This window comes from Protomyctophum parallelum, assembly GCF_964188405.1.
Source record: "Protomyctophum parallelum genome assembly, chromosome: 1".
Classification (NCBI taxonomy): Eukaryota; Metazoa; Chordata; class Actinopteri; order Myctophiformes; family Myctophidae; genus Protomyctophum; species Protomyctophum parallelum.
Window position 1 is genome coordinate 99,044,053 of NC_139697.1, and position 64,799 is coordinate 99,108,851.

At 43.8% G+C, this 64,799-nt stretch overlaps 3 protein-coding genes across 3 annotated transcripts; 2 read left to right on the plus strand and 1 right to left on the minus strand.

Moving 5' to 3' along the window:
* Nucleotides 1–349: 349 nt before the first annotated feature.
* Nucleotides 350–25,914, plus strand: LOC310861223 (uncharacterized protein). The gene is made up of 10 exons (XM_083768579.1): nt 350–384; nt 1,748–1,804; nt 10,307–11,212; nt 11,557–12,312; nt 16,601–16,728; nt 17,586–17,655; nt 19,601–19,682; nt 22,014–22,088; nt 23,005–23,158; nt 25,251–25,914. The coding sequence occupies exons 2-9, from the start codon at nt 1,764–1,766 to the stop codon at nt 23,143–23,145; spliced, it is 2,199 nt and encodes a 732-aa protein (XP_083624705.1). The 5' UTR covers nt 350–384; nt 1,748–1,763; the 3' UTR covers nt 23,146–23,158; nt 25,251–25,914.
* Nucleotides 25,915–27,197: 1,283 nt separating this feature from the next.
* LOC310855594 (uncharacterized protein) lies at nt 27,198–33,859 on the plus strand. Its single transcript, XM_083760662.1, has 5 exons — nt 27,198–27,322; nt 29,369–29,526; nt 30,528–30,838; nt 32,209–32,272; nt 32,861–33,859. The coding sequence occupies exons 2-5, from the start codon at nt 29,419–29,421 to the stop codon at nt 32,903–32,905; spliced, it is 528 nt and encodes a 175-aa protein (XP_083616788.1). The 5' UTR covers nt 27,198–27,322; nt 29,369–29,418; the 3' UTR covers nt 32,906–33,859.
* A 2,111-nt stretch (nt 33,860–35,970) lies between these two features.
* lipia (lipase, member Ia) lies at nt 35,971–59,621 on the minus strand. The gene is made up of 11 exons (XM_083776562.1): nt 59,529–59,621; nt 56,784–56,943; nt 55,098–55,308; nt 52,652–52,760; nt 46,869–46,970; nt 45,638–45,727; nt 43,740–43,907; nt 43,157–43,246; nt 40,367–40,475; nt 38,889–39,068; nt 35,971–36,804 (listed from the first exon to the last, which is right to left on the minus strand). Exons 1-11 carry the CDS (start codon nt 59,587–59,589, stop codon nt 36,720–36,722), a joined length of 1,365 nt encoding a protein of 454 aa, XP_083632688.1. The 5' UTR covers nt 59,590–59,621; the 3' UTR covers nt 35,971–36,719.
* Nucleotides 59,622–64,799: the final 5,178 nt, after the last annotated feature.

A 64,799-nucleotide genomic window follows, 5' to 3' on the forward strand; every position in this document is an offset into this window, starting at 1 on the left:
GTAAATATTGGTAGTTGCGCTATTTTGGGCTTGTTTCCTAATTTCGTTTAAACCAGTGATTCTCACACATTTCCATGTCAAGGATCCCTAGATCAGATGAATGTATTTGTCCATGGACCCTGGAACCTATATCTATATCAAAGAATATGTTTTACCGGCCCAAGTGACCTTCATTCTTCTTCAAAAATATTCCATGTTTGTCTCTTTTCCCCCCAAGATTATTATTTATTTTTTAAATAGCAGATCTACAAGCTTGTAGATCTTCAAATATCATAGTAGTCGCTTCTTTTGGTCTTGTTTGGTCATAGACCTGGATGCTTATTTCTCACACAATCTGGCAACACGGAGAAGGATTTATCTCACAGTCACAGGACGGTCTGGCTGGTGAGTGTTTGATCTCTTACATTATTTTACTCTGTTTGTATATCTTATTATAGCAATAAATTAAACAAAGAACGAGTTGACTTTTTTTATTACTTAATTATATGAACGGTGGAATATGTGCTATATTTGCATATAAAAACAAAAAGTAAAACGCCCAAAGTAGCTCAACTGGCTGCCGGGGCTTGCTTTAGCAACATGCTAAGCTAACGTACGCTAGCTCGGTGGCCTTGCATTCCGTTAGCCTAACGTCCGGCGCCGCCGTGCTGCTAATCTGGTGATAATAATAATGAACTGAAACTGAAAGTTATGCTTTGGTTCAATGTGGAACACTTGTCTTGCTTGTCTAGCAATAGCTACATTAATTAAGGTGTCGTTTTGTCATTACGGGGTTTGCCGACATTCATTTAACGAATGGATGTCTCTCTGCTATACTGTGTCTGTAGATGACAATGTCGCAAGCCTGCAGTGCTGAGTGCACATTGGTCATTTTAGCTATTGCTATAGTCGCCAGCAAAACATGGGTGTCTTCAACACCAACCATAATGTCGTTGTTGCTTGGCCTCAAATCCCTACTAGATTCAGGATAAATTGTGTTGAATGTCGCCCAAAACAAACTATATATTGTGTATGTACAGTGTACACACACACACACACACACACACACACACACACACACGTACGTTTGAAAACTGTTTATTGTGAAAATGGTTGCGTGGTTTGAGTGATTTGACCAGGCCATTCTGAGACCAGGTCAAAGTGTCACTTACAATTTAGGCATTTAGCAGACGCTCTTAATCCAGAGCGATTTACATTAAGCAAGAACAAAAAAAGCATGGGAATAGATCACATAAAAACATTTATCAAGAAACATGCGTAAGCTAAGAAAGTAACAGTGGAATATCTATATAATGAAGCTATACATATAAACTATACATCTATACTACTATGCTATACATATGTACTATGACGTGCTATGACTACATACAATGCAATTATAGTGCTGTCTACATAACATGCTATAAGTCTGTATCAAATGCTATCTAAGTCTACAGAAATGCTAGACTTGGATAGCATTTGATACTTTGATACACTTACATTATTCTGACCACTGTACAGACATGTTTGAATGGATATAAACTGTGTTGTGCAACTGGCGTTACAAATGGATGGATTAACCGAGGATTGTAATTACATGGAACATGTTATTACATGTTATTACATTTTACAGTGAAAGTAGAAGCATACACATTATGAATTGTGCTGCCTTGAGAGGATTAATATGGAAGTCATATCTTAAAGTCGTGTTGTTGTTTTTGATTGGATTTTGATGTAACTATACTAACTAATGATTGTGTCTCTTCAGGTATTCACTGCCAAAGATGCCCCGGCCACGTATGGGACCGCCTCGCTTTAAGCCAAGGTAACGTACAACGTGGGTTGTTTTTAAATTAAAACGTCCTTATATTGCGTGATGTTCAGTGCATTGTACACTCTCGCTTTGTGTCCCAGGTTGGCTTGGTGTGGAATGTGCTAATTTGTCCCCTATATTCAAAGTCTGATTTCCATTGATTGTTGGCTGTGTTTAGCATGTATATATATGGCTGTGGAGTTTTGGTACAAAATCAAAACAACTTGTCTAATATTTTGGCATGTTTAAACCTCCAGGAAAATCCGTGTTGAGGTTCTTAATCCACTGTTTTTGTCCACGTCTTTGTCCTATACTGTCCAGTTGGGATTGTGTTGAAGTCCAGGTACTTTTAGAGCTTCAATGCCATGTGCCATGTAATGTTGACCAATCCTTTTAGTCGTCTTTTTTTGCATTGTTAATATTGTATTTGTGTTGTCTCAGCCTTGTAGCTATTGTTTTACTCGTTTCTCCGACATATTGTAAGCCACATTTTTCACATGTGATTAAATAAACACAGTTGCTGGTGCTGGCTGTTATCTGTTGTTTAATCTCCAACATGCGTTTTGTAGTTCTATTTTTAACTATTTGTTTGGTTTTGAAGTATTCTGGTCTCTGGCGTGCTGGTGTGTTGATTCCTTTTAGCTTGCTGTGTACCAGATAGTCTAAGATTATTTTTTTTCTGTAGGCCGAGTTTCGCGATTATTATTATTTTGGCAAAAGGAGAAGGAAAAAAAAAACTAACAATAAAGGACCAAGTCCTTTCATGACTGCTTGGTCCTTTAAATAAAAAAGGTCATAGAAATAAAGAGACTTCCACCGTGTTCAGTTTGGAACATACAGACACAGGTTTGTGTTTCCACCGCATTGTGTTGGACGGAACAATTGTCATTGTTTGATGCCTAGCTGAATGGTAGAGAGCCTGTCTGGAGAGAAGAAGTCTCCTGAGGTTTGAATCTCAGTAAGTGATGCTGAGAGGTGGCTCACCATCAGGTGGGATGAGATGTTGATCCATCATTTCTTGATCTTTCTGCTGTTCCTTCGTCTGGAATGTGGTCTCGGTTGTTGTTGTTGTCGTCTGTTGTCGTTGGTTGCCATGGCTGCCAGTTCCCACCTGATGTCGTGTGGGAGTTCTGATTGGTCCAGAGCGTACTGAATAACTTCTAGCTTACATAACGTCTTAAGACTACGACTCAAGTCTAAGATGAACAGCTCATCAGAGATAGTGTGATCTCCTTTTCTTCCTCCAAAGAAGAAGATACGATCTCCCACAATGCAACAGCTTATACCATTCATTGGACATGGTCCTTTCCACTTGGGCTCAACCTTCTTCCAGGAGAAGGTCTCTGGACTGAATTTCCACACATCATTGAAGTTCTGGTTACGGATCCAGCCACCAAATATGTACAGCTCTCCATTGTAGGTAAATGCTGAATGAACCCAGCGTCCTTCTGGTAGAAGTTGTGCAGAAGGTGTGTTCAGCCAGGCGTTGGTCTCTGTGTCAAACACTCTTAACACCCTTAACGACACCAATTAGTGCAACCTTTGAACTCTATTGCTATATTTATTACTTCATTGTGGCTACCTTGGGGTCTATGGATCTATGGGTCTTCCACACGTATAGCATAGTATAGTATATATGTATAGTTTATAATATAGTTTCATTATATAGATATTCCACTGTTACGTTCTTAGCTTACGCATGTTTCATGATAAATGCTTTTTATGTGATGTATTCCCATGCTTTTTTGTTCTTGGTTAATGTAAGTCACTCTGGATTAAGAGCGTCTGCTAAATGCCTAAATTGTAAATTGCTACAGCGTTCCCTGACACTGAGCTGTGTTGTATTTTGAGGCTGTGCGTGTGTGTGCGCGTGCGTTCGTGTTCGCTCATGCGCGTTCGCTCGCTTCAATTGAAACTGGTGAAACATACTTAAGGCCTCCTATGTACATGCGTATGTGTACAATGTACACATTTAAGTTCACCGCCATGGTTATGGACAGGGGCGCAACGGTGAACGGCACGTGAACTTTTTATTTTAACTTGTGCAGTGTATACATTACATAGTAGTTAACAACATGTTTGTATAGGAAATGACTCGTTGTTTTTAGCTTTTAGTCTTTGTAAATCTTCTCAAGGAATGCTTTGAATTATAGGAGCTGAAGTTTCTTTCTCTTCGACTGTGGCTGAGGCATCGTTGCGTACATACCGTCTGGCAGCAGCGGCTACAGAAGCCAACATCGCTGTGCTGCATTGCTTGTGTAGCCGAAGGCCCTATGCGAGGAGTGAGGATGCATTACACACTCACTTGTAAACCTGTTATGTAAAGTAGCATGTTCGTGTGGGAAAAAATACGGACAATCTTGTGAAGCGACCAATACACCTCTGTTCATGGACACTATTTGCTTGGATTTTAATTCACGAAGCACTTAATCACAAGGGCAAGACATTTTGAGGATGAGTTCAACCTTTGCACAGCTAAACTTAGGTGGTCTTTACATGAGAATGGTGTTCATAGAAAACGGCAAAATAAAGTACAGTATCGTTTGCTGTGGTCCATTTAGACGAGAACGGTGTTTTCAGGAGGTGAAAACGCAACAAAGTGAAACCACCTCCCAGATTGGAAATCTTTGAGAACGCCGTTTTATCCCTTCTCCGTGTAGGCAAAACAGTGAATCCGCAAAACTTATGACATCATGGCTCACGTTGGCTCACAGCTCATAGGTTTATTACGTTAATGCAGAGCCATACATAGATATGATATAAATGGAGTTCCTGAACAAGCCTCCCTCCTCTCCTACAAAGCGCTGCTCATCAGCGATGGTGAATGTAAAACCATGATGTAAATAAAAAGCCTTGTGATAGGCGGCAGCCGCGGCAGCAGCGTTTATGTAGCCTAATGTATTCTAAAATATATAACCATCCCGTGGCGTGCTCTGCCTGCATTCTCTGGGTTGTGTGAAGGGGTTCTTCTTCTTGTATGTGGGTGACTGGTCTATTTGGCAGCCCGCCACCTAGCGACGTTATAGCGCTTTCATTAGGGATGCACCGATCCGATACTCGTATCGGAGATCGGCACCGATCCAGGCTAAAAGTCTAGATCGGGTATCGGATCGGTGGCCGATCCATTATCCGATCCGATAATTATGTGTAATTACAGTATGAAAACAACTCTACCTCCTCTGTGACACAGCAGTGTAGTATTGACAGTATAACATGTGGAATGCAGCCAGGCTAGCCTGCGCGCACATTAACCTGGTCTAATTGTTGCACAGTTATTTAATAAATAATTCAGTGCATTTATATCTGTGTTTGTTACATTTTGTTTTACAAAGTTGGGAAAGTAATGTTTAAGTCAAGCCTTGATGTTGCCTTACACAAAATAATGATTCCAGACTCCACACAGTGAGGCATACAGCTTAATAGGTTATTACGTTTCTTTGTGGGGGGTATCGGATCGGTACTCTGGACCCCCATGTATCGAAATCGGTATCGAATGCCAAAAAGCCGGATCGGTGCATCCCTAGTTTTCATAAAGTGTGCGTTCTCGTGTAAAGCCTCAATAACAAATGAGAACGCAACGGGACTTTGACGTTTTTATCTGGAGATGGTCGCTGTGTAAAAGAGGCCTTAGTAGAGTAGATAGTGGCAATTCCACCCGGGCCCAGGACTGATAGTCTGTACTCTGCCTCGATGAGTGTCGCAATGCTAGCAGTGTTGTTTTTGGCAGCACATTTGATATTATTTTAAGTCATAGTCTCTTCAATAGTTCATACTTCATTTAGTTTCAGTCACATTTTAGTCACCTGGAATGTTTTAGTGTTGAGACTAGTTTTACTTGACCAAATCTACAGTTGATTTAGTCGACTAAAATGTATTTTGGCGGGCCTTGATGCCATCGTAATGACAATCGTTTTTACACTTGCTGAAAATATATTTTCAGCAAGATGCAACGAACCAAGTTTAAAATGACTTATAATGGATCTCTTGTCCACTAGTCCCTTCCTAACATTTTAGTCTGGTTTTTATTTGTTGACGAAATTGTCAATACATTTAATTTAGTCTTAGTTTTAGCCATTGCTTAGTTTTCATTTAGTTTCCATTTAGTTTTCGTCAGTGGAACAAAAGGTAGTCGACGAACATTTTTCGTCATGGTTTTAGTCGACGAAATCAACACTGAATGCTAGCCCTGTCTGACCAGGTTTCTGTCACTATTCTGGGGCGAACATTTCAGCGAAAATGGCAGATGTACGCAAGTTCACACAATGCAGGACAATGTGGCGCTGTGTGTCGTCATGAGGTTGTAGATCAGCTATTTTTGGGGACGAAGAGATGGTGTAGACTCAAATCTCTTCACCAAAAATAGCTCTACGCTGTAGACGGGGGGGGGGGGGGGGGGGAGGGAGCGAGGGGAGCGAGGGGCATAGTATTGACAGCTGATTTGGTCAACTGATTATATTGGGAGTAAGTGAAGAAGATCTAGCAACTGTAACTAAATAAAATCATTTGTTTGCTAGATATCTAACATTGACCAGGTTTATACGTAGTAGTTTATTTACTAACTGGGTCTAAAATAGATGGTGTCTGACTGGGAATGCACATGTGGAGTTGTAAAGGGTTGCAGTGAAAGCTGAAGGCACCGAGAGCCTTTCTCTGGGTGGGTTACAGCCAGCCAGGCACTGAAATATCATCTCTTTGGGGGACGATAAGGAGCCAGTATACTGAACACAACCTTTGTGTTGTACTAAGTGATCTCATGCCATGGACTCTGTCATGAAGTGACACACACGTTTGTAGATCTGCTATTTCGGTTCCTTTTTTTTATTATTTGAAAATGTATGAACATTTTTCGACATGGAAATTATATCTTTCATTCTTTTTTTAACATATGTTTATCGATTTTTGGGTGGTGCAACCACTCCAAGGAACAGCAATGTCCGTGTCCACCTATGTATGTGCCTATGTATGTGTTCATGGTAGGGCTGAACCAAATTCGATGAATCGACGTTCGATCGATAAGCATGGGAGTCGATCTCAAAGCATTTATCTCTCTCTCTCTCTCTCTCTCTCTCTCTCTCTCTCTCTCTCTCTCTCTCTCTCTCTCACAACTACTGGTATTTAATTACATATTTCCATTTTGCACCAATATTATACTGCTATGTCTTAATACAGTGTTGCTTTTTACAAATAAAATATGCACATTAAGAAGGTTGATCACTGATCACAAAGTTAGTGTGGTAGGCTATAGGCTACTTTGATGGGAATGCGAAGCGATTAAGAACACCTGCCTGGGTGCTGTGCGAACAGTGAATAATTATATAGTTTCTTACCTCGTGGCTCGTGCTGGTTTGAAGAAAGAAGAATTATAGGCCTATTTCCAATAAATATATTCCAAGGTTTGTTTGTCTAATTGATCTGACCTATATATATATATATATATATATATATATATATAATATATACTGTATTTGCGCAACTGACTGGCATGAGGTAGCCTATAGTAATTATACTTATTTGGCAGCACCTGCAATTCAGTAACCTATACACATTTCAAAAGGCTTTCATATGCTATTAATATTCTTTCTAATAAGGTTGGTCCTTATAGATAGAAATGTGATAATTTTTGTATAGTTTTGGATATTAACAAATTAATTATTAAAGCACAGGGCCTCACATTTCTCCCAGGCCGCTCCGATTGCGCTGATAGTCTATTATTGCGTTTCGTTTCTCCTCAAAGAGCGTCCGCTTTTTGGGTGAAAGAAGATGGGAGAAATGGACGGAGTACTTAGCTGGGGGGGTGGATGTGGAGTGAATATGTCCTGTGGAGTGAATGTGTCCTTCCGGTTGTCATTGAATGTAACAAACCCAAAAACCTGTAATATGTATTGCTCTTGTTGTACATCCCATGACCTCTTGTTTTTTGTTTTTTTGTCTTTAGTTTTTCACTCGGTTTATTTTTATTTTTACTGTTGATGTTCCTGTCCCATTGTATGTCTTGTTTGTCTTTTTTTGATTGTCTTGCATATTCGAAAATCCTAAAATAAAGAGTTAAAAAAAAAAAAAAAGAGCGTCCGCTTTTGGTCCGCGAGCCATGCGTGCGCCTCGCAGCAAGCGCTCGCCTCGCTTAGGGATGGGTATCGTTAGGATTTTTTCGAGACCGGTACCGATTCCGGTTCTGCTTATCGATTCCGGTTCTTAACGGTTCCCTATTTCGGTTCCAAAATGGTATAAAATAACTTAAATAAGAGGTCAAATGTTTATTTAACAAAAAAGCTCAATGTCAATTTGAGTATATATATATAATGTACAATGAATAGTGTAACATCCTCTCCTTTATTGAGCCATTTGTGGATAATATAGTGATTATTTTAAATTAAAATTAAAAGTATTTACCCAGGGCAATAGTGTTGTAGGCTACTTCTCTTACTACTAACTACTGACAATGACAAATAAAAGCATGTCTGAGATCTGAGAGCAACACACACACACACACACACACACACACACACAAACACACAAATTAGCATCGCTAATGGGGGGGGGGCATCTCCAGCCGATAGGTGAGAACGGCTCCCCTCTCCCCCTCACTCGTGGTGGTAACAACAAGGAAGTCAACACACACACACACACACACAGCAGCCTGCACTCATGCCGCCACAAAATAAATCTAAAGTGTGGTTGCATTTTAGAATATGCAAGGAGAACAAAGAACACATATGGGATGGCCCAAGTGGGGCGAAAAATCCGCGGCGAATCACGGCGACAGGGGAAAAGGCCCCTGACCTCCTGGGCTCCAGGCGCGCTAATTTGAGCCGCGGTCATCCACACTTTTCTACCCCAAGAAAGAGCCTCGTCGGAAGGGTCTGAGAGCGGCGTAGACCGCGGCGCAAATTAGCGCGCCTGGAGCTCCAGGACTGGTGCTTTTTTTGATGTTTTCACATCTGAGTTTCAATCGGAAGAGAAGCTTTGATTATAGGCTATTTTTTTTTGTTGAGAGGTAATGCCTGCGTCAGGCAGTTGACTTGTTTTATTAAGCCTAATTATTTGTGTGTCACTGCTTTCATGAAGGCTGCAACAGTTGTTGCTTCAATGCTTATCGTTTTAAATAAATGAGACCCGCCTCTGCAAGCCACAAGCCCACAACGCGTCGCTGATGCAACGCGTGAACGCGGTGTAGGCTTGTAGATCAGCTCTGTTCCCTGCGCTTCTATTAAAAGGGTAGAAAATAAATAAATAGCGTGTGACCGCGTGTCTGTGAGAACCGATAGAGAGAACCGAAATTGAATTATTGTAATGGGTACCCGGTACCCAGGCACGTTCGGTTCGGTACATACTTGGTCCCGAGTTTCGGGACCCACCCCTAGTCTCGCTGCTGTCATGAAACCTCGATTAAATAAACGCTTTATTTCAGTTAATGTTTACGGCAAGAGAAGCAAAAAATGCCGTTCCTTTACACCTGCGTGTGCCATTTCCACGAAGCCTCTTGAGTTTATTTCAGTTATAAATGCAAAATGCCGTTGGTCGTGTGCTGAGCCTGATTCGTTACTGTCGGGGATGTTTCACCCGTCGGGTGTCGAAGCGTCGATCACCAAACACGTGATCGACGGTCAGCCCTAGTTCTTGAGCACCAGTATGACTGACTACCAGTAGGGGCGCTGTTGTGACAGAAACAGAGAGAGAGAGAGAGATAGTATTAGTGCTGCACTGTTGCCTGCTGAGAAAGGAGAGGAGAGCGGAGTTGCACCACTCAGTTCACACGGGTGTGATTTTTCTTTTACAACAGTATTTTCAAAGCAATCATTCACATTTATTTTCCCCCCACACCTCGTCATGGAAATTATATCTAAAATAATTGTGATTACACTTATGTAATAATTGTGACAGGCCTACACCTGGGGGCCTGGTGCGTGTGTGTGTGTGTGTGTGTGTGTGTGTGGTTGGGTAATTGGGCTACGGTAACGGGGAACATCGGAGCAGGAGCCAACTCCTCCTAAACTCGTTGGCCCAGTCTCAAGCACAGTCGCCTTATTCATAATTTCTTGGCAGATAGAGTGACTGAGGATTCAGAATTTGCATTGATTCAGAATATGTGCTGAATGGTTGCCAGTGTGTGTGTATATAAATATGTAAGAGTGATGTGAATTTGAAAGGCTTGAAATTGATATTAGTGCCATAATTTTCATTCACTTTACATTACAACTTTCCGATGTAAGCAACACATGCAATGTGGAACAATGTAATGATATGGTTGCGTTTCATATTTTGCACATGCCTGGACCCGTCCTGACTATTATGCCCGCTTTCCCGTCGTAGTGCGACACGTTTGTGAGCTTTATAGTTTGGCAGGCGAATGTTTGGCTTTAATGTTGGCAAATTTATCAGAAGAGGAACTTTGGTGACCTAGTGGGGGGGCCGTTTGTTAGCTGGTGGAGAGTGAAATCACGCATGGAATTTGAACGTACGCATGTCACTGTAACAACCTGCTGTGTGTGTGTGTGTTTGTTTTGTCCTCTGCAGGCCCTTCGCCGACGGTAACGTGTCGTCTGAAGTGCGCTACGCGCCCCACTCCAAAGGCCGTCGAAATGACCAGGACTACCCCGCCGCATCGTCCGGGCCTCCCGGCTGGAGAGACTCCAGAGGAGGAGGCCGAGGGCGAGGAGGAGGCAGAGGAGGACGCCCTCCGTTCTCCAAGCGCGCCCCACTGATGGGAGACCGACGGGAGCCCCCGCCGTTCAACCACTGGAAGTCCCCCAACCACGTTGGGTCCTTCCAGGCACGGCCTTCCCAAATGGACCCTCGCCGCGGCAGGCCCTCCCCTTCCCTTCACAACAGGCACCACTCCCCTCCCGGTCACGGCAGACCCTCCCCGTCGGGTCACAACAGACCCGCCGCCCCCTCCGGCCACAACGGCGGACCCTCCCCAGGGTCGTCCAGGCCCAACCGCTCCCCCCACGTCCCCCCCCCTCACCGCTCGTCCTCCCGCAGTCCCATGCGCGGGTCCCCCGCCGAGGGCCACCGGCGGCCGCCGCCGCCGCCTTTTCACGGGTCCCCGTCCTCCTCCTCCCACCGCCCCTCCCATTCCCCGCGCCACTACCACCCGGCCGACAGGCCCGCGGCGCACTCCCCCAACAACCACGGCGGCGGCGGCTCTTTCCGGGCGCCCAAAAGGCCGCCGCCGCCGGCGTTCCCCCAGAAGGAGCAGGAGCAACGGGGCGGGCGCGACCCGCGCGGCCACCACAGTCCCAGGGGGCGGCCGTACGACCGCAACAACGGCGGCAAGCCCTGGAACGCACCGGGAGGAGGAGGAGCGTTCTCTCCGCAGCACAATGGCGGGCCCTCTGGCTCACAGAGGAAGCCCCGGGACCTCCAGGGGAGAGGCCCATATCCAGAGAGGTACAAGAACCAAGCCGCAACGCCGGCTGGGTAGAAAGGCTTTACTGAAGGCCCAGTCCTGCCACTGCAAAGGGCCGGCGTAATCTTTAATCCTGCACCAAGTCGTAGTTATTGAGAGGGGGCGTTAAAAAAAGGGGCCTCTGATGCTTAAAGAAATTTGTATTTTCACCTCCTGCCAATCAGAAGAGTGTTACCACTGTAATGTGCAAGTTTTACCTCTCCCCCCCCTGTTTGATGCTATCATGGCCTTATAGTGAAGGGGGGTGGGCTGATGATAAAAAGCTTTAAAAGTTCCCTTCCCCCTTCCCCACATCGCACACACGTGGATCTGCCATTGTAATGCTTTTTTGTGTTGTTGTTGGTGGATTCTGCAGGTGGCCTGCCGTGCAGGATGCCAGGAAGCAGCATGGCGGGCGTGGCGGCATGCCCCACCACGGCCATGACAGGTCGCCCCAAAGCCACTCCAACGCCCCGCCGTACAGACCCCCCCCATGGAAAGGAGGCCCACCGCCTTCCTCCTCGTCATACCACCACCACGGCCACCATGGCCACGGCGGCCCCCAGCAGCGGCACGGAGAGCTGTCGCGCAAGAGGAGGATGCCCGACGACGACGACCACGACAACGCACACACGCCCGGCGGCGGCTTCCACCCGCCCCCTCCTCTGCTGGAGCACGGGGGTCCTCCCAAGCACCCCCGCAGGGAGGGGGCGCCCTCTCTGTTCAGCATCCCGCGGCCGTTCGGAGGAGGCCGGCCGCTGTCCCTCCGCGATAAGAGCCGCATCGTGAAAGGCAGGCAGCTGAGAGCCGAGTCCGTTCTGAGGCTGAGCGAGGAGGCTCCGCCTCCGCCCTTCAGAGCCAGGCCTCGGCCGGAGGGCTCCGCCGCCGCTGCTGCTGCTGTGGCGCCGGTGGCGGTGACGCCCAAGGGCACGCCGAGTTCCCTCCTCGCTCTCCGGAAGAAACGCTTCCAGACAAACGCCGCCACCCCCGCGGCGGCGAAGACGACGGAGCCCCCGAGGAGGCACTCGTCGTCGTCTCCCAACCCTCCGGACACAAACAACGAGTCCTCCAGGGATTCCGACGCCGAGGCCACAGAACAGGTGGAGTCTGGGCGATCCTTGAGTGCACGCAGGTACGGTATTATTCCCCTCTCACACTGTGATGCTGATTAGGGAGAGAGAAAAAAAAATCAAGATGCAAAGATTTTCTCTAATGTGAAAAGGAGGGTGTGCCGACTGTGGAGAATGGAGAGCGAGATGGTCGATGAGCTGTAGAGAGATGTGGTTCAGTTGACGCTACAGAGGTCACTTCAAAAGGTTCACGTTGTCACCGTGTCCAAGCGTGCTTAAACAAGTTAACCATATACAGCGGTCTAATTTTACAATGTCTGAATATGGCTATGTGCACCACCGCTTTGCGGGAGAAGGTTTTTGTTGCAAAAGAAGTCTCCGTTTATTGGAGAATGGACATTCAGACAGGATTTGCTGTTCGAGACAAAAATCAAGCAAAAAAGAAAGAAGCAAACTAGAATGAAGCTTCTACTTCTCATAGCCTAATCTACCGTTGTATCAAATGAAATGACGCAAACGACTCCGCGGAGACTGAAGAGGACCGCACACTCCTCACATCAACTCAGACTGAAGAGGACTGACCACTCCTCACATCAACTCAGACTGAAGAGGACTGACTGAACACTCCCCACATCAACTCAGACTGAAGAGGACTTTCTGAACACTCCCCACATCAACTCAGACTGAAGAGGACCGCACACTCCCCACATCAACACAGACTGAAGAGGACCGCACACTCCCCACATCAACTCAGACTGAAGAGGACCGCACACTCCCCACATCAACTCAGACACACACAACACATGGCAAATGGATTGAAGTGCATCGGAATGGATTCATCAGTATTGGACATGGAAGAAGCCAAGGAAAGGACCCAGTTCAACTGGTGGAAGTGGTATAATTACCAACCTGTGGCGTGATCAGGCACTGAAGGAATCTTTGATGTCAAAATGTGAGCCCCACAAGCCCTTGTTGCATCCAGAGGCCAACCACACTGACCCTGGACCAGCGGTGGTACTTGGATGGACTCGTGTGAAACGAGCAGAGATGTCATTCTGCTGAAGATCGGCCCTCCAATCAACACTGCAGTACTATAGTACAAAGTTGATTTTTATTAATTTGGCATAACTTTGGGCCAACATAATTTTGGCCCATGTAGAGGAAAATCATGGGAGTTGACCATTGACGAGGAAAAGCATGAGAGTTGACCATTGACGAGGAAAAGAATGAGAGTTGACCATTGACGAGGAAAAGAATGAGAGTTGACCATTGACGAGGAAAAGAATGAGAGTTGACCATTGACGAGGAAAAGCATGGGAGTTGACCATTGACGAGGAAAAGAATGAGAGTTGACCATTGACGAGGAAAAGCATGGGAGTTGACCATTGACGAGGAAAAGAATGAGAGTTGACCATTGACGAGGAAAAGCATGGGAGTTGACCATTGACGAGGAAAAGAATGAGAGTTGACCATTGACGAGGAAAAGAATGAGAGTTGACCATTGACGAGGAAAAGAATGAGAGTTGACCACAAGGAAAATCCAAGACGTCAAGTGATTACAACGCAAGACTGCTATGTGAAGAGGACCTGAGCGATGTTCTGTCACCACTTTCTACAGATATGCGACCAATGACCATCAATCATCTCAGCAGAGCTAGTGGCAGAACTTCAGAAGAAAATAAATGGAATACCTTCTTCATCCCACCCTCATTAAATATATACAGAAGATATGAAATGGTAACCCCACCCCCATTGAATATATACCAAGAAGATATGAAATGGTAACCCCACCCCCATTGAATATATACCAAGAAGATATGAAATGGTAACCCCTCTTCACCCCACTTTCATTAAATATATACAGAAAATATGCAATGGTAACTCCACCCCCATTGAATATATACCAAGAAGAAAGGCGGAGATGGCATAATTGTGCTCGAGTGGCACAACTAAGCAGGCGATCCTTCATAAACTCGTCTATGCAAGTGTGCAAACAAGTTTTGACTCGCCTAATTACACACTGAAAGTTGGAGATTGAAGCTGGCGTACCCTTGGAACGTCAAAAATGCGTGCACCATCAGTGCCTGCTTAATTTACAAGGCACTATCTTTGCCCCCGAACAGCCATGCCAGAAGTGGCTCTTGTGAAACAAACGAGGGCGACGACGGCGACTATAACAAGTATTCCACGGGCTTTAATGACATTTCTGATTTGTAGCGGGCTGACACTGCCTCTCTGTGACATACGCATGCCCAGCATTCCTCCAGTGATGCAGGAAGTAAGCGCCCTTCATGGAAATATTGGGGTCAAATCATAGAAGCACAAGGACGCCGCGCCCATGTCTAACCAGCCCCCCTCCCTGTGTGAGTGACCATAGACGAGAGGCCAGTTTGCAATGCCTACTTCAGAAGGGGGACTTGCCCCCGAGCTGCCACTTGGAACGCTTCAAATATCTCCAAGGCTTAGACGTCCCCCACATCCTCTCTCTTCTTTAAAGCTCACAACGGAGGGATCCTGATCTGGATATGACCAACCGCTATAGGATGTCCAGAAGATGAATATTGCGAAGATTTGCCTCCATGACCCCCAAATCCTCTCTTCTTAAAGCTCACAACGGAAGGGATCATCATCATCATCATCATTCTGGATGTGACCCAAGTACCAACCAATGTCCACATGACATCCGGAAGATGGCAGATTTGCGAACATGAGCGAAGATTTGACGCCATGTCCTATACTGTGGCACTCCGGCAAGATCCCCCCCCGCCGACGTACCAACCTCTCGATACCGTAGAGCGCAGGTTGATTGGGTTTACAATGTGTTAAGAGGAATACAGAAGCATGGACATAAAACATTGCTTCTCTTTTTTTTGTAAGTACCCATGGTGTGATGCTAAGCCTATTCAGAAATACCCTTTTATACTCTGTTTAACTCGCAGCTCGCCAGAACCCTAGAAAACGCTGTTAGATTAATCGTCTAGCCTGACAGAAATCCAGGGGTTTATATTCTTTAATCCATGTTTTGATCCGATCGTATCGTTAGCCACCGTTCGTTAGCAAAACAGTCCCCAAGTGAGACAGTGGCCGTGGCCATTTTGAAGATGCGCGCGCATTCACGTGCATTGAATGGTGCGCGTTCAAATGCCTGTATCTCCAAATCAACGCAATGAATGTCGTTTTAATGTCGGTGAAAACAAGGTTTTTCAACGGCCGACAGCAGGCGCTGTGATACTCACGGTCTGGTTTTTTCTGCCCCGAGCGAGCGGACAACCGGTCAAGACGCCACACACCGCATTTTGTCATTGTCACATGCGGCTCTTCAAAATAAGTGTTATGCGCGCTAAAACCGTGGCAATGCGTGATCTAATGCTGGTGGCAAGACGGTTAAATCAGTACAGTACGTATTCAGTAAGACGTTGAATTGCAGTGATTCCAAGATGTATGTCCAGATCTGTCCCTATTCTGTTTAACCTAACACTACAGCCTCTCATGAGGTATTATTACATTATGGTCCCTAACGCCCTAATGGTGACATTAATCTTTTTTTAGTGGGGCACGAAAACGACACGCTACAACGGCTAAAGCAAAAGCAGATGATAAAAGTGACGATTGAACGTAGGGAGGCAAATTATCCATTAATTGATAACCTTATAGATCGATGAACCGGTTAGTTGATAAGAAGTTTTATTTCAGTTTATCTGAGAATCTTAATTCCCCTCAATAATGTCTAACATAAAAATCTACATTTTGCTCACATACAGAAAGACTACATGTGCGTTCCTCGGCCACGTGCACAGAAAACCGCCCAAATAATTTCTTAACGGCGATTAATAGATTTTCTTTTGATTCATTGTTAACATTGCTAGACTGAAGTGCACATGATTCATAATGAACTGGGCCTTTTTTTAAAATGTTTCAGATGGGGGTCGGCGGCCGATTACACAGTTTTGGAGGTCCTTGACATGAAATAGTTTGAGAACCACTGACATAGAAACATGAGGTTTTTTTTTCATAAAACAGGATTTAGAAGACAACAGGTCTAAATGGGTTAACCCATTCTGACCGGGCACCCATTTTGGTGTTGGCATCATGTTATGCTTTAGCTATTTAAAAATAGCAGATCTACAAGCTCATATCGCGCCACCGAGTGGCGCGATACGAGCTTGTAGGTCTGCTATTTTTGAAAAATTGAAGAAAGACTGACATTTTTTTAATCTGATCTCAGGTCAGAATGGGTTAATAATGAAACTGTCAGGATGTAATAGACATTTTTAGAATCTGATCTCAGGTCAGAATGGGTTGAATATGTAATGGCGAGCACACAGTGAGCGGTGCTGCGTGTCTCCTCAGCTCCTCCCCCATAGACCCCGACCTGGGCTCTGACTTGGTGGTGGTGTCTCACTGGCAGGCCGGTCCCAGCTCCACCTCCACCTCCCAGGGGCGCTCGCCGCCCAAGGAGAGGAACAAGTTTAAAACGGGTACGTGGAACCGTTCACTTCTGAGTTTCCTCATTGTGCTAAATGGTAAATGGTGCATTTATATAGCGCCTTTATCCAAGGCGCTTTACAGAGATTGTGCATTACATTCACCCATTCACACACACATTCATACACCGATGGCAGCGGAAACCATGCAAGGCACCAACTAGCACATCGGGAGCAATTAGGGGTTCAGTGTCTTGCTCAAGGACACTTCGACAGTAACTCTGGGGGAGCCCGGGTTCGAACTGGCAACCTTAAGGTTACCATCCAGGCACTCTACCCCTGAGCCACCGCCGCCCCTGTGATCATTCTCAGTATCTAGGAACTTCATCACGATTGCTATTTCTGTTTTTTTTTTTGTAAGTGGTGCAACCACTTCTACATCCAGCAACGTCCATGTACCTAGGTAGGTAGGTACCTGTATGTGTACCTGTATAAGTGAGCACGGGTATGTTACTTATTTATACCAGTAGGGGGCACCAGAGTACAGAGAAGAAATTGGAAGGATACAGAGAAGAAATTGGAACGATACAAATTGGAACGATACAGAGAACCAATAGACGGGAGTTGCACCACTTGGTTCACACTGGTGTGATTTTATCACATGGCATGACAATCCATGCAGCGGCTTTTATTTAGTTTGGCTTTTCCATAGAAATGTCTCTCAATAGGCATAGCGTTATTTATCTTATTCATGTTTAGCACGATCTGTTACATCGTTTGTAACAGATCTACAATATAATGTAGTACTAGTGAAGTTATCCTTTCCATTTAACAGATGTAGATAATATATACATTATTTAATGTTTCTATCTGTACTTTAAATTGACGAGGCCTTGTTTCTTCATTTTCAGAACGAAATGCAAACCCAGACGCTCCCTACAGTGACCATAGAGGGCGCTATGTCGACACAAAGTCCTCACGGTACAACATATTTTTGATTTCTGCCTTCCACTTTAAACAGCTAACATGACAACGTTTCACTTTAAATGTATCCAACAGCTAACATGACAAGGGTTCACTTTAAATGTATCCAACAGCTAACATGACAACGGTTCACTTTAAATGTATCCAACAGATAACATGACAAGAGTTCACTTTAAATGTATCCAACAGATAACATGACAAGGGTTCACTTTAAATGTATCCAACAGATAACATGACAAGAGTTCACTTTAAATGTATCCAACAGCTAACATGACAAGGGTTCACTTTAAATGTATCCAACAGCTAACATGACAAGGGTTCACTTTAAATGTATCCAACAGCTAACATGACAAGGGTTCACTTTAAATGTATCCAACAGCTAACATGACAAGGGTTCACTTTAAATGTATCCAACAGCTAACATGACAAGGGTTCACTTTAAATGTATCCAACAGCTAACATGACAAGGGTTCACTTTAAATGTATCCAACAGCTAACATGACAAGGGTTCACTTTAAATGTATCCAACAGCTAACATGACAAGAGTTCACTTTAAATGTATCCAAAAGCTAACATGACAAGGGTTCACTTTAAATGTATCCAACAGCTAACATGACAAGGGTTCACTTTAAATGTATCCAAAAGCTAACATGACAATGGTTCACTTTAAATGTATCCAAAAGCTAACATGACAAGGGTTCACTTTAAATGTATCCAAAAGCTAACATGACAAGGGTTCACTTTAAATGTATCCAAAAGCTAACATGACAAGGGTTCACTTTAAATGTATCCAAAAGCTAACATGACAAGGGTTCACTTTAAATGTATCCAAAAGCTAACATGACAAGGGTTCCTAAATTAAACTCACTAATCTGTCTCAGGAAATAGTGAGTGAACAGTAGCGTTTCCTTAGAGAGAGAGAGGTGTGTGTGTGTGTGTGTGTGTGTGTGTGTGTGTGTGTGTGTGTGTGTGTGTGTGTGTGTGTGTGTGTGTGTGTGTGTGTGTGTGTGTGTGTGTGTGTGTGTGTGTGTGTGTGTGTGTGTGTGTGTGTGTACACACACACACAATGTGGCTGCCGACCCCATCTAAAGATTTGTGACAGACAGAAGATGTTCTAAGCTAGCAGATGTACAAGCTTGCTTTGTGACGAGCTGTGAGCTTGTATATCTATTAGTTTTAGAAGAGTTTTTCAGAAAAACGTATGATGTGCGTATATAGCTTTGTAGAGAAAAGTCCTTGTGCACAGCCTGCACACCTACAAGGACGGGTGCGTCGGAGCCGGCAAAACTAATGTGAATCATGAGAAAAAAAGAGGTCTTCACTTATAGAGCAGAAGTTTATTCACCTGAGTGACAACGCTTCGGTCTAAACGACCTTCATCCTGGTGATATATGTACTGTACTTGTGCTGTACATTGACAATAAATTGAATCTCATCATCATACACTATAGTTTTCCTGTTAAGCATGGCTTTCCGGAATTACATCATAGTGTTTGTTTACCTAGAGCCTAATTATAAATTCCACGTCGCCAGTCAAGTCTATGGACTTGGTGTTTGTTTAGGGTAGTTATGATGTAATTCTTTGCTAGCCTTTGCTGACCTGAGATCAGATTCATACGAGGTTTCCGCTGGACACACACTGGTCTGATTAACCCATTCTGACCTGAGATCAGATTCTAAAAATGTCAGTCGTTCTTCGATTTTTCAAAAAATAGCAGACCTACAAGCTCGTATCGCGCCACTCGGTGGCGCGATATGAGCTTGTAGATCTGCTATTTTTCAATAGATAAAGCATAACATGATGCCAACACCAAAATGGGTGCCCGGTCAGAATGGGTTAATGTTAAAACCCACGAGGCGACGTCATTCTGCACTCGCTGCGCCCCTCGGCTTCACAAGAGTGACATTATTCCCCACTGATGTTGACCTCCTGTGTCTGCAGGCCAATGAATGCATTGCATGACCTTCACAGACCAGGGAGACCCTTCAGGAGGCCGGGGCCTGGACCTCATGGACACAACCCGGTAAGAGAGGCCGGAGTTGGGCTTTCATATTATTCTTTAGGACGGGGGCCCATTCTGGGCGGGAACCCCGTTTGGGGTTTTAAGAATTATTATGTTAGGCCCAGGCGGTGGCGTATAACCGTCTGGGCACCCGACTGGTAATCCAGTCGCAGTGTGCCGCGGGTTCGACTCCCGAGCCCGACATGGCCTTTACTGCATGTCTTCCCCCATCTCTCTCCCGTTTCCTGTCAGCCTACTGTCTGTCCCTTCAAAAAACCAATAAAAGGCGTAAGCCGCAAAAAATATCTTTAAAAAAAAAAGAAATGTTATACTTTAGTGCCACGCTACGAACTTAAAATCATGTAAATGTGGCGCAAATCTTTGAATACATATTCTTTCAGAGCGAATCTTTTTAACTCAAATCTTTGCTTCTGGGAGGGGTCCCTGGAACATATTTTTTTCTTCAGATGGGTAGTCCACGGCCAAATACAGATAATTCTGGGGGTCCGTGACATGAAAAACGTTGAGCACCACTGACATAGAAAGGGTTTTCAGAAAACTGTTTAGAAGCCTTTTTTTTTTTTTTGAATCTGCCTCAGGGCTAAATGTGTTAAAGTTCTCACCACTGATTTCAGTCATTTGGATTCCATAGAAGCCGACGGCATGTCTTCTATGGAAGCATGTTGCGCACCGAAAATAGCAGATCTACAAGCTCACAACGCGGTTATGCGAAGATTAAAGGGTATTTGAAGTAGTCAAACTATCAGCAGAATACATGTTCAGAAGCAACTTCCATAAACATGAATAGTCTCAGAAATGTCATGAAGGCAAAGGGTTAAATCCTCAGTCTGTGAACTGGTTATTTCATGAGGTTTTATTTTTGCTCTATTCCGTGGGTCTGGACCTTAGAGTATATATGAATAGACGGCACCCGGAGGAAACCCTGAGGCGAAATGGACATAGTGGCCGAATTTGGTATTGCTGCTCGAGCCAGCGCTGGTCCGTTGACTATCATTGCGCGCGTTCATGTGATTGGGGCCATGACACGTGAACGAATGTTTCATACGTGAACGCGCACAAACGGCACAATGATAGTCAACGGCAGCGCGTTCATGTGTTTGGGGCCAATCCATCCCAGAATGCACTCTGTTCCTACATGGAAGGAGGAGTGAAATCGCCTCATGCGCTTTTGAGCAACTTGGATGGGAGGAGGAATCCGGTGCCGTCTCTATTCATATATACTCTAAGGTCTGGACATGTATAGGGCGCCGAAGTGCTGGCGTCACTCTCTCATCCCCTCCATTCCCCTGGTTCACAGAAGTACTTTCTCTATGGAGAATAACATGGGGTCATCTTAACATCGTTTCATACAAGCGTTGTGGTATAAAAAATAAACGAGCTGTCTCGGCGTTATTGTCAGGGAGGTGTCTCTGTATCGTTTGCGACAGTCAGTCACTCATATATGATACAGTCTGTTTCTAGCGAAAATCTAACTAATTCAGTAGCAGTAACAATATATAGCGTTTTCTCTGTCAGTTGATTCTTCATATCCATATGAGCGAAGCGGCCGGGGTGACTTGTTACTTTTCCAACACAGTTCTTATATGAGGCGATCTAAAATCCCCCCTATGGGGATTACAATGCAAATACAAAGTACATGAACCCGTGGAATTGCGCGCTCTGCCGATATCGACGTCAGACTTCGGTGTTCTATTTGCTACTGCTCTTGCTCGGCCTGTGATCAAGTTCTCCCGTACGTTTCACCAGTGTGGCTCTCTGTCATGTTTCACGTACAATGTACACGCTACTCCTCCGTAGTGATCACAAGTACATTCCTAGTGTAAGCTTCTAGTCAAGAGGCACATTAGACCAGTGTTTCCCAAATAATTTTGCCCGTGACACACAAGAGACATTCTTGTGTCTCCCCCGGACCCAAAATAGTGAAAATAGCAGATCTACAAGCTCACAACGTGTCACTTGGTGCCGCGTTGTAAGCTTGTAAGATCGGCTATTTTCACTAGTACTTCCTAAACATTTGTTTTCTAATTTATGGAATGCCTTTCTTCATGAAATTATTGACAAATCATTGAATTGGTTTTTTTATTCATGATTACTTTTAAGAAATATATATTTTTGGGAATGTTTTTTGAAAATGTTTTGAAATAATATAATGTAAAAACTAAATGTAGGAAACCAAAAAATAAATAAAGGGACCCATAATCATGTGTCCGCGACCACACAAATGGGTCCCGACCCACTGTTTGGGAACCTGAGCATTACAGTCGACCTGCGACCCCTCCGAGCACAAGGACCAGGAAGGAAGCCTTATCTGCCTCTGTTCTGTTTTGACAGCGGATGAGGTTCAACCCCGGTGGTCCGCGGAGACCCGGCCCAGGACCGCCTGGAGGCTTTAGGAAACCACTCATGGTATGGACCACCTTCTGAAACCCATGAGAAGATCAGAGGGGTGGGGGTGGGGGGGGGCGGTGGAGGCTTTAGGCTTTAGGAAATCACTCATGGTATGGACCACCTTCTGAAACCCATGAGAAGATCAGAGGGGGGGGGGGGGGGGTGGAGGCTTTAGGCTTTAGGAAACCACTCATGGTATGGACCACCTTCTGAAACCCATGAGAAGATCAGAGGGGGGGGGGGGGTGTAGGCTTTAGGAAACCACTCATGGTATGGACCACCTTCTGAAACCCATGAGAAGATCAGAGGGGGGGGGGGTGTAGGCTTTAGGAAACCACTCATGGTATGGACCACCTTCTGAAACCCATGAGAAGATCAGAGGGGTGGGGGGGGGGGGGGTGGAGGCTTTAGGCTTAAACCACTCATGGTATGGACCACCTTCTGAAACCCATGAGAAGATCAGAGGGGTGGGGGTGGGGGGGGGGGGGGTGGAGGCTTTAGGAAACCACTCATGGTATGGACCACCTTCTGAAACCCATGAGAAGATCAGAGGGGTGGGGGGGGGGGGGGGGGGGGGGTGGAGGCTTTAGGCTTAAACCACTCATGGTATGGACCACCTTCTGAAACCCATGAGAAGATCATATTTTCAGATTAGGGTTCCCCAGCCAAATACAGATAATTCTGGGGGTCCTTGACATGAAATAGGTTGAGCCACTACCAATGACATTTAGATGCCGGATTTAGATGCTTTTTTTTTAATCGTCCTCGGGTCTAAATGGGTTGTGAATTGCTAATGATTTACCCATTACAGCTGCTGCACTATTATGTCATATGATTTTGTGATGCGTTTGGTTTTAGATTTCCCAATCAGAATGTCCAAGAAACCCAACGTTCCCTCCAATGAGTCTGGGTTTTTTATCCGTCTTCTCTACAGGACAGTTTTGTGCCACGCCCCTTCCCCCAACAGACGAAACCCATGTTCAGGAAGAGCCAGAGCATCATGTCCAAATACCGCAACATACAGCAGGCGCGACAACGCGGGCCGTACAACCGAGGACCCAGCCAGCGCTGGTGAAGGCTCCGCTAAGGTAGGCCGTACAACCGAGGACCCAGCCAGCGCTGGTGAAGGCTCCGCTAAGGTAGCCTAACATGGATTCACCTTCTCCTCCGTCTCAGTCGTTCCACTGCAGCCAGTATGTCTTCTATTCACCCGTTTCCTAGGCTGTGTGTGTGTGTGTTCCACTTCCTGTCGATTTAATTGGACTAGCCCTTACCCGTTGTGAGACGGGCGCAGCACTGCGCCCTGGGTGCGTTTTCGCTTTTGTAATTCACTAATAAATTCATTATTAATCATTAATGTGTCAAATCGAAGAATGGGCTTCGTTAAGACCTCCATATTATTATGGTCAATGCCTGTGTGAAAAGTGGGAGTGATTGGTCCAGGCAGTGAGCAGCTACGGCGGTGTTTCTGACACACACACACACACAGACAGACACACACTCAGACATTGACTGAATTATAGTATGATGATGATGATATCATTGGTCATCTGACCAGTTTCATTGGATTTCATTGGATCAAATCGACAGGAAGTGGAACACACACAGCCTCGTAAACGGGTGAATAGCAGAGGTTCCCAACCACTGGTACTAGTGGCATTTGAGCCCCCTCTGGTGGTACACAGAGTAGTCGCCCCACAAAAAGGAGGAAAAAAAGGACAAAGGTGGAATGAAATAATTATATTGCTACAGGTAGGTCTTCTGACCAAGCAATTGGTTGAAATGGGCTCTCCAGCCGTGCTGAAATGGGCAATGACAGCACACCTATAGCGGTTAATAGAAGATTCGAGAACGGATTAATCACATTAGAAATATCATCAGTTGTGCTGATTAGGGATTAGACAGAGTTTTGTCAGAGCAGCAGCATTATTGGCTCAGGAATGGAACAAAAAGGGGCAGTTGTACGCTCCTGTATTTTAACATCCGGTATTATGGCGGTACTCGGAGAGCCAAATATGTTCTGAGGTGGTACGGGTACTAATCTATGTTCTATAGATGCATCTCTTCTACTGAAAACAGACAATCTCTAGAAGATCACAACACACGTAGCACTTGTAGAGATAGTCTATTTTCAGTTTTTTGTTATTTAAGCCCATTTAGGCCTGAGGCCGATTCTAAAAACGCCTCTAAATCCTGACCCAAGTTTTCTGAAAAACTTCAAAATATATTTATATAGCAGCATCAACATTTTTACATTTTTGAATACTGTACAGAACCCAAAAATGGGTTTAAAGGAGAATTCCATGCTAGAATGCTTTCTTATCTTTCTTACCTTTCTTTGTAGTTGTTACGTCCCCACCAAAGAGGTCCAGGTGTTATTTTGTGCAAAAACTCCTTATTGGTTATTTTCCCTACCATAAGCCATCAATAAATTGCATTGCATTGAATGGGAATTGAATGGGGCTATGGGGTGTTATGCTAGTTCGCTTATTTCCATCGAAAGAAGTAGTAAAGTGTGCCGCTTGGGGTATTATTTACATTATGAAGAGAGGATATATACAAAGAAATTATAATTTTGAGCGATGGAAATAAGCTAATTAGCACAACACCCCATAGCCCCATTCAATTCTCATTCAATTCAATGCAATTCATTTAGGGCTTATGGTAGGGGAAATAGCCAATAAGGAGCTTTTGCACAAAATAACACCTGGACCTCTTTGGTGGGGACGTAACAACTACAAAGAAAGGTAAGAAAGCCTTTTAGTATGGAATTCTCCTTTAAAGAGTAGTAAAGTGATCAAACTAGAAAACATGTTCAGAAGTGTCTTCCATAAAACCGTTAATGCTCTCGGAAAGATCATAACATTTCAGCCTCAATCTAGAAAAATAGAATGATGGCATCTAAACATCAGTCTTACATAATATTAGTTCATTGTTTAGGAGTCTTTCACGCTGTTTCACAAATCACAGCTTCAGACTGACAAAAATCCTAATCTGATTTCAGTCGTGAGGTTTTATTCATTGTCCTCACTGAATCGCATTACTGCTATTATTGTAATGTTTTATGCCTTTGCTTCTCTATGCTCTGTAAAGCACATTGAGCTGCATTCCATGTCATGAAAGGTGCTATACAAATAAAGTTTTATTATTATTATTTTTGTTTCTATTTTCCTCATGCAGGTACCTGGGTCTGGATGAGAGGAGATCGCTCCGAGGCCTTCACTGCCCATATATGGACTGCACAAAACCTCTCCATTCACTCTTTAAACCTGTACCTGCACTCCGGTGGGGCGCGCTGTAGCTGTCACTGCTCTACTTTTGATTTAGACAGGCGTTTTTAATAACTGGAAGTACTTTGAGACAGTACTTGGATTTAGAATGTTTGTACGCAGACAGTAAGCCCTCTGTATTCCCCTGTGCTTTCCCACCAGAGGTATAGCTTTGGAGATCCTGATGCTGCTTGGCTTCGGGGAATAATTGCTTATGGGAATGTTGGCGAGGATTTTTGTTTTACTGCTTTTTTTTATATATGTTCATAGGCCTATGTATTTTTTTTGTTCACGAGCAGAGACCATAAGGAAGTGGGGGTGTTTTTGCTGCACGTTGTTGTTTTTTTTTTTTACATATGTTTAGGGGTTGAGTTAAAAGTTTACTCTATGAAAATGTAAATGTGTTTTTTTTTTCCACGAGGGTATAGATGACTTAACGTGCTTTTTTGAATCCCAAGGCTGTTAAAACGTTTTTCATTCTCTGCTGCTGCAAATAACAACGTTGCGTTATGTATATTACATGTATTAATCACATGTTCATTGTAAATGGGTTTGAAATAAATGTCCGAACTTTAGGCTGTTGTACCGTCTTGTTTACCCTCTGCACAACCGCATGCTGGCCATTATGGTGTTTTAAGGGCAGTTACTAAGGGCCGATTCATACTCCTATTTTACCGCTGTTTCGGCGCTGTAGTGCCGAAATGATTTCGGCTCGTCAGAAATTTTCAGTAGCACCGAAGAGCCGACTTTAGGACGGTACCCGCCCCCCCGAACCTCAAATGACGTCAAATTGTAGGCTCTACAGCGCCGAACCGACTTTTATTCGGCTCTAAAATAGGAGTATGAATCGGCCCTTAGTCTTCACACCGTATATCGTTTTCAAAAAGCTAACAAGAACAATGGTGCATGATTGCGAATGCACTGAGCCATTACTATGTAACCCAGGCAGAACATGTGTGTGTGTGTGTCACGTTTTTTTTTTTTTACATCATTTATTCAAATTGTTATTGCAATTTACGAGCTTCCTGTGTTCACGCGTCTTACTTGTATAGTTCTAGTGAGCAGCCTGCTATGACTAAATAAGTGCATTCACACCTGAAGCATTTAATGCAGTATCCCACACGGTGGGTTCGGGACTCGGGACACGTTTGGCTCATAAATATATAAGCGTACATGAATCGTAAAATAATACAAATTAGTAATGGTAGGCCTACAAGGCTCACAATGCTGGTGTTGTGAGCTTAACTGAACTACCATTTTCACAATAGTTTGAGTCCCTGGTCATCATGGCGTTAACGACCGGTGTTTCACTTTTCATTATGACCACACCGGTTTCTCTTCTAGGCACCTAAAGCTCCTCCAATGAAGTGGAATGAACACGTCCTGCTCAAAAGTGAGTCGCTCTGAACACCTTTCTTGAAGGGAGAGGCTTATATTTCCATTCACTCTGGTCTGGCCTGGGTCGAGAGATGTCTGCATATTTATAAAGACATTTTGGAAAACATTAAGACCTACATTAACATCTGGTCAACATTGAGAAGAGGTCTTCGATTAGTTTTTATGTAGGCCTACCCCCCCATAATTGAACAGGGAATATTTAATTTCCTTGTATGAAATTGATTAATTGAAAGCAGCCATTTGTTCTCGTTATTTCATGCCAGCCCATAAATCAGTTTATATTCCTTCAGCCGCCCTTCCTCCGTCTGTCTTGTTGTGAAATGTGAATATCGATGTCCTATGTCGGGTGACACATCATGCAGGCCGGCCCGGGGCAGTCCCCTCCCCTCCTCCAGGCATATCTGTGAGGGTCGTTGAGTGATCCGCTGTCCTCCTGCGCTAAACTTAGCCTCGACAATACCTCACCACCATGGTGGCACTGCTACAATGGCATTTTGGGTGAACGGTGTCGGGTTACCGCGCATGTGGTCTGCTGCTGCTGCTGTGTTTCGTTTCTGCGAGTCACGTCGCTGCTGGCAATACAAGGTGAGTGCGTGAGTGATGTGTGTATTGTTTACAGTAGCAAATCATTAACCATTGTGCATGAGAAAGGCGCTGCCCTTGAGCCCGTCTGTGTGTATAATATTCACTAATTTACTAATGCCTGTAGTTAACTTGTCACTCACTGCTGTGTTTGTTCTTCCTTTGCATAGACCCTCGTTCACGCAGTTGTCCACTGACCAGGGCTGTATTTTATAGTCTGACTTATCTGCACGAAAGTCAAGACTCGATAAAATGCATACCGGTATAATAATGATACTATGATAGATAGTCTTCATCCAAAGCTATATGGCTATAATGCGCACGCACCCATCAGTTGACTTCCCAGTTTACGCGCGTTCTGTGCGTAAATCTTCGTGCGTTTTCTTTTTTTTTAATGCTAGACAGTAGGCCTAATATGCCGAGTTATTGCTTGATCATGTAGTCAAACATCAAAGAAACATCCGCACAATCCAATGTCTCAGAAGCTACACAAGATCGACCTAAATACTTAATTGAATTAATTGGCAGAAATAATCTATATAGGTCTCCATCAGGCCGATGTTGGTTGTGTAGTGGTTAGTGTAACATATATGCTTTGAATGACCTTTCATTGTGCGACTATAAACCTGTTGGTGACATTCCCTGTCCATTTTATACTGTACAAAATGTTAATTTAACTCATATAGCATGAGCATGCAAATTTGGCTCCATTTGTATATTACTTTCAGAGTTACAAATGGGTATAAAATGAACACATGCATATTTGGACTATGTATATTATATCCCAGTAGGCTACTTGTAACGTGCCCTCACTCCTTGTAAAGCCTAATATCCTATAGCAACATACCGGCATGCTGTGAATAGCCCACTGGCCACTGCTGTCCTAGAACAAAGTTCACTTCAGATGTTATGAGCCCTTGTAGCCTACTCTGTGGTTATAAATCACCATGGAACCTATAGTACATCATAAAGCCATTTAACATCTATATCATTGCAGACAGCATATGATTATCCTCCCTGTGTAATGATTTAATGGGAGGTAGTGATTTTATAAAGTTGTAATAATGTCATTGAGCAAATTTATTTATCACTGCGTAGTATACTGTCCTCGGGCTGAGATCAGTGGGAGGATACATGCAAGACAATGGAGAGGATATCGTTAAAAAAAGAAAATTGGCCCCATTAGTCCCAAATTAGTCCCAAATCTTATTTAGTAAATATTGCCCATACAGTTTTTTTTTACGGTATATAATATTTAGGTCATGCTTGCATATAACAAACAAGCTGGTAGACCTACCCTGATTAGAGATTCAGATCATTTAGTTCTGTGTGTGTGTGTGTGGGGGGGGGGGGGGGGGGCATGTTGTAAAAGCATGTAGGGAAGTCTGGGTTGTTTCAGCCAGTGTTGTTTTCGTTGACTAAAACTAAGACGAAAAATGTTCGTCGATTACCTATTTTCACTCACAAAAACAAATGGAAACTAAATGAAAACTAAGCTACGATGACTAAAACTAAGACTAAATATACTGACAATTTCGTTGACAAATAAAAACTAGACTAAAATGTTAGGAAGGGACTAGTGGACAAGAGATCCAGTATAAGTCATTTTACACTTGGTTGCATGCTGAAAATAGCTGATCTACAAGCTCACAACACGTCGTAACGTGACTCGTTGTGAGCTTGTAGATCGGCTATTTTCAGCAAGTGTAGAAACCCGCCAAAATACATTTTAGTCGACTAACACTAAGACATTCCAAGTTTCAGTCCAAAGACTATGACTAAACTATAAAATCGAAATTTGCTGCCAAAATCAACACTGGTTTCAGGCCCAGTTGTCCTTGTGACAAACGTGACTATTTCGACATGGCAATTTGAGATGGAACATGCAAGCAATCTGAGATGACTTGGTTTGCCATCCACATACCAGCACAGGACACACCAGACCCTGACATTTTACTTAAAACCTGACTAAAGGTCACCCAACGATGCCATTCCCTGTATTCCAGCTGGCACTTCAGATTAAATCTACCGTCTGTTTTCTCTCTATAGCAGACTGTCTCTCACAGACCAGCTCCGGACTTCCAGGTAACACTCCGTGAATGATGGAGGTGGACAGACAGCAGACCAATGGGACGCATGATGAGGACAGCCTGCATTCCCAGTCGTCGGAGCTCCAAGAAAACGTCCAATCCAACCACGTTTCAGTCGTAAGTTTTAATAATGAAACGTAGTAATAGCTCACACCCGTGGTTATTTATGTCTGTGCATTTCGGGCTCACGACCACCACCCGTTTTAGTTTTTGTATATGGAGATGATATATCTCTTTAGAACATGAACGTTATTTCAGCTTGTAAATGTCAGGTGTCATAATATAAAATTATAAATGGTAAATTTATATAAGCGCTTTTATCCAAGGCGCTTTACATATATTGTCCATTACATTCACACATCCATACACCGATGGCGGGGGAAACCATGCAAGGCACCAACCTGCACATCGGGAGCAATTAGGGGTTCAGCGTCTTGCTCAAGGACACTTCGACACTAACTCTCTGGGTGAACCCGGGAATCGAACTGGGAACCTGGCGGTTGCCATTCCGGCCGCTCTACCGGCCACTCTACCCCTGAGCCACTGCCGCGTCATGTATAGTTGTATACGTACAAGCCAAGGTTTAAAGTTACCTCACGCTTCCCCTCTAACCTACAGGGCGGCCATAGCTTCAGCCTCAGTGGGTAGAGAGGCAGTCTGCTAATCAGAAGGTCACAGGGTTTGTCTCCCAGCCCTGATCTATGAGCCGAAGAGCAAGACATTTAACCCCTATAAGTAGCTGCTGTCTCATAATAACCATCTGAGAAGCCATCAGCTTTGTGAAGCTGAAACTGAATTTCCCCTGCGTTTCTGACCGAGGCTAAGTCATTGAAATTGTTCTCATGGAAGCAGGGAATCGTAGCTTCAAATTGACATATTGGTTGTTCAGTTTGACCCACCAGTTTTGGAGATATGGCTTATAGAGTAAAGTCTTGCAGAAAACGGCGAGTTGAGAAAACCGGCATGAAAGGTTCACTTCTGTGGACTCTTAACATTACACCTAGCTACATGTTTAAGCATTTATTTCATATTTACATTTCAGCTCTTGACATCATACGCCATTATACTGTCTCTGTACACATTACACATACACTAAAGTATATATGTTGTTCACACAGGTGGTCGAAATACAAACCAACGGGTGTTTGAACGCCCCCTCTGTCATCGCCGACTGCTCCGGTGCCAGCCCCCCCCCTCCCTGTCTTAACAGCCCCCCCCCTCCCTGTCTTAGCAGCCCCCTCCCTCCCCGTCTTAGCCCTCTGTCGGCAGAGCAACTCTCTGCCGTCCTACACGCTACGCCGCCAGCCTCCGTCACCACCAGCGGCAGCAGGAGTCCAGCTACGCCCAGCGGCCCGGCCACCCTGGAACGGCTGCAGGTGGAGCTCCGAGGGCTGAGGGGCGAGGTGGACACCATGAAGAGTCAACACAAGTAATTCAGCCTTTGGTTATTACAGTGTTTTGTTTTGTTTTTTAGTTTTAGTCTCTTGAATAGTTTTCATTTAGTTTCAGTCACATGTTATGTTAAGTCACCTGCAATGTCTTATAGTGTTATGTCTAGTTTTAGTCGACTAAATATCATACGTTTTTAGTCGACTAAATCTACAGGTGATTTAGTCAAACAAAATTTATTTTGGCGGGCCTTGAGGCCGTCGTAATGACTGGGTTTTTTTCACTCGCTGAAAATAGCCGATCTTCAAGCCCACAACGCGTCACGCTTGTAGATCGTCTATTTTCAGCATGCAACTAATTGCAAAATGACTTATACTGGATATCTTGTCCACTAGTCCCTACCTAACATTTTAGTCTAGTTTTTATTTGTTGACGAAATTGTCACTTATATTTAGTCTTAGTTTTAGTCATCATAGCTTAGTTTTCATTTAGTTTCCATTTAGTTTTCGTCAGTGGAAAGAGGTAGTCGACGAAAAAAATTCGTCTTAGTCTTAGTTGACGAAAACAACACTGTTTGATTAGTCTCTCATCAGCTGCTGTTTCCTTTAGCGTGAGGCAGTTTGGCGCAGAGCAGGAGTATAGGCAACCTAAACCTGCTTTGGGCTTTAATGATCATTACATCTTGAAAATATTTCAAATGAAGAAGCAATGGTTGTTATGAATATGGGAATCAAAATCTGTTGGACATATATTATAATTTTGATGTGGTGTCACAAGAAAATAAAACCATGCCATGCCCTCTCCTGTACATGATGCTAGTATGTCACATGGGACTAACCCCCAACCCCCAAGTCAAGTCAATCCTTGATGCTGAGCAGTGTTGTTTTTGGCAGCAAAATTTGATTTTAGTTTTAGTCATAGTCTTTTGAATAGTTTAGTCACATTTTAGTCGCCTGGAATGTTTTAGTGTTAGTCTAGTTTTTGTCAATTAAATATCATACGATTTTAGTCGACTAAATCTGCAGTTGATTTAGTCGAACAAAATGTATTTTGGTGGGCCTTGATGCCGTCGTAATTACTGATCTACGAGCTCACAACGCGTCGCGCTGCGACATTTTTCGTCTTAGTTTTAGTCGACGAAATCAACACTGATGCTGAGTGCCAAGCGGGGAGACATTAGGTACTATGGTACAGGGAACAAATATGGGGATGGAAAACTGATGATCTCCGCTCTCCGGTAGAACAACAACTTGTGATGGTACTGTACATGCTAATATTAACCATCCCTAAATGAATAGAACTGTAGCCATTGGGCCAATCCCCTTATCTCTTTTCCTGTCGATGCTTTTGATAAAATGGTGATGTGTCTTAAGTTGTATTTGCACTGATTTGAGCTTTGGGTGTTTTTAGCAAAGAAATCAAACTGCTGATGAATGAGCTGGACGAGGAGAAGAGGATTCGCTTGACGTTGCAGGTATGAAAATACTAGTAAATGAAAAGGTGTGCGAATTAATTGGGTTATGTGTGTATGTGATGAACTGCCACAGACGAAAAACAATCCAAGTCCACACTATTTTTTTTTTTTTTTTTTTTTTTTAATTGATTTTTTAAGGGACAGATAGTAGGCTGACAGGAAACGGGAGAGAGATAGGGGGATGACATGCGGTAAAGGCCGTGTCAGGTTCGGGAGTCGAACCCGCGGCACACCGCGACTGGATCACCAGTCCGGTGCCCAGACCGTTACGCTACGGCCTGGGCCTCAAGTCCACACTATTGATCCATAATGTATAAATGATAGATAAGGGTTCAGGACAACAGGGCCTTTTCGTGGAGGGGTCAGAATTAAATTTGGACTAAGGGCCGATTCATACTCCTATTTTACCGCTGTTTCGGCGCTGTAGTGCCGAAATGATTTCGGCTCGTCAGAATTATTCAGTAGCACCAAAGAGCCGACTTTAGTCCGCATACATGTGATACATACTATTGAAATGGCATCAGCTCAATCTAGTATAGTTGATTCAATGCCATTCAGCCTAACCATGTGATTGTCTTTCTGTGTCAGATGGAGATGCAACGTATGAACAAGCGCATGTCCAAAATGAGCTGACCACAGAGGACACCAACAACACACTTTTCTTTGAGCCGATCTACAGGCTTGTAGATCGGCTATTTTCTCGGCAAAGAGGTTTGGTGTATAGGGTGGCAAAAGAGCAGACCAAGTACACGTTTTCAAAGTATTGAAGATTTAAGTGTGGTTAACTGTCTGAGAATTAAGCAATGTTACACGAGAGCGTGTGGTTTAACCTGATTATTGCCACGACAGTGATGCGGTCAGGAACGAGACGAAGTCGAGTTCCTTCACTGGCAATAATCACGTTAAACCACACCCTCAAGTGTAATATTGCAATTCTACAACAGTAGTTGTTATTTGTTTTGATTAGGTAGAAAGAGGCCAGTGGATCTGGATTAAAAGGAAAGACCCTTGCTGGGCTATAAGAACTTCTCCCTAAACGTGTTTGTATTTGGTCACAGACCACCCATCTATCTCAAAATATTTCGTTCCAGGGACCCTCCGGAAGCAAAGATTTGAGTTAAAAATGTTCGCTTTAAAATATATTTAAAGTAGCCTAGCTATCAGGAGGACACCCAAAATTGTCTTAGATTTTAACAAAATATTGTGTTTATTTTGTGATAGGGAGCAACGATATAGTACTATTCACTTACGTTTTACTGTTCTTTTCATTTCTCAATTCTGATCATATAAATTATGACCCATGACCCTTTATAGATTTGCACATATTTTCATGATTTTTGAAGAGCCAAAGTCTAAATGAAATACTGTATGTCCAAAATCAAAAATGACACAGATGCTTTCCCGGTTTGAATGGGACTTTAACATGAATCCAACACTGATGAAAGGTGATGAAAGTTTAATGTAAAAGTCCCTGCTTCATCTCTCTCTCTCAGCTAAACGGTTCTTTCCCTGAAAAACGTTGAAGAGCCCTGATTAGGGTTGAGATTGTGTGACATTTCCCATGGTGGAAAGCTTGTTGGATATTGATGTACATTTCCATGTGATTTTTTTTTTATTACTATTAAAATATCTTTCTGTTTGACAACATTTCAAAATCTTGTGTGAAAATTACTTAAATTCCCTTTTTGTGTGCGCATTTAAAAAATTGCACCCATGTGAAGTGAGGGGTGCTAATATATTAAAGTCTAACTCCTGTTGATTAGGTGATGTAAAACAAGCGGTGCAAACACAAACATTAAACGCCATTAACAATAAAGAGACAATATGACGTAATGAGGGACAATATGACGTAATGAGGGACAATATGACGTAATGAGGGACAATATGACGTAATGAGGGACAATATGACGTAATGAGGGACAATATGACGTACATTTTCCCTTTTTTTTCAATAGCGTTTTTAAAACAAACATTGAACTAAAAACAAACATGACAGGTTCACATTGTTCTGAAAGTGAAAATCATCACAATTTTAATTCTTTGGGCAGTTTTAATAATCATAAGGTAATCACCAAGCTTGCCACAAACAAAAATAAAAACAAATCTTTAGAAAATATAACGACATGGCTCATGAATATTAACTGCTTTTCGTTGCCACAGAAACACCTTCAAGACGTCTGAGACCGACTGGGACTCATCGAGATGTGAACGAGGTGTTTACAGTTACACTATATACTCACTGTATATACACCTATATATAATATAAATGAATAAATAACATTGATCGCATTTAGCCTATAACTGAAAATGTATAGTGTAAAAAAATAATCTGTTCCAAAAAGGATGCAATGAAGGTAAATGTCTTTCTGACATTCATATTTACTTACTTGCATGCAAGCAAGAGCGCGCAAGTACTGTAATTAAGGGACCACCGTTCTTCATGATGTAACTAAGGTATGTTTGGTGATCGAATGGGTGGGGATGTAGGTATGTATGTATGTCGGGGTAGGAATGGTGGTCCCTTATTGGCTGTTGATAATGACGTTATTTAGAACAGCACTTGCAATAGACATTAGTTAGTAGCAGTACTTGCGCACTCTGCTAGTAGTAGGACATGTACTTTGGCCTAGGCCATGTACTTTGGCCTAGGCCATGTACTTTGGCCTAGGCCATGTACTTTGGCCTAGGCCATGTACTTTGGCCTAGGCCATGTACTTTGTCCTAGGCCATGTACTTTGTCCTAGGCCATGTACTTTGTCCTAGGCCATGTACTTTGGCCTAGGCCATGTACTTTGGCCTAGGCCATGTACTTTGGCCTAGGCCATGTGCTTTGGCCTAGGCCATGTACTTTGGCCTACTTGTGTGCAAGGCGCAAGTTGTTAGCCTGGCTAATAACCCAGACTCAAATCACACTGTCGTGTGCCGGCAGGCAATTCTTTTTTGCCAACGGCTGATTCGGTCTGGCTTATTAGCCAGGCTATAGCAAGTTGTCACCTTGACAGAGTGCATTTCTAGTTATTAATAATAACTATTTATAAAGCTATTAAAACAAGGCTATGCATTTCTTTAAAAAAAAGAAATGTATATATATATTTATATAAAATAAAATCTGCAGCACAATAAAAAAAACAACAACACAGAATATAGAAAGTATAAAGTGCAGTAAGAAATGAAACAAATTTAAATTTAGCTGATTTTGAATCACAATTCTGACATGAGAAGATCATAGGTTTGGAAATAAAATCACCCTATGGCTTCTACGCACGTCATCGGGAGTACATTCCATTATGCAATGAGATACACATAGGGTATTTTTTTATGCACACGATATCCTTGAAATCAAAACAAGGCGATTTAGATAAAAAATTGGCAAAGTTTCCCATTAAGAGCATCAAACGACGAACAATTCCACAACAAATTGCATTGTATTTCAATACAATTGTATTCAATATGTCAATTCAGTGTACAAGTGAACATGTGTGCACTTGCACTAAGTTAGGGCCGATTCATACTCCTATTTTAGAGCCGAATAATAGTCGGTTCGGCGCTGTAGAGCCTACAATGTGACGTCATTTGAGGTTCGGGGGGGGGGGGGGGGGGGGGGGGTACCGTCCTAAAGTCGGCTCTTCGGTGCTACTGAAAATGTCTGACGAGCCGAAATCATTTCGGCACTACAGCGCCGAAACAGAGGTGCGGAGGTCGTGGGTTCAAATCCACCGTGCGTCTGCACGAACACAATTAGCCCTTCACTAAACCCCACCCCAAAAAGTCATTGTCCAATCCAAATACAGTAGTCTAGCAACCGTTGCTATGCAGGACAAGCTTTTGTCACCTCGTAGCTGTCGAGTGTTATTTTGCATTGGCTGTGTTGTTGAACACATACGCAGCTTAACATCTGGAAAGATACACGACTGAGCCACTCCCGTTGGACGGTCGTTAAAGTTGATTGTTGGATACTGTTTCTCCCTCTATCATTTCATTTATCATTTCCTCGTTATTTATAGTTTATTGAAATATGGCATGCACATTTCCCCAGTGCATAGCCTATACTGCAGGCCTGGCCGACTGGATTTAGAAGACATTTAGAAGGTTCTGCTTCTGAAATGACCCATTATTTATATGGAGAAATTTAACATGCATCTCAATGTTGGAGAAGGACAGCTTGCCCTGATGTGTCCTCGCTGCCTATTGGACAAGGACGGGTTGGGGAGGGACTTGGCGAAGGGCTAATTGGCCAGTGTTCGGGGGAGGGAAACCGGGCGGGCAGGGCAGGATATTTGGCACGTAATCCTAGGTAGGACGAAGACTGTACGACGACCTCCTGGTGGGGGCTCCTCACTTGTGTAGGACACAACGGGGCAGTGACGACACAGAAACGTGTGCAGCGGAGGAATTAATAATTAGCACAACGAAGAATTGGATGTTGAATTGTTGATTTGATTTAGCCTCAGAAGTTGGAATCTTCACAGGGAATCGGTCGGAAGAGAACCTCTCTGTTCTCCTCTAGTAGAATGTCATATCTGCAAAGAGGCCTGGATGGTACGCACACGCACACACACACACGCACACATAGAGCCATGAATAGATTGTATTATATATTATTGTTTCATGTAAATTCTCAAACAGAGATAAGAGAGGAAAGTACACAGATCTATCAGACCTATGAACACACAACTAAACCTTTCTACAGGTTATTATGGGTTTAGTTCCTTGCTTGCTTGATGAAAATAATAATGTCTAAATTGTCACATTAACTGCATGAAAGACATAAATATACAATAAGACAATATACACCTCGGCACAATCCTGAATGTTAATTTAACTCGTAATCAAATGAACATTACGGGTGCATTTGGTTACATTCATACATTACAGTCTCAAGAGTTACAACTTCGTATCCCAGGGAAGTAGGGCTGATCATGCCGCAGCCCCGGCCGGCCCTCTCCCAGGACAAAAACAAACGGATATTAAAGCTTTCGTGTATTATAAATTATAATATTGCGTTTTGTAAAGAAGAAATTGGTCTTCCCTCTTCACACAAATGGATGTTCTGATGCGATGCGATGCCTACGGTTATATTTAATGTGTCAAAACATGCTGTAGCTTAACATGTTTTTCTTGTTGGGCATGTCTTCGTTGACATCATGCGCACACAATGGATGATGTCAAGTGGTTTCAAAATGCAAATGTTGGCTTTAAGAGAGATAGGGTGTGTGTGTGTGTGTGTGTGTGTGTGTGTGTGTGTGTGTGTGCGTGTGCCTGTCTTTAAATATATCTACGTCTAGCCTTAGTGAAAATGGTTAAAACGTGGTAGACCTGCGTCTTGCCACAGCGGTGTCAGTGGCGCTAAAAGGTGCCCATACAGGGTTTACTCCAGCAAAAGTAGCTAACCCATTTAGACCTGGGAACGATTCTACAAATGTTTTCTGAAAAACCTGTTTCTATGTCAGTGGTTCTCATCCTTTTTCATGTCACGGAGCCCCAGAATTATATGTATTTTGACCCCCATCTGAAAATGTGTTGTTCCATGGACCCCCCCCCCAGAAGCAAAGATTTGAGTTAAAAACGTTCGCTCTGAAAGAATATACTCGAAATTTGCGACACATTTTCACGATTCTTCTGCGGCCAAATACATCAACATCAATTTGAGGATCGTTGACATGAAAAGGTTTGAGAACCCCAGTGATTATGTGTCTATAACAGAGCATTGTGCACCAGTCGGTGTCAAAACATCTTCCCATGGCTATCGTGGTCAGAGCACCTGTTCAGTATACATGAATGTACAATATTTTAGGCCAATAAAAAGACTAGCCTATATACCAAATTTCCCACTTTAAACAAAAGAAGCCTGTCGGCTGCCGGACTAGTAAAGGCCTATTCATAGTCTGGATTTTCGGTGGTAAGGTGACCACCGCTCCGGTGGTGAGCTGACCACCGGAGCTGAAATAACGTTGAGCGGTGGTGAGTAAAAACAGAGAGAAGGGCTGGAGCGGTGGCGGTGGTTTGCTCTTCACCGCGGCTCGTGACGTCATGTTGTAGTTCGGTGGTCACCCCACCACCGTAAAACCAGACTATGTATGAGCCTTTAGCCTTTCCGAGCCATGTGGCCCACGGGGCAGAAACATATCTCCAGTTTCTGTAACGTACCGTGGCTTGATGTACAAGCACAGCCCCTGGACATGACACTAGTATGTCACAGGGACTTACCCCCCAATCCAATTCTCTTTTTAGGTGTTTCGGTATGATCCAACCCCGGCCCCCGACCTCCCAATCTCAGGGGCAGGGCCGACACTGTCTTAACCACAAGGTCACCGGGCATGCAGGGCAGGCCCGTTTGGTTAAAGGTCTACCGTTAGGCCCAGGCGGTGGCGTAACCGTCTGGGCACCCGACTGGTAATCCAGTCGCAGTGTGCCACGGGTTCGACTCCCGAGCCCGACACGGCCTTTACTGCATGTCTTCCCCCCCCCCCCCCATCTCTCTCTCCCGTTTCCTGTCAGCCTACTGTCTGTCCCTTCAAAAAACCAATAAAAGGCGTAAGCCGCAAAAAAATATCTTAAAAAAAAAAAAAAAGGTCTACCGTTAAACAAAACGTGTTAAGTGTAGTTTTTATTTTACCTGTCCTCCTTGCGTTGTAGATGTGTGAGGCGCAGTCTGAGAACGCGTAGCTTATATTTGGGCCTGAGGATGCCGTTCCCAGTGGTATACGTGACGGAGATCTTCTGCACCAACGGAAGGTCCTTGTCGAACTGCGCCAGGAGCCTGGTTTCTTTGAACTTCTCGAACTTGGCTGCTTTACTGGTTGGGATTGAAGATATTTTAATATGCTTTAATGAAACCAGAGATGACACAACCAGGAAAGAATATGTATTACATTTAAAATTGTTGCGTTGGCTATTCAAAAATGGCAGATGTACATTTATGCTTGTACATTATGTACAAGCGTGCCGCTTGTAGCTAATGTACATAATGCAATTTTTTATTTCATTTAAAATAAAATTGTTACATTTTAGAATAATCTTGAAAGTGTGAGAAGAACTACTGATTTAGAAGGCATTTTGAAAAATGGGCCTTGTCACGTGGCAACGCGCGTGCCCTATAGACACTAGAAGACTCCACAATATAAAACTGATCATGACAAACACACACTGCACAGCTGCTTCCATTCATTGACGGTCATCAAGCTCCTTGGAGGTGTGGCTATGTGTAGCATCATATACCCTTATCTGTGTTGCCTAATTCTATTGTAATTGTTTTGTGATTTATTTGATGCCTTGAAATACAATACTGTTAAGGAAATGTGTAATTGTATAGTTAGTCTATATCATGGGTTGTGTTTTACCTTGTTTGAGTAGATGGTCCAATTGCTAATCATTGTGGGTGGGTCTCACCTGGTATATAAGGGTGGTTGGAAATGTTGAAGGGAGATTGCTCAGTTGGCTTGAGAAAGCAAAGAGACAACGCCAAGGGAGAGCTGCCAGGGTCTTCAGGGAAGGCATAGCCTGTTTTCAGTGTCTTTAGTTCTTGGTTTGTTGTTTTTGTCTTTGTTAGTTATCAAGTGCTTATTTCTTACTTTTGGTTTTTGAAAGTGTATTCTTGTGGCCAGTATTACTTTTGCAGTATTTTGTTTTGCCTCAGACAGACCCGGGCTGTGACAATCCCTCATATGGGCTGTTCAGGTAAATGGAGGTAAATAAATGCAACAAAATATGTACATTTTTTTTTTTTTTTTTAAGATATTTTTTGCGGCTTACGCCTTTTATTGATTTTTGAAGGGACAGACAGTAGGCTGACAGGAAACGGGAGAGAGATGGGGGGATGACATGCAGTAAAGGCCGTGTCGGGTCCGGGAGTCGAACCCGCGGCACACTGCGACTGGATTACCAGTCCGGTGCCCAGACCGTTACGCTACGGCCTGGGCCAAATATGTACATTCTTGGACTGCGTCTATTCTTGGAGCCTTGACCGCTCGGCAACTCTTACAGGCCTCAAGACTTAATATGGGTTAATGGTTTAATATGGGTTAATGGTATGGGTTAATGGTTTAATATGGGTTAATGGTTTAATATGGGTTAATGGTTTCACTGGTTACTTACTGGTTAATGGTGGCCTGGGCCTCCTTTCCGCCACCATGGAGTTTAACGGTGATATAGCCCCAGCGCACTTCCTGGTTCCATATCACTATGTCCAGCTTATATGCTGTTTCTAAGAGAGTAGGAGAGATAAGGGACTTATTTATATTCATGTTTTATTTATATATACACACACGCGCGCACACACATGCACGCGCAAGCAACATGCAAGCAGGCACGCACAGAAGGAGAGATAAATTGAGAGAGGTACAGACAGACAGACAGACTGAATGAATGTATTACTAGTGGTACAGTGGTAAAAGGAATACCAAACAACTCGCCCCGGGCGTACAGCCGGCGGAACTGCGCGGCCCGGTATTCCTAAAGTAACCTAAGTAAATTAAGCTTAAACGTTTAAACCTAATCTTAACCTTAACCTCAGTAAAACTATGGCTAAACTTATTTCTAACCTTATTCTCAGTAAAACAAAATACAGAATATAAGAACCTTCGGACCGAGCGGTCGGCGGAAAAAATCGAGGGGCCAGATCATGGTTTAGGGGCGATGCTAACAACCCTAGTTCCTCCCAGAAGAGAGACATTTGACTCTGCTTCAGGCAAATAGCATTCCCCTTTCTCAATAGAGGGTGAAGGAGATATCATAGTAGGCCAAATGTCAACCTTTATGTAACATATAATGCCCATGTGTTAAGGCTACCCTTTTGTTTCTTAGTTTGTTGAGCACATGGCCATTGTTTTTGGCACTTTAATTTGTGTAAACATCATTGTTTCATTCAAATGTATTTACTTATTTATTTCAGTGTTCAAATGAAGTCACCATCAAATGAAGTGCTCTGCAGAGACCTGGAGATACTGGTAAAACTATTCTATGTGTCGTATGTATTCAGTTCACCCTTTTTGTTTTGTTTTAGTTTGTAGGGCAGTAGCAGTGTAGTGTAGCCATAGATTTGAGTTGAGTACTGGAATGTTTTAATTGTTTTCTCTCTCCATCTGTTGCAGGGTAACCTTGTTCAAGGCCCTGTCTGCCCGTTTCTTCTTTATTGTTGGGACTGCACTGTGGGACTATTGGTGTTTAATCTGTGTATGTTAACCCCCCGGCAATGCATGTTTTTGTATTGATTGTATTGTTATATTGCATGAGTTGTTTTGGTGCCAGGCCTGTCCCCTTTCTTTCCCCAATATCATTTTGGTAGTTACCAACAGGTACCAACATGACCCCCCCCCCCCCCACACACACACACACACACACACACACATCTGAGAACTCCATTCAAACCCCTGGGGGCTATGAGGGCATATGAGGTATGCGGTAAGCTGTATGGCTGACTCAGGGAAGAGGACGCCCCTGCCTTGCATAGTCCCGTGGGAGGCAAATCTCAATGATTGGGATCACCCTTTAGCTGGCCACCTTTGATGAGGGTGTATAGTGTTGGAAGGCCGAAACACCCGCTGATTCAAAGGCACACTAAGGTCACATTCTCACCTAATACTTCGGTAGACTCATGCGTATGGGCGGAGATTTTGGGATTCTTGCATATTTAATTTGCTGCGGTTTGCCTTCACACTGTCATCCGTAGCAATTGGAAACGCAGCAGGGGGGACCTTTATCAATGTGTTCCATTCATAAACCTAGCCTACAACACAGTGAAATCTATTGTGATAAAATTATACTCATAACGTGCATGTGTCGTGCCGTCTGGGACTGGACCCCCCCCCCCCCTCTCTCTCTCACTATAGGCACGCAGCCACAGTGCCACACACTGTTCTTTTGGGCATGCAGGCACAGCGCTGAGCGCACTGATATAACAGACAGCAGCGCAAAATGTTTACACGTTTATTGAGATGAAAGTTCCAGTCCCCACTAGTCCCCACACAGTGACAGCACTCCATGTTTACGGCACGCACAGACAGACAGAATATTCTGTAGGCTATAATACTATTACACTGCACTGCAGTGTTTATGTGTTTTCTTAACCCATTCTGACCGGGCACCCATTTTGGTGTCAGCATCATGTCATGCTTTAGCTATTTAAAAATAGCAGATCTACAAGCTCATATCGCGCCACCGAGTGGCGCGATACGAGCTTGTAGGTCTGCTATTTTTGAAAAATCGAAGAGCGACTGACATTTTTAGAATCTGATCTCAGGTCAGAATGGGTTCATCAGACCAGTGTGTGTCCGGTGGAAACCTCGTATGAATCTGATCTCAGGTCAGAATGGGTTAAGCAATTGATTAATGTACTCGTCCTCATTTCGATCAGGGCTTCAGTCTCCTCATTCCACGTCTATCCACAGTAACGGGACATCTTTGCGCTGCGTAAAATATGCCTTCTCCGTCTCCAACTGTGTTCAGCTCCTCACCCGCCACATTGTTTGCTTCATTTCCTTTATTTACTGCGGATTGCATTCACACCTGCACCGAATCGTAATCAAGTGCGATTGGAAGCGAAGCGAAACCCCCGTTTTTGCTCGGAGTATAATGCGGTTCTTTGATACGCATTAGGATTCGAATGAGCCTTCACACCTGCCAAACGAAGTGCACTTTCTGACAATGCGCAGCAGAATTAGTTTTAATCGCAGGAAAGCTCTCTGGTATGAATGTGACCTAACTGAGGATGTGTCCCAAAATTGACATCATACCCTAATTAAGAAATACACCTCCTAATGCCACTCTTAACATCAAGGCAATCTCATGTGAGCCCACACCATCTATTGGCACAATGGACAGTCTCAACATCACGCCCCGTGTTTTATGATTCTTTGAGCAAATGTTAGTGCAAATGTTATTACTCACTGCAAAATGGAGACTGTTTGTTCGTGCTAAAGAAAGTGGTTGTCTGGCCCAGTTTCAGCAGCTTGTCTCTCCACTGTGTGATGTCATAACCTGAAGATAAAATAATGAAAGAAAGTTCTGTCAGTAAAAAAAAAAAAATACAAAAAAACATTTCCAGTTTTGATAAAAGCCATCTTTGATTTACTCATTAGAATAAAATAAATGATATTTTGCTAGCAGGCTCAAACAATAATGCCACTAATCCAATTTGAAAAGAGAATATTATTTCTGGGCGGGAACCCCTTTTGGTGTTTGAATCATTATTATACTTTAGCTATTGAAAAATAGCAGATCTACAAGCTCATAGTGCTGCACCGAGTGCCGTGCTACGAGCTTGTAGATCTGCTATTTTTGAAAAATCGTGAAAATATATTCTTTCAGAGAACGTTTTTAACTCAAATCTTTGCTTCCCCTGGAACAACATTTTCAGATGTGGGTCGGCGGCCAAATGCATATAATTTGTGGGGTCCTTGACATGAGATATTGAGAACCACTGATACAGAAACTGTTTAAAAAAATTAATAAAATGGGGTGTTGTAAGTACCGAAGACAGGACACCCGCCATCGCCGAACTGATCACAATCCATACAGCGTCCGTCCAGGAAGTCTTTGTAGGTGTCACATGGGTAGGCGGTGATGTCGTGCGTCCGGCTCATGGAGTCCAGATAAAGGAACACAGATCTCTGGTGGTCACATTTAAAGTATTTTGAACCTAAACACAGCAGGAGAAGGAAGACACTGTTATGTTACTGGGCTTGATTCTAGTGGAGGAGCCAGGAGGGATATTTCGCGCTGAATCCATCGAATTCCAAGCATCAGTTTTGCACGAAAAACGGCATCACCATTTGGGCACACATGGCCCAAGTGGCTATGACTGAATTTAGCCCAAGGAGTGTTTTTTGTGTGCAAAACTAATGCTTAGAATGGATTCAGAATCATGAAAAGATTTTCTTTTTTAGAAAATGTTAATGGTGTCCATATGGATTTGGCCACTGTGGCGACCCTGAAGGTCGCTGGGTCGGGCACCCCCTAGCTAAATTATTAGAGCAGGGTTCCCCAATTAATCTTCCTCAAGGGCCATATTTTGACTACGGTACCAGGCCGGGGGCCGAGTCGGCACGCGTGAGGTCGAGGTCTTGCCCTGAAATGAATGTTCAGGGCAAGACCCCATTTGAAAAGGACCCCCAGTTTGACATGCATAGGCTACTGACCCAAAATGTTAATGGTGTCCATATGGATTTGGCCACTGTGGCGACCCTGAAGGTCGCTGGGTCGGGCACCCCCTAGCTAAATTATTAGAGCAGGGTTCCCCAATTAATCTTCCTCAAGGGCCATATTTTGACTACGGTACCAGGCCGGGGGCCGAGTCGGCACGCGTGAGGTCGAGGTCTTGCCCTGAAATGAATGTTCAGGGCAAGACCCCATTTGAAAAGGACCCCCAGTTTGACATGCATAGGCTACTGACCCCAATTTAATGGCATTTATATCTGGGACCCCCAGATAATTCTTCCGTGGGCCACAAGGGGGCGCTCGGCGGGCCGCAGGTGGCCCGCGGGCCGCTAATTGGGGAACCCTGCATTAGAGCATGCCCTCAGGCCTGGGCTACTACTGTACATCTGTGCAAAGTTTGGCGCTTTTAGACAAATTAGCTCAAAATATCCATTTGGACGTCAAAGGTTAACTTCTAGGCCTGGGCCGTGACTCGGTCCAGGCACCTTGGCTGGCAATCCAGTCTGGCTGCAGTGTGCCGCGGGTTCGACTCCTAATCCCGATGGCCTTTTATCTCTCTCCCCATTTCCTGTCAGCCTAGCTATACTGTCTATCCCTCCATAAAATAATATGAAATAAATAATAATAATACTTAACTTCTAGACCCATTGAAAGAGAGTGGTGACAGTCTTTGATCAAGGCCGCAATATGATCACGTGCATAATGTATCGAGTGTAATTCATCAACCCCCATTATGAACATTATTATTCAGTGGCAAGAGTTACTTTCTGCATTCTTCTTGGTCTCATTGTTATCTCAGTCTGTGCAGTGTGGTGAGCACACCAAATTAACTATAGCCTAAGCTGGTTTTCAGCAGCAAATGTAATTAATATCAAATGCATGAATGTTTGTCATTCACAACTGAACAGACGACTATAGTGTCGTAGCTAACGCTCTCTTTCTCAATAATTCCTAATTCAAAGACCCTGCGTCTGAGGGGAGTCCCTGGGACAACATATTTTCAAATGGGGGTCAGGTCTAAATTTGGGTTAAATTCCCCAGCACCCCGCCCAAAGCACCCCGCCCAAAGAGGCGTAGCATTAAACCGTAAACACCCCGTCAGGCACACAAACGGTTGACTAAATGGCAGCACCGGTGGTGATGTCATCCTTTCCTATATTAACAGGAGCCTTTTCCCTCCACGTTTCCAGTAAAGTTCAGCGATGATCTCACCAGAGAAGATGGTCCTGGGGCAGCCGGGCTGATCCGCTCCTCCGTTGGGGTAGAAGTCTACGTGACCCAGAGGTTTCCTGAAGCCCAACGCTGTTGAACGACACACAGTTTAACACCGCCGTAAACGTACCACCACTACCGGGCTGAAATCACGTTAAGAGGGCATACTTTTGGACAAAAAATAAAGAAAATAGCACATCTACAAGCTCACAACGCGTTGCGCTGCGACGCGTTGAGAGCTTGTAGATCTGCTAGAGCTTGTAGATCCCCCCCCCCCAAAAAAAAACATCATCATCATCATCATCATTGTCATGACATATTTATGGATCGCTTTTCCAAAAAAAAACAAAGACTTAACAAAGCGCACGGTAGTGAATGAATCATTCAGAGTTTCATGCTCTCCACACATAGTTTCACTTTGACTTTCACCACCAGACATTTCAGGTTTTCATGGCCACGGGTGGTTTTATGACTTCATGCGCACGCACAGTGAGTGACGCGAGCTGTGATTGGTCTGTTTTTGGAGGGGGCGGACATATCCACAAACTAGACTATAGACAGCTTGGCCTAAGAGGCCACACCGTTCAACAAAACACCCAATGAGAAGTTAACAGTATCTATACGCCCTGAAACCCCATAGTATACACTTTGTTGACCAGCTAGCGTACCTTAGGCTTAGGGCAGTGGTTCTCAAAGTGGGGTCCTTGAGGGAGTTCCAGGGGGTCCCCAGCTAAATGATAGTTAGGATTAGGAACCAAATCAACCCTTATCGGTCTGTAACTCTGAGAGGGTACAAATAAACGGGTCCATTTGGTTCCATTTCTACACTCTCAGAGGGCTGTATTTTGCGTGTCTTAAGTACCAGGTCTTATTACTTAACTTAAACTAAAGACCTGGGGGCGTGATCAATGGCATTGTGGTTACTAGTCTCAGCTCAGCTTACCGTCCATGTCTTTGTGGACCACGTCCACAAACTGGGCGTCCGTGGAGCTGATGTTTACTAACTAGAGCTTACCGTCCATGTCGGTGTGTACCACGTCCACAAACTGGGCGTCCGTGGAGCTGATGTTTACTAACTAGAGCTTACCGTCCATGTCTGTGTGGACCACGTCCACAAACTGGGCGTCCGTGGAGCTGATGTTTACTAACTAGAGCTTACCGTCCATGTCGGTGTGTACCACGTCCACAAACTGGGCGTCAGTGGAGCTGATGTTTACTAACTAGAGCTTACCGTCCATGTCGGTGTGGACCACGTCCACAAACTGGGCGTCCGTGGGGTCCAGGCGGTCCTCTGGGTTGGTGTCGGTGAACTGAGGCCCAGCGGGATCCAGGGCTGAAAGTTTGACATTGTCGGGGGGGGGGGGGGGGGGGGGCATACGTTAGTCCTATACGTACCTATAGAGTTCCGCCGTCCTCGAGAGACCCGTTCATTTTCCTCATAGACTTTTCAAAAGGTATTTACTTAAAGACGTTTACGCCGCGGACAAATAGATCTTCTATTTCCAGCATGCAACCAAGTTAAAATGACTTATACTAAATCTATTGTCCACTAGTCCCTTCCTAACATTCTAGTTTTTGTTTGTTGACAAAATTGTCAATATATTTTGTATTAGTTTTAGTCATCATTGTTTAGTTTTCATTTAGTTCCCATTTAGTTTTCGTCAGTTTTCGTCGACGGACAATTTTCGTCTTGGTTTTCGTCGAGGAAATCAACACTGGTTTGGGGTCGGGGGTCGGACTATTGCGTGTCGGAGCGACTGTTGGGACGTCGGACTAAAGATATGCACCCAAAAGGGACACTTTTGACACATACAGGCTGGGGTGGGCCGGGGGAGAACTGGGGTGGGCTGGGGGAGAACTGGGGCGGGCCGGGGGAGAACACTTATTTTTTGTGGCTTTCGCCTTTATTTTATATATTTTTGAGACACGGCCCAGGGCCTCATGGACACTTTGACACATGGGCTGGGGTGGGCCAGGGGATAACTAGGGCTCATGGACACTTTGACACATAGGCTGGGGTGGGGTGGGCCGGGGGAGAACTGGGGTGGGCCGGGGGAGAACTGGGGTGGGCCGGGGGAGAACTGGGGTGGGCCGGGGGAGAACTGGGGACTTTCTGATTCACAGAGCGCCTCTCAGCTCTCCTCCCACTCAGCTAAAAGCACAAAGAATAGCAAAACATAGCCACAGCAGCAGCACGCCCAACAGGCAGCGGCCAAAGTGAGTCATGTGTAGTGAGTACATGCTAGTACTGTGTGTAGTGAGTACATGCTAGTACTCTAGTACTGTGTGTAGTGAGTACATGCTAGTACTGTGTGTAGTGAGTACATGCTAGTACTGTGTGTAGTGAGTACATGCTAGTACTGTGTGTAGTGAGTACATGCTAGTACTGTGTGTAGTGAGTACATGCTAGTACTGTGTGTAGTGAGTACATGCTAGTACTGTGTGTAGTGAGTACATGCTAGTACTGTGTGTAGTGAGTACATGCTAGTACTGTGTGTAGTGAGTACATGCTAGTACTGTGTGTAGTGGGTACATGCTAGTACTCTAGTACTGTGTGTAGTGAGTACATGCTAGTACTGTGTGTAGTGAGTACATGCTAGTACTCTAGTACTGTGTGTAGTGAGTACATGCTAGTACTGTGTGTAGTGAGTACATGCTAGTACTGTGTGTAGTGAGTACATGCTAGTACTGTGTGTAGTGAGTACATGCTAGTACTGTGTGTAGTGAGTACATGCTAGTACTGTGTGTAGTGAGTACATGCTAGTACTGTGTGTAGTGAGTACATGCTAGTACTGTGTGTAGTGGGTACATGCTAGTACTGTGTGTAGTGAGTACATGCTAGTACTGTGTGTAGTGAGTACATGCTAGTACTGTGTGTAGTGAGTACATGCTAGTACTCTAGTACTGTGTGTAGTGAGTACATGCTAGTACTCTAGTACTGTGTGTAGTGAGTACATGCTAGTACTCTAGTACTGTGTATAGTGAGTACATGCTAGTACTCTAGTACTGTGTGTAGTGAGTACATGCTAGTACTCTAGTACTGTGTGTAGTGAGTACATGCTAGTACTGTGTGTAGTGAGTAGGGGAGAGCCGCCACGATTGTAACGCTTCACGGTTGTAACATGGACGTTATCTCTTGATTGGTCAACGCCACCATGACGCCATCGCGTCAGTATGTGTACAGCAACGTACTCTACGTGCCCAGGAAGTTTGAAGTGTTTACCTTCATCCTACGGGGAGTTATTGGCGAAAAACTGACTTTTTTCAAAAGGCGTATAATTTTACACCTGGAGTATATGTGTGCTACAATTTTTTTCTTTGATGTTGGTGAATAAAAATCCACATGGATGTCTTCATGCTTATGTTCTTCATTAGTTTGCATCGTGTTTAGACGGAATTCACGTTCATTCTGGTCTGTAAGCAACGGCAAAGAACAACTTGCAAAAGTGGGCCATTTGTAACATGTTACAAATGGTCCGCTTTCCATTAAATACCATTATATGTAATATTGACATATTTGACATATTGGCCAATATTATATGTTCTAAAATTGTATTGTATTGTGTAGTGTATTCTAAAATTAGTTTAGGGTTGTATAACATTGTACAACTCAATAAATCAAACGTTTGTTTAATCAATGTATTTCCCCACTGAACTGACCAAAAAAAAAAAAAAAGCCCAAACTGGTACACACGATACTATTTAATATTTCCCTTATTTTTGATACATTTTCTTATCACATCCATGGTATGAAAACAATGCTAAGGAGTTGCTTTAATGAAATATAATTGCTTTAAGCTGAAAACGATATGTTTAATGGTGTTTTTTAGCGTTGTTACATTTATCATGCATGTCGTTACAATTAATCCGATATGCGCAGCAAATGTAACACTGAAACAGCGTCCACGTTCGGTTTAATAACTCCCGATCTGTTTTATCAAAAAAATAACTTGAAGTGGTTTATGGTAGCAGACATGTGTAGGTCCGTTGCCTGAAAATATTACATGTGTAGATAAACGGATCTCTGAGTAAAAAAATGAAACGTGCAAAATGTTACATCCTTGGCGGCTCTCCCCTACATGCTAGTACTCTAGTACTGTGTGTAGTGAGTACATGCTAGTACTCTAGTACTGTGTGTAGTGAGTACATGCTAGTACTCTAGTACTGTGTGTAGTGAGTACATGATAGTACTCTAGTACTGTGTGTAGTGAGTACATGATAGTACTCTAGTACTGTGTGTAGTGAGTACATGCTAGTACTCTAGTACTGTGTGTAGTGAGTACATGCTAGTACTCTAGTACTGTGTGTAGTGAGTACATGCTAGTACTCTAGTACTGTGTGTAGTGAGTACATGCTAGTACTCTAGTACTGTGTGTGCTATGCTGTATACTATATGAAACTGGGAACTGGTGGGAAGGCATGTGTACAGTGGTGGAAAGTAACTAATTACATTTCCTTCAAGTACTGTACAATGTTTTTGTACTTTACTGGAGTATTTCCAATTTTCAATAATGTTAGTTCTAAATCTACTACATCTCAGAGGCAAATATTGTACTTTTACTCCACTACAATTATTTGAAAACTTTAGTTACTTTTTTTTTTAAATCATTTTGATTATTATAAAACATACATTACCCACTTCAGCCCTATATACATTTCGGCCGAAAATATCTACAAAATCTACAAGCTCACAATGTTTGAGCTTGTATTATCGGCTATTTTCTAAAGATTTTTATACCTGAAAACGTTTGGTACTTTTAACAATACATTAAGTTCATTTAAGTATACAGTGATGGCAACACTTTTGTACTTTTACTCAAGTAAATTTGTATTACCTAGACTTTTACTTATAACAGTGTTTCTACATTGCCGTATTGATATACTTTTACCTAAGTAAAAAATAAATAATAATCACACCCGTGTGAAGTGAGGGGGGCTCTTATAATTATACATCATAATGATATATGATGGTATATGATGTAATAATGACAAGATATTAAAACAATGTTTGATTCCCTTCAAAAGCTGTAAGACGACAATATTGATTGGTTCGCCGATTTGCTCGTCTACATATGACGTCAATTTTCCCTTTATTGTCAATGGCGTTTAATGTTTAATTTACGTCATATTTGGTGGACATTTGACCTAATTTCCCCTTTCATTGTCAATGGCAAATATTGTGGGGTCAAAAGCCGTATATAGGAGGGGCTAGCCCTCAAAAAGACTACATTTTCCACCACTGATATGTGAGCAGGTGAGCAGTGAGGGAGATGCCAGGTGTTTCAACATACAGACAGTCCATTATATACATATACGTTTCAGTTTCACTATGAATTATTAAGACATTGAACAATGCTGCTGTAAGCCTCTCTAACTACCTATACTGGCCATGCATTGGTGCAGTATTAGTATTATGTTGTGTTGCAACATAAAAAAAACCTCATAACTATATATATCTAAGCCCATGATGCATTCTTAGCCTTATTTAACCCATTCTGAACGGGCACCCATTTTGGTGTCAGCATCATGTTATGCTTTAGCTATTGAAAAATAGCAGATCTACAAGCTCATATCGCGCCACCGAGTGGCGCGATATGAGCTTGTAGGTCTGCTATTTTTTGAAAAATTGAAGAACGACTGACATTTTTTATAATCTGATCTCAGGTCAGAATGGGTTCGTCAGACCAGCGTGTGTCCGGCGGAAACCTCGTATGAATCTGATCTCAGGTCAGAATGGGTTAACTATGGGAGTCAATGAATCAAAGGTGTGGTCTTTGCGACAGGTGTGTGATGGTGGAGGAGACACGTCTGTCATCACTTGACAGGTGTGTGATGGTGGAGGAGACACGTCTGTCATCACTTGACAGGTGTGTGATGGTGGAGGAGACACGTCTGTCATCACTTGACAGGTGTGTGATGGTGGAGGAGACACGTCTGTCATCACTTGACAGGTGTGTGATGGTGGAGGAGACACGTCTGTCATCACTTGACAGGTGTGTGATGGTGGAGGAGACACGTCTGTCATCACTTGACAGGTGTGTGATGGTGGAGGAGACACGTCTGTCATCACTTGACAGGTGTGTGATGGTGGAGGAGACACGTCTGTCATCACTTGACAGGTGTGTGATGGTGGAGGAGACACGTCTGTCATCACTTGACAGGTGTGTGATGGTGGAGGAGACACGTCTGTCATCACTTGACAGGTGTGTGATGGTGGAGGAGACACGTCTGTCATCACTTGACAGGTGTGTGATGGTGGAGGAGACACGTCTGTCATCACTTGACAGGTGTGTGATGGTGGAGGAGACACGTCTGTCATCACTTGACAGGTGTGTGATGGTGGAGGAGACACGTCTGTCATCACTTGACAGGTGTGTGATGGTGGAGGAGACACGTCTGTCATCACTTGACAGGTGTGTGATGGTGGAGGAGACACGTCTGTCATCACTTGACAGGTGTGTGATGGTGGAGGAGACACGTCTGTCATCACTTGACAGGTGTGTGATGGTGGAGGAGACACGTCTGTCATCACTTGACAGGTGTGTGATGGTGGAGGAGACACGTCTGTCATCACTTGCTCAATAAACATATTGACGCTGTCGGGTGGAAACATGTCCCAAACCGTTTACTTTTCAGGATTCAAATTGAAAAAAAATAGCTAATAGTAGCAGATTTGACACTTTTGATGCTTTTTCTGTGACGCTGTAGTTAGTGTAGTACGATCAAGAAGGGCTTTAATTTGCGAAAAAAGACAAAAAAATATATCAAATCTGGAAATGAGAGCTTTCTGCCCGACAGCAACGATATAGTAATACGTTTAACCAGTGACGTTTCAGTCAAAGACTGAGGGGTTGGAATGGAATTCAACGCTGTAGTGTAGTGTAGTACTGTACTGTACTGTACTGTACTGTACTGTAGTGTAGTGTAGTGTAGTGTAGTGTAGTGTAGTGTACTGTACTGTACTGTACTGTACTGTACTGTACTGTACTGTACTGTACTGTACTGTATGCCTACCTGTGATTCTTCCTATGGTCCCGTTCAGGCTGGCTCCTATAAAGCCTGATATGTGAGCTCCGAGACTCACTCCAATCAGGTGGATGGAGCTCAGAGATGCTCCTTCTGCCTGGAAGGAAAGGGTCAAATCAACATGTTTTTGTTTGTTATTCCAAATAATCTTATGAGCTTCAGGCTCATCCATCACAGCGCCATGCAGCTTCAGGCTCATCCATCACACCGCCATGCAGCTTCAGGCTCATCCATCACACCGCCATGCAGCTTCAGGCTCATCCATCACAGCGCCATGCAGCTTCAGGCTCATCCATCACACCGCCATGCAGCTTCAGGCTCATCCATCACACCGCCATGCAGCTTCAGGCTCATCCATCACAGCGCCATGCAGCTTCAGGCTCATCCATCACAGCGCCATGCAGCTTCAGGCTCATCCATCACACCGCCATGCAGCTTCAGGCTCATCCATCACAGCGCCATGCAGCTTCAGGCTCATTGATCACAGCGCCATGCAGCTTCAGGCTCATTGATCACAGCGCCATGCAGCTTCAGGCTCATTGATCACAGCGCCATGCAGCTTCAGGCTCATCCATCACAGCGCCATGCAGCTTCAGGCTCATTGATCACACCGCCATGCAGCTTCAGGCTCATCCATCACAGCGCCATGCAGCTTCAGGCTCATCCATCACAGCGCCATGCAGCTTCAGGCTCATTGATCACACCGCCATGCAGCTTCAGGCTCATCCATCACAGCGCCATGCAGCTTCAGGCTCATTGATCACAGCGCCATGCAGCCAAACATTATCCAATCTACAAGCTCACAACATGCACGGCATCCTGATTCACTGCGTAACGCCGGCGCATGAAATAAATGAAGCATGATAAAGTTTGCCTAAAAACCTTGAGAACGTTTGCCTAAAATGACATTTCCCAAAATAGGGATGGCTTGGGTTAACGTGGCTAATAGATCTCAAGACACCTATTTACACTGCCACCAGAAATACTTCAGTCAGTCAGTGAGTGAGTGAGTGAGTGCAGAGTCAGTCAGCCAGCCAGTCAGTCAGCCAGCCAGCCAGCCAGTCAGTCAGCCAGCCAGCCAGTCAGTCAGTCAGTCAGTCAATAAATCATCTTTCAAAGTGGAGCAATGCTCAGCTGTATGTTTACTTTACTGTTGGGAAGAAGTCCTGCACGGGGTGAGGCGTGTGAAAGGAAATAAAACACTTTAAGAGATCGGAGACTCGCCCAGCATATCAGAATGAACAATCTAGGTGCAGTGCCAGTGTGGCACCAGGAGTGCATGATGCATGGTGACGTCAGATATACTGTGTATTTGTAAATACCTAACATTCCTGTCCAACTGTATGTGATAGAAAAATCACACCCGTGTCAAGTGAGGGAGCACTCTTATCATTGTACATCATTATGAGGTCAAATACGACACTATGCCAATTTGCTCAGACGCTATGATGTCAAATTCTCTCTAAATTGTCAATGGGAATGTAATGTTTGTGTAGGACGGACATCTACAGTAATAGCTGAATATAGGAGGGGCTATAGCGCCTCTCAAAAAATGCATAGAAGAGAAGAGCCACGGCTGGTTTGTTTATGTTGACATTTATAAACCCCATGCATGCTAGCCTCGGTCCCAGGCTTACTTATCTGCGAAAAGAAAAGCCTGGTCACAACGTAAGGCAGAGAAGCTATCGGCGGGTGTATTCTCAGGAATATCCGTCAGATGTATTTCCCCCGGATACGATATTTTCCCGACCAATCACAACACTTGTTTCATTCGCGGAGAATGTAAACTGATTTGTAAAGCATCAACTTCAATTTCCTTGGGCAATACTTCCGCTAAAATCCCGTAACTTCCACTGATAGTCTTTTCAGCGTAGGTCTTGCCCAGGGTGCATGCATGCAGGTTCCCCGAGCACATCGTCTCAGCTGGCTCAGGGATTACAGAAACTATCTAACCAACCAACCTTCCAGTCACAAAGGAATGGGGGTCCATATAGACTAATGCATGTTAAAACTGGGGGTCCTTGAAATTAAGACCCCACTTTGGGAACCACAACTAGTCAACTATAGTAAACATCACTAAAAGCCCTACCACAGGCTGTCCTGTCCTGTCCTGTCTCTGTCCTGTCCTGTCCTGAAACTCCTGTCCTGTCCTGTCCTGTCCTGAAACTCCTGTCCTGTCCTGTCCTGTCCTGTCCTGTCCTGTCCTGTCCTGTCCTGAAACTCCTGTCCTGTCCTGTCCTGTCCTGTCCTGTCCTGAAACTCCTGTCCTGTCCTGTCCTGTCCTGAAACTCCTGTCCTGTCCTGTCCTGTCCTGTCCTGTCCTGTCCTGTCCTGTCTCTGTCCTGTCCTGTCCTGTCCTGTCCTGTCCTGTCCTGTCCTGTCCTGTCCTGTCCTGTCCTGTCCTGTCCTGTCCCGTCCTGTCCTGTGTTTATACCTGCATGTTCTGGACGAAGGCGGTGAGGTTGGCGGCGGCCCTCCGTGTGTTCCTCACCACCTTCAGGTAGTCCAGGTTGGCGGCGCCGCGGTTCCAGTCCACCACCAGAACGTTGCCGTCCCGCCGGGCCAGAATCTGCTCCGTCAGGTTGCCCAGCCAGTTGGGGGGAGAGCCGCTGGGACGGTAGCCGTGGATGATGAACGTGGTGGGCCTGGTGGAGAGGAGGCAAGGTTATTAACCCATTCTGACCTGAGATCAGATTCTAACGTGGTGGGCCTGGTGGAGAGGAGGCAAGGTTATTAATAGTAAACCCATTCAGGACAAATAACTGACAAATGTTCCGGAAGTACATTATTTGTCTATGGGACCCGGCAACTATGCCGCCTATAGCAGGCGAACGGCCGATAGTCGAAAAGTGGCCCGAAAAGACAAAAAAATAATAATCTTTTCGCTCGATAGCGAGCTATTAGGCGATGTGTTGCCCGATGCTCACCCACTGTTAAAACACACTGTAACTAAAGCGTTAATTGTCCAACAGTAACTTTTTTAAATGTCATCTTTTGTTGAGTTTTTATTACACAATACTGACTTTTTGAATCCTGCAACTGACCAAAGTATGGAGAAAAAAAAACAAAAAATAACTAACTAACACTAACACTAAAGCAAATAAAAAAAACGAATAAAGTAAGCGTTGTCACAAAAATTAAAACCAATAAAAAAACCAGCAAACCCCGCTCTAAAAAAAACGAACGGAAAGCCATTGTAACCTGGAGACGTTGAAGTGGGGGTCGGCCGAGGGGTTGGAGTGAGACAGCAGGCGGGTTAGGGTTAGGGTTAGAGTGAGTGTAACCTGGAGACGTTGAAGTGGGGGTCGGCCGAGGGGTTGGAGTGAGACAGCAGGCGGGTTAGGGTTAGGGTTAGAGTGAGTGTAACCTGGAGACGTTGAAGTGGGGGTTGGCCGAGGGGTTGGAGTGAGACAGCAGGCGGGTTAGGGTTAGGGGTAGAGTGAGTGTAACCTGGAGACGTTGAAGTGGGGGTTGGCCGAGGGGTTGGAGTGAGACAGCAGGCGGGTTAGGGTTAGGGTTAGGGTTAGAGTGAGTGTAACCTGGAGACGTTGAAGTGGGGGTCGGCAGAGAGGTTGGAGTGAGACAGCAGGCGGGTTAGGGTTAGAGTGAGTGTAACCTGGAGACGTTGAAGTGGGGGTCGGCAGAGAGGTTGGAGTGAGACAGCAGGCGGGTTAGGGTTAGGGTTAGAGTGAGTGTAACCTGGAGACGTTGAAGTGGGGGTCGGCCGAGAGGTTGGAGTGAGACAGCAGGCGGGTTAGGGTTAGGGTTAGAGTGAGTGTAACCTGGAGACGTTGAAGTGGGGGTTGGCCGAGAGGTTGGAGTGAGACAGCAGGCGGGTTAGGGTTAGGGTTAGGGTTAGAGTGAGTGTAACCTGGAGACGTTGAAGTGGTGGTCGGCAGAGAGGTTGGAGTGAGACAGCAGGCGGGTTAGGGTTAGGGTTAGAGTGAGTGTAACCTGGAGACGTTGAAGTGGGGGTCGGCAGAGAGGTTGGAGTGAGACAGCAGGCGGGTTAGGGTTAGGGTTAGAGTGAGTGTAACCTGGAGACGTTGAAGTGGGGGTCGGCCGAGAGGTTGGAGTGAGACAGCAGGCGGGTTAGGGTTAGGGTTAGAGTGAGTGTAACCTGGAGACGTTGAAGTGGGGGTCGGCAGAGAGGTTGGAGTGAGACAGCAGGCGGCCACAGCTCACGTTGGCCCGGGTGTAGAGCAGCAGCCTCACATCCAGCGTGGTCCCCAGGAACGCATGGCCCAAGTTCAGGTCCGTGAACGTGTCACATGTTTGGGCTGCATGGGGGGGAAGAAACCAATTACAGTTTACTCAAATACTGTAATTATTTTCTGGTATTTTTTAGGGGTGTCCCGTTCCCGTTCCGATCCCGATACCACCATTTCTGTGTTAGCCGATACCAGAGAACAATATTTATAATAATAAATAAATAAAATTACTTATTTTATCTCATGTTGTTAATAGCAGACTCCTCACTCAAATGTGTACGTGAGCTTGTAGATCAGCTATTTTCGGGGCGCAACCCAGCACTCCTTATCTAGCCCATTCTGACCGGGCACCCATTTTCGTGTTAGCATCATGTTATGCTTTAGCTATTTAAAAATAGCAGATCTACAAGCTCATATCGCGCCACCGAGTGGCGCGATACGAGCTTGTAGGTCTGCTATTTTTTTTTAAATCGAAGAGCGACTGACATTTTTTGAATCTGATCTCAGGTCAGAATGGGTTCATCAGACCAGTGTGTGTCCGGCGGAAACCTCGTATGAATCTGATCTCAGGTCAGAATGGGCTAGTGGAGATGCGGTGTGACGACATGGATTACTAAACAAATTTGTTCAACGCCAAAATACTGTGTTCAAGTTCAGGGAAAAAAAAGCAAATTCTCCTGAATGCTGCCTTCCGGCATGGTATAGGAAAGGAGTGGCATTGTGCATTTCTTTCACCGTACAGTAGTTAACGCTGCATTCATGGTCTGGAAATAAGGGCAGTGAGAGAAACACTGGGTGAGCGTGAGACATCGTTGGGTTGTGAGTGTGGAGGCGGCTGGAGGGAGGGAGGGAGGGAGGGAGGGAGGGAGGGAGGGAGGGAGGGAGGGAGGGAAGAGGGCAGGGGCGTGCACACATAGACATCAACGGGGGGCTTCAGCCCCTGCCCTTTTACCCGTCTGTAAAAAAAACAATGCAGCATTTACTATGGTGGAGGAAATGCAAATGCCATTCCTTTCCATGCCATACCGGTCCGCAAGACATGCAGCATTCAGGAAAATAGCTTATTTTTTTACGATTGTCTCCTGAACTTGGAACGTATCATTTTGCGTTGAACAAATTTGTTTTCGAAATCCATGTCGTTACTACACCGCATCTCCAGTAGATAAAGAGTGCTGGGTTGCGCCCGGGAAGATAGCTGATCTACAAGATCTCAACGCGACGCGTTGAGATCTTGTAGATCTGCTATTTTTGTTCAAAAGTGGCCTCTTACGGGATTTCTGTAACAAATAAATAATGTCTGTAAGTGTAACCATTCAACCTGAACAGAGCAGAGCATGTCAAGCCAGGGAGGGAGTCATGCTGGCTTGTGGTGGGCGTTGTTTGTCCAAATTCCATTGTTGCCAAGGACATAGAAAATGACTAGACACTAGAATATGACCAGAGACGCATAGCCCTTAATGACCACAACAGGTCTGTAACTCTGAGAGTGTTCGAATACAGAACCAACTGGATTTGGTTCTATTTGTACACTCTCAGAATTAAGGGGGTCCTTCCTTGCAAATAAAACATTTGAGAACCCACTAGTACTAGTTGGACGCCTAATGTGCCATACATTACATTACATTACATAGTGTCGTACCTTTTCTGAAGAAAACCTGGAGACTTTGACATTCAGTAATTACTAATTAGGTCTCATGATCAAAATAATAACATTATAATGGTGTGTAAAAGTCTTTGCCACGGAAACATTTGCCGACATGACGCCTGTATCATACAATTTTAATTCAAATAAATTCCCCAAATGTCAAAATCTTGAAAAATTTGTAAAAAATAGCCAACAAGTGCGTTGCGAGGCCGCGCGTTGCGTGACCTCGTAGATGGACTGTTTCCATAAGATGAAGCATACAGGTCGTTGAGTGGTTAACTTTAACACAGGACTGTTTGTCATAAGATGAAGCATACAGGTCGTTGAGGGGTTAACTTTAACACAGGACTGTTTGTCATAAGATGAAGCATACAGGTCGTTGAGTGGTTAACTTTAACACAGGACTGTTTCCATAAGATGAAGCATACAGGTCGTTGAGTGGTTAACTTTAACACAGGACTGTTTGTCATAAGATGAAGCATACAGGTCGTTGAGGGGTTAACTTTAACACAGGACTGTTTGTCATAAGATGAAGCATACAGGTCGTTGAGGGGTTAACTTTAACACAGGACAAATATAGTGGAAGAAGCCAGACTCGGCCGTGGTGCTGACCTCAGTGACGTCTGTCCTTGTGAGACATGTTTCCAAGGACACAGATGACCACATGCATCTTTACAGTAAATATTGGACCGTGATGATGGGAAAACACCCGTAATCGTCATCAATTTCCGAGTGCGACTGCATGGAATATTGTCGCTCCACCACATCTACTGTATTGTATGCGTGTGGTGTGAGTGTGTGTGTGTGTGTACACATGATTCCATGTAGATAAGGCCTATAGCCCTAGATAATTAATAATTAAACAACATTTACTATTCAGAATTGATTTACGGTTTTCTTTCATGCTTAGCGCGTGCGTGTGTGTGTGTGTGTGTGTGTGTGTGTGTGTGTGTGTGTGTGTGTGTGTGTGTGTGTGTGTGTGTGTCAGACAGACAGACATGCAGTATACCTTCATATATCTGGACAGTTAACAGCAGCAGGAGGGCTGTCAGACATTTGCAAAGGAACATCACTTCAGAGCAGCAGCGACCAAGATCTGCACTGATCTGCAAGACAGAAAGGAGACGCTTATTTGAATCAAACTCAATCTCAAAATGTTATATGAGAGAGAGAGAGAGAGAGAGAGAGAGAGAGAGAGAGAGAGAGAGAGAGAGAGAGAGAGAGAGAGAGAGAGACATGAGAGAAACAGAGGGAACAACATACTGTAACTGCAGCCCTAATACAATGTCTCACCTTTGCAGTAAGACGCTTGTGGTTTTTTTCTTCTCCCCTTCCTAACTTTCCAGGAGTGTGTCAAAGTTCCAAAGTGATCCTGATCCTCATGTTTGTAACTGTAACCTATTGAGTCTAGGAAGCAAAGAACAGGCAGGCAGTATCTCCAATATATCCAGTAAGCAGAGACAGGCAGTGTCTCCACTATATCCAGTAAGCAGAGACAGGCAAGGCAGACAGGCAGTGTCTCCACTATATCCAGTAAGCAGAGACAGGCAGTGTCTCTACTATATTCAGAAGCCGAGAACAAACAGACAGGCAGGCGGGAAGGGCAGTATCTCTCCTATATATCCAGTATCCACCCTTTTAAAACACAGGGAGAAACAAACACGCCCCTTGGCCGTGGGACGGGCCAGGACACAGGCAGGTGAAACATTCCTGTGTGACAATATGATTCTAACCCGACCTGTTGGATGGCTTTGATACTTGCTAGTTACTTTTCTTTTTTTACGGTTTACCGTAAACCAGTGGGTACATGTCTCATAGAGTTTCATATTAACTGTCCTATTACTTTTCTGTTGTGGCTTCCGCTTGACAGTTCATTAAAAAAAAATATATATATATATATATATATATATATACTTTTACTTTACGTTTATTTGGTCGGGACAGTGTATATTGATGAACATTACATTAAAAATGCAGTGTAAATTTATCTATTTGTTACACTCTTGAGTGTTCATTTAATTCTGGGAGTGAGACAACATATAACCAAATGGCCCCTTGCGGGTCCATTTGGAATTTAATTAACCCTGAGGATATTATTGTGAATGCAGTGGGGTTAATTTAATTTGGTCCTGTTCTGTTGTGCCAACATTGAACTCTGTCAGCAGTCTGTCAGCATGTTTCTAATCTTAAATGTTCGAAGATGCACATTGACATCAAATATTGAGTACATGTTGTGCCGACATCGAACTCTGTCAGCAGTATATAGACATGTTTCTAATCTTAAATGTTCGAAGATGCACATTGACATCAGATATTGAGTACCTATGAAGTCATTTTAATGCAACATTTTCAAATGTAAAAGAGTACAAGTAAAACATAAAACATAAAAATAAATATGTACGGAAATAGCTGGACGGAAAGACATCCAAAGAGGCTGACTGGTTGTTTGTTTCTGTGGTTTATTTTATATCTTCGGACCATTTAAACAATGAACCAGATCATTATGAAATAACTCTTGACTCTATTAATTAAATAACAGGAGTGGTCCTTTCACTGGAAACCTTCTTACTCTGAATTAATAAGTATATACGTTTATAAGTCCTTATTTGAATGTGACTACTTTCACTTCTAATTGAGTTAACTTGAGAAAGTATTTAAAAACAAAGTAATACAGCTATAGAGTAAAAAGGCTGATCAAGTTTTATTGGGATTTTGGTCATGTTTTTTAACCATCTATGAAAAGGTATTTTTTATTAAAATGGTTATTACTGTTGCTATTATTAGCATTATTGTTTTTAGAAAAAAAGGAGAAAAAAAAAACATGCGAGCACTGTCATTTATTTTTTATTTTTTTCCCCCAGACTATGAAATGTTGTGATGACTTTGTTTTTGTATGAAAAAACCAACTACTAAACTAAAACTAAAACTAAACTAGTTGTTATTTTACAATACTTTTACAATACTTGGGCCCTGCATGGGATGTGATTGGGCAACACTCTGAGCATCATAAAAGTCATGGGATGTGATTGGGCAACACTCTGAGCATCATAAAAGCTTAATCAGATAAGAGATGCAGCTTGTGTCATCTCCATTCTGGAGATGCAGCAATATTCATAGGCTATGCTTGTACAGCAACATTTCTACATTTGTCATTGAATCACAGTTGGAGTAGTTTAAAGGACCACTTCACCACTTTTCAACCTATCTTCATATAATAGGTCCTCACTAATGAATAATCATGAAAAAATGACTGACGCGGAGGAGAGCGTTTCCGGGAATCTGTCCGTCGCGCTGTCTGTCTGTGGCTACGTTTACATGAAGGGTGATCATTCCGAATAAATACTTCCGAATAAAATACATCCGATGTAATATTTTTTGCCGCGAGTTTACATGGGAAATGGTCATTCCGAATGAGTGTTTATATGGAGAAGTGATAGAAGACATGATACATGTTAATTCACGTGAAACTACGCCATCTGTTGGACACATAAAATATAGGCAGTTCATTCATTGTGACTTTCAGACGAAAGACGACACTTTGAAATCCCATCATTTCATTCCGCAGTAGTTTTGAGGCTGCTGCTTGGATAGGGACGGAAATACATGTTTACCGTCTTTTTTTCCCCACCTGCTCCGCTGGGAAGGTGATCATATCGTTTTTATGTGTAGCCTACTTTATTATCTACAGCACGGCCAGGGCACGCAACACACTGATTATTATTGTATCGGGTCGCTCGTTATTTTTGAGAGAGAGAGAGAGAGAGTGTGAGAGAGAGACCGTTGAACACACACACACACACACACAAAATGCACGAAATAACGCGCTCTATGTGCAAACTCCTCGGCGCGCCTTGGATATGAGGCTTATGAGCGCCTTGGAGTTGGAGCGCAATGGAAATGAGCATGCTCAGAAAGACCAGAATGAATTTACATCCGAAGCAGTGTATACATGAGTCCAATTTTCTTTCAATCGCATTGAAAATCGGAGTAATCCGGCCAGTGACATCGGAATGGTTTTTGGATCGCATTGAGCGTTTTCATTCGGATGTAAGTTTTTGTAGGTGTTTACATAACAACGTTTAATAGGATTGAACTTCTATTCGGAATGAAAAGGGGATTTAACTGCTCATGTAAACGTAGCCTGTGTCTCATAGGAGGGCTATGGGCAGTTCAGAAACTGTCTTCCAGTGACATCATCGATGGGGAATACAAGCTAATAGAAACTGCAGGCTTTTAAGTCCTGAAACGCTGCAATGCGAAAAATGGAAGCCATCGTTCTCACGATAATGAAAATCTAAACTTTTTTGTAAAAAAAAATATTGTTTAAAAATAAATCTGCCTAATGATGATGTCACTGGAGGACGGTTTCTAAACTGCCCACAGCCCTCCTATGAGACACAGACTGAGTAGAAAATAATCGTGCCATTTACCATGATTATTAGTGAGGACCTATTATATGAAGATAGGTTGAAAAGTGGTGAAGTGGTCCTTTAAGTAAAAATAAAAGAGATAAATAGGCTACTCTTTCTTTGGAAAAGACAAATTACACGTACACATATAACACATCTAACATAACTCAAAATGTATTATGCATATTTAATTGAATGTATTTAATTACATGAGACAAACAATGCCTATAAGGCTAAATAAAATAACCTACCTGTTGCTCGTGATGAACTATTAGTCTTATGACTTTCCCACTGTGAAATTGAAAGGGAAAGGAAAATACTGTAATGTTCTGGATATTACTCGAATCAATGAATGTTAGAATATGATCAAATAAGTTTCTCCAACTCGCCGCCAGGTGGCGACAACAACAACACAAACGGGGAGGACAGTATTTATTATTTATTTGGAAGATGTCTGGCCTCTCAGTCATCAGTCTGCTTCTGGGTTATTTTCATTTAAATAATTGTATCATAGGTCACGTAGAGGATTGTAATCTCGGCACAGACGGAGGCAGCTTTAACTGTGGCATAGATAGATGGGACTGGGTTGGGTGTCCTGCTGTGTTGTGTTTGGGTCCAAAGGTTGCAGATGAGATGTGAAAGTAGATATTTCTCTGGGGGCACACCCTCATTAAACTGTAGCTGATCATCCTGAACTTGAAATGTAATTAGAAATGTGTAACACACACGCACACGCACTCACATCGCACGCACCTGCACGAGATTGAGCTAGTGTATAGACAACCTTCTATAGGGCATATAGGCTATACATTTAATTGTAAATAATGATGGTTTGATATAATTGATTGATTGATTGGAAATTGTATTAACATTTTGTAGAATGGGTACAGTTCAATCTACGAGGATAAAACCAGAAAAGCACTAAGACTTTTAGACTTGTTTACAGTCTTGTTTACCTCAGGGTCCTACATTTTCAATTCATCAGAACATTTACCCTTCTATGAAAATAAAGGAAATGATGATAGAAAGTCAAACAAAAAGGGGAAATAGTAGAGTTATCTAAAAGCACGTGAGCACTTCTGACCCAAACCATATTTGTCTACATTATTGCAACAACAATGTCAGCCAATACTGGAAGTGCATGAGCTATAATGAGGCTATCATTAATAATAATTAACCATGTGCATGGAATAATTCCTGGCCAATTATCCTATGTGTTCTGTATGTAGCCTATTTTATATTACTTCACCAGTCAATTGGCAGAATGAATCGATTATTAATAAAAGCGGATCCGATCTTGACTTGACTGACCATTTGACGATGGATTGATTCATTGGTTGATAAATTGATTGATCCATACAAAAATAAAAATAAACTACTACACAGATCATACACTGTATGTACACATACCTGTGAACCTATAGACCGATTCCGTACCGGTTTCATGGTCGCAGCCTACGTATTTCCTGTAGGCGGACTCGACATAGCTGCGGGAGTAAAACCCTCACCAGGCGCACCTCTTCCACTACAGTGAACGGCAGAGTGACTGATGTTAGTTTGCCTCAAACTTTACTCCTTTACCTGCTTTTTTACTAACACTAACATTACAAAGATGCCCAGAACATCGAGATGAACCTGTGTAGTTTATGGCTGCTCCAACAGTAGTGGCAACATAAAAAAAAAAAAAAAACGGAATGTCTAATATCCACCGCTGTGGCGGAGACCAGAGCCATTGAGTAATGGTTGAGACAAAGCAGTGAAAGATACATAACGCAAGTCTTACCCAATACCAAATCTTTCTGTTTATTAACACAAGGCTGCTGTACTTTATACCTCATACTTTAAATGCTTAGTATGAGGTATAAAATACA

Coding starts and splice junctions, on each gene's coding strand:
- lipia (XM_083776562.1), bottom strand. CDS start 59,589: ATGTTCCTTTGCAAATGTCTGACAGCCCTCCTGCTGCTGTTAACTGTC. Junction 43,908..45,637: donor CCCCAGGACCATCTTCTCTG/GTGAGATCATCG, acceptor TGCTGTGTTTAG/GTTCAAAATACTTTAAATGT. Junction 36,805..38,888: donor CTACAACGCAAGGAGGACAG/GTAAAATAAAAA, acceptor CGTACCATCCAG/GCCTCTTTGCAGATATGACA.
- LOC310861223 (XM_083768579.1), top strand. CDS start 1,764: ATGCCCCGGCCACGTATGGGACCGCCTCGCTTTAAGCCAAG. Junction 16,729..17,585: donor GAGGAACAAGTTTAAAACGG/GTACGTGGAACC, acceptor CTTCATTTTCAG/AACGAAATGCAAACCCAGAC. Junction 19,683..22,013: donor GACCTCATGGACACAACCCG/GTAAGAGAGGCC, acceptor CTGTTTTGACAG/CGGATGAGGTTCAACCCCGG.
- LOC310855594 (XM_083760662.1), top strand. CDS start 29,419: ATGATGGAGGTGGACAGACAGCAGACCAATGGGACGCATGATGAGGAC. Junction 29,527..30,527: donor AATCCAACCACGTTTCAGTC/GTAAGTTTTAAT, acceptor TTGTTCACACAG/GTGGTCGAAATACAAACCAA. Junction 30,839..32,208: donor ACCATGAAGAGTCAACACAA/GTAATTCAGCCT, acceptor GGGTGTTTTTAG/CAAAGAAATCAAACTGCTGA.